Source organism: Haemaphysalis longicornis, unplaced genomic scaffold (assembly GCF_048455015.1).
Source record: "Haemaphysalis longicornis isolate Haplotype H1 unplaced genomic scaffold, Haemaphysalis longicornis Haplotype H1 scaffold_7, whole genome shotgun sequence".
NCBI classification, from domain to species: Eukaryota; Metazoa; Arthropoda; class Arachnida; order Ixodida; family Ixodidae; genus Haemaphysalis; species Haemaphysalis longicornis.
This window is the reverse complement of record NW_027526422.1, coordinates 87922307-87994395: the sequence shown is the minus strand read 5'-3', so window position 1 is coordinate 87994395 and position 72089 is coordinate 87922307. Positions and strand designations below refer to the sequence as shown.

Sequence of the window (72089 nt, the reverse complement as noted above, 5' to 3'; positions counted from 1 at the left end):
TCGCGATGTACGGCGACCGGCATACATGTCGTGCTCGTGCAAGAGGTCGTTTGGATGGCTTCTCCACTGGTAACCCTGGACCACCGTGGAGGTAGCGCCTGGTCCCGGATGCTAAGGCGTTGTGGGGGCCGTCGAGGCGCATGTTGACGGGGCGCTGCCGCTGTGCACACGGACTGGAATGTCGCCACTTGGGCCACCAGAGCGAGGGTTGGCGATGCGTCGATGAGGCTGGAGCCGACGAGTCGTCGGCCCGCTCCCGCTCGGCTTGCGTAGCGCCGTCTGTGACCTGGCTGCGTCACCTCTGGCTTCGTTTTCCAGACCATCATGTGGTTGTGCAACCCCTATTGTGTAGGGTCGTCGGGGTAGCAAAAATGCCTGACTAAGAAGCACTACGCGCTCATAGAAGAAGTAAAATACACAGAAAATAGAAGACATCAGTCACTGGGCGAAGACACTTGTTGCAGAAATCACGCATCACACGAAGAAACTCAGTCTCTCCGATCACATTACAGCGGTAGACCCACACCTCCTCCATTTATGAAAGGCTAGGCGCAGCCATCTTCGCGGATGGGAGATGCAAAGGCACTAAAAGACGCTCTGAACGAAAAGCTTTACTCAACAAAAAGGCGGCTGATAGCGTGACCCAGCCCTCTAGGCAAAACTGGCTTAAATGTGCGGTGATTTACAAGGAAGACTAAATACATCCAAGGTGTAGAACATCCTCCGCTACCTAATCGACCTCACTAAAAGTCGGAGTGAAACAAGTAAGGCGACTCGAGCAGTCATTCACCAATTCCCTGGCACACCCGAAGACCTTATACGGGAGCTACAGGCAGGATATTTTCCGCCTACAGCCAAAGGGCCGCTGCCATAGTACGGGGGACGTCTAATTGCGGATATTGATAGCCCAATAACATCGGCCCAGTGTGGACGGCTTTGCTTAAGATCTGTCGGAACACGTCGCCTGGCATAGACCGAATGTCGAACAGGGCCCTAAAATGAACCTGGACGACGGCTCCGTGGATGCCTTGACCACATACATGAACGAGAATGTAGCGGTGGCACCGGCTTCGAAGGAAGCAGAGATTCGTCTCCTTCCAAAACCAAGCAGAAGATCTTGTACGGATAGCCTTCGCCCCAGTACCGGGAGGACGTATGGATGCGGCGCTCAGCGACAGCTCGTCGCGGAGGAGCCTCCGATCGGAGAGAGGCGATGGTGTCCGGCTGTTGGAATAGCGTGCGTGCGTTCTCCCTGCGGAGCCGGACATTGCACTCCCGAAGCTCGGCGACCGAGCCGGTAAGGAACGAGATCCCCTGCAGCGCGTGGAGTAGAAGCTCACGCAAACCTGTTTCTCCGTCCAAAGGAACAACCAGAGGAGAGGCGGCGGGAGTGGCGAGGGGCGCCGAGGCAGGAATGCGGGGGCTGACCATCGAGTCGTCCGGTGCGTCGCTAGGCCTACCTTCGCCATCCACAGTTGCACATCGGTTGCGAGAACTTTCGCCCTCTACGACTAGGTGATCGCACCTCGCTACGGCTGCGTCGATTACAGCGTTTTTCACTGGTCCTGTGGGCCTGGGGCACACAACTCCCGTCTCTACTGCACCATCGAACACCACGGACCAACTCGGAGCTTCATCCAATGACCCAGCCTCGGAGGATATGGATTTACAGCCTTCCGTACACTCCGCCAGCTCGGACGCTTCACTAGGCCTACCCAGGAGTACGGTACTCGTTGCAGGGCCGAACTCGGTGCCGTGCGGACGCTACTGCTACCTCACAATAATCCCTTCGCACCCCTGGCGGACCTTTAACAACCAGAAGGCGAAGGCAAGTGCAACTCCTTTGCTATATCTGCCGTGCGCATAATACCGACTGCCAAGCAAGCGCAGAAGCGAGCGCGGGGTGCCGCACCCACCAACTCCCCGTACTCGGGGCTAGGCCTAACTACACCGGCGTTGTTCGTACCAAGGCTCACGCCAGTGGGGTCACGGATGCCGAATACAATTCATACGAGTCAGATCAGGAGATTGTGGCTCAAGAAGCAGTTTCTGACCAAACTGAATGGCAGGAAGCACGAAACAGACGCAAGAAGCGAACGGGAGCCGCTACGGAGGAGTCGAGTTCGGGCCGACCGGAATACGTTCACACCGTTGGGCTGCAACCATGTCAGCATCGTAGGATCATGGACGATAACTTCATTGTCTAGATGAGGCAATATCGTGCCATATCACAAGCTGCAAACCAGCTGATGCGAAGCGGTCCCGACCGAATATCGTCATAGGATACCTTCGCAGGAGCACCCAGGTAGCCTAGGACGCAGCACACGACGAAACGCGGGACGCTCTCCTGACGCTCAAGAAGCTCCCGATCAACGAGAAACCTACCGCGTTTCAAGCTTACGAAGCTGTTCACAAGGCGCAAATCCGCGGCATCATCCGAAACGTGGGAGGAATGACCTCTGAACAGCTTATGGAGAATCTTCACTGCAGGAAGTGCGAGATGGTCAGCGCGCTCCCACTTGGAAACAAGGGGACAGCTGTTGTGGCATTTCAAAGCAACAGCCTACCGTATCGAATTGGTTTCAGGTCCTTCACCGTGCGGGTACTTCCGTACAAAGCTCGTGTATGTACGTGCGAGACATGTCATAAGCTTGGCCACCGAAAGGAACAGCGCCCGAACCAAGACAAACCAAGGTGCTCGACATGCGGGGGAGGACAACACGAAGAAGGTAGCAGCTGCCCTAAACAACTCTCAAGTGCAGAAATTGTGAAGGCGCACACTTAGCTACGGCGAAAAACTGTCCTAAGAGAGTAGAAATTAACAAGCAAATCAACAAGAACATGAAGCAAAGAAACTCTTCCTCAGCTCCGACAAAGTCTGAAAATTCTACCGCCGGATCACAGGACGCCGGGCAGCATAAAAGCGTTAGGCCTCCGGTCATCACGGCCGCGCGGCGGGACTTCTGCACAGGTATCGTGACAACGCAACACAGCATGGCCGGTCTACCTATGCGAACGTTATTGGGGCTGTGAATGCACATGCTTCACATCCGATCGCCCCAGTGCGCGAAACCGCAGCCTCGAAATTCTCCACCGACTCCAGTGGGCCTGCATCTGGGGGGGAGCATCCCGGGGTAAACTTAGAACCCAAAAAGGGCAAAGCACAGCCCTCGGACTCTCCTCAGCAACCGAACCTCGAAGCCATACTGGAAGCCCGCATGGCTCACCTGGAGGCGAAAATCATTACACAGGTTCAGGCAATGCTTGAGAAGACGGTTGAAACGTGCGTTCGCACAATAATGGAAAAGCTCATCCTCAGTGGCATGTTCCCTCTTGGGCTCCGGGCACGGTTCCGGGCACGGTTGGGGTGATGAGGCGAAAGCCGCGACCGTGATTCGATGGAACTGTCGTTCGCTGCGGCGGAAGAAATAAAATCTGATATTGTGTCTTGGGCTGAATCAACAAAACTCACCTGCTGTTATACCTCTTCAGGAGGTAAATTTTCCTATCGCTAAATTGCCAGGATACGAAGGCTACAGTCCGGCAAACGATCCTAAAGAACGGGCATTAACAGCTGTATATGTTCGAAGAACAATTGTTCACACCCAACTCGATACGGACTCGTGGTGCTCACCCAACACCAATGTGATGGGATGCCGCGTTCAACTTTCCCCGCAAAGGACCGTCCTCGTCTTCTCAGTCTACATTAAGCCAGAGAATTCCCGTACGCAACTCGAAAGCCCCCTACCGGACACAAGTTTCGTGGCACATTTTGAAAAGCTGTACCCTCAGGACCTTGTCCTCGCGTGTGGAGATTTCAACTCGAAACACACGGCGTGGAACTATGCGACATGCAGCCGGAGGGGCAGGAAGGTGATTGAAGACGCCGACAACCTTGGTCTCTCCCTGCTGAACCTGCCACACGTGTACACCCGTATCGGACAAACAAGCAGACAAGCAGATACCACGCCAGATCTCGCCCGGACGTCCAGACCTCAGATCTGCGCATGGAAGGTGCTGGAGGATCCGATGGGCAGTGATCACCTTCCTATTGTTGTCACCATTAAGACCGGAAGCAACAAATCAGGAAGGGGGGCACAAGTAAAGAGAGACTGCAGCGTCACGCACTGGGATCGCTATAGAGACGTTCTCAATACACTGCCAATGACAGTGAATGGAATGTATGGGAGCTCACACAAGCGATGACGGAGGCGAAGCGCAAGGCTACCAAAACATTAAGCGTGCCAGAAGACCACCCGGATCTGGACAGGCATCTGTTGTCTTTGTGGAACCTTAAGCTGAGTCTTCCGGGCGCTTACCGAAAACGCGGACGCCCAAAAAACCTCTGCATGAAGCTCCGCCGCATTCAGGAGGAAATCGAGAGGTAGAGAAACCAACTCGCATCTGAACGGTGGATGCAGACATGTGAGCAAATGAATGGTGTGACTAATTCGGATCGTTCATGGGCCATCCTTCGCGCCCTCTTGGGGCAGCGTAAGCCCAACAGTGTGGCTGCAAGAGTGGCTTTGAGGGAAGGCGTCAGCGCGCAAGACATGGCCGAAAAGGCAGCGAACATCTTCTTCCCGCAGACGTCCGCCCCGAATGCCGTCTCATACGACATGGACACTGGATCTCCCGATTCTGAGGCTATAAATACTCCCTTCATGATGAACCAACTGGAGCGTGCGATTCAGCGGGCGAACGTGCGCAGTGTCTCAGGGTACGATGGCGTCAGTGTAGCGCACGTTAAAAATCTTCCCACCCCGTGCAAAGCAGCGCTGCTCCAAGAGTTTAACCGGCTGTGGATGCCCGGAAAGATGCCAGACGAATGGCTACATTCGATCGTGAAGCCCATTCTGAAGCCGGGAAAGCCTCCTAACAGTCTTGCAAACCTTAGGCCGGTGTCTCTCACGTCATGCCTGTGAAAGATCATGGGAAGCATGGTGAATGCCCGCCTGATTTGGTGGCTAGAAGACAACCAAAAATTGGCCCCACCCAGTATGGCTTCCGACCTCGTTTAACCACACAGGACATCATGCTTGGCTTAAAAAGCGACGTTCTCGACGCAAGGTCTCCATGCAGCGTATATTACGCGCAAAAGCGCGGAATATACGCTGCAAGTGGTTGCGCCCTCAAAACAAACCGTAAAATTACGGGGCCCGCAACCCCACGCCAGCTACCGTAGACCCTGAAATTGCCTTAGATGCCGTAATCTAGATGGTCGGTACAATCACAGTTTTTCTTAAAAAAACACGTTCAAGCGTTTCTTGTATATAATTGACAACTAATATCTGTATTTACCAATAACTTGGGCATCTATTTCGCGACGCATTTTTATCAAGATGAATGTCTTTCAGGAATAAGTTTTTCCCTCGGACGAACATGAGACAGAAAAGTCGCTGCGCGGCGAGTCCGACCGTCCGAAACATAGAGTTAATACTGCTGTCCAACAGTTGTAGTAACTGCACTCCGTATCGATGCTCGTGCATCGATACGGAGTAACGGTAACGGTACGGAGTACGGAGTAACGGTACGGAGTAACGGCCGCTAACGGTACGGGCGTGCACGCCTTCAACTTTCCTTATTTTGGAGATTTGACTACCATGGATTTATGTACCGGACGAAGAAATAGTGCCAAGTAGTGAAGGTAAGTGAGTACTAGTGAATGTTGTTTTTTTGTCATATGTATACTTAACGCAGCAGAGTTGCTCTCGAACTTCGGTCCGCGTAAGCGGTTAGCCCCAACATTTTGAGTGACTGGCATTGTGCGTTGCGCAGATTTTTCGGTTGACCTTTGTACCCGGCTGCTCCGTGTGTAAACAGAATAAATTCTGCCGCAATTTCTAGCCCTGCGTTTGGTAAGTGTTTGTGTCCTCTCCTGTTTTGCTAGCCGAATGTTTTGATATGAAATGAAATAAGGGAAGCTGGAGAGTGCGAATATAAGTGCGTGTGCGAATATAAGTGCGTGTATGCGTTACAGGCACATCGTGTACTTTTAGTGTGATATTATGCACTCTTGGTTTTTGTTTCGTTTTTGCAGATGCCGTTTTTTTCAGTCATAATAATTTTCGGTTAAACATGTGCACAACGAACACAATAAATTGAATGATTGCTGTGCGTGTAGCATTAGAATAAAATAATTAATCGAGTAATTTTCGAGCGTACAGCATTACATTAAAATGCCATCTGCATGCTTTTTTCTCGTTTTGATTGAGTGCTCAATCCTTTCGAACGCTCAGTTGGTCGTGAAATGTTGGAATGAATAACGTGTATGCAACCCCAATTTATTTGTAACGTTAGACCTACACGCAAGTCGTAACTGGTGCAGTAGTATAAGCAGCGCTGGTTGCGCTTCATACTCTTACTGCAGCATCGCAAACGTAAATTAACCATTCAGAACCTGGCAAAAATATTCAAAAATGGCAGCTAAATTTCTGTCACTAATGAAATTTCCAGCTTAATGAATTGAATGTGTAACACACCTTGGTGATCAGAGTAACAGGCATTTGGGATTTCTCAGGTTTAGGGCAGAGTATGATTCTAGTGTCTGGCCTGTCGTTTGCTAATAACTTACATGTTGCAGGCTGCTGACTGGTGCAACTTAGACTATGTTTGAACGTGATTGTGCAGGAAAAATGTTTGCACTACTTTGATGCTTCCTGCTGTACAACGTATACACTTCAAGTAAAAATGTAGGCCTAACAGGACAGGCAAACAGGACAACAGGACGAGTTTTTCAGTGATGTGCTTTTTGAAGGTTTAGTTATGCATATATACCAACTAGCCAACCTCGCCATTCTGCTGCAGGAAGTATACGTCCATGGCAGTGACGCTGTCCAGGTGTGTGCATGTTTCCTTTTGCCACATTTTGTGGCCAGGGCTTCATCCGCGTATATATTGTCACTTCAATCAACCAATCGATTGAGGTAGACACAGAAAAATATTTTGCAAGTGCAGATGGGCCCTGTAGCTGGGCTAAAATGTCTTCAGAGTCCCCATTCACGAAATCTGATTTTTATAAGTAGTGGTACCTCACATTAGCAGTTATAGTTAGTTTTAAGGTTGCCTTAGTAGTGCCAATGCTGACAATAAATTATACCCACTCCGCTCTTTTCCTGTCCCTTAATGTTACACCCATCATCCACGTTCTATAGCCTGCTAAGTCGTCCTTAATTTAAGTTAGACCCTTTTAGTGAGCCTGGAAGTTTCTGCCCCGTAGGTGAGTACCGGTAAGATGCAGCTGTCATACACTGTCTTTGTCAGGGACAATGGTAGGCGGCCATTCTGTATTATACCAGTCTTAAAAAACTGTATTAACAAACATTTTTCTGTATCCATGCCTAGATTGAAGAACTGGCTTGCAAGGGAGGTGCTACTGCAACAGTCTGCACAAGGCGCCTGCTCAAGCTACTGTTGACGGTGAACTTGGCGCAGGAGTTCTCCTGGTTTGGGAAAAACAGAAGCACGCTTTTTTCAACCTGCGAGTGGCATCCTGCATTCTGTGTAACAAGATATCTTTGTGTTGTTACAGACAAAATTCTTTCACCGGACAATGTATAGGGCCCAGATTTTTCTTTTTCAGTCACATCCTGCGCAAATATCAGCTTTGTCAATAACCTGCGGCTTCTTAGTTTTTATTGCTAGAAGGGGTAATAAATTTCTTTCAGCCTTTGAACCATAAAATGTTTACTCACTTTCCAACCAATCCGGTCTGCACTATTTTCGCAGTTTCTGGCACCACACCGAAGAACGCAAACCGTTCAAGAATACCTACCATAACTGATGATGGAGGCATGCACCATTGAACCACCATTGAATCATTTCCGTGCTTCCATGCACTTTTATTTTTTGTTATTCTTCTTTGAGCGTATCACTTGGTGAATCACTTAGTCGTGTAAATTGTGACTAATCTTGTTGTAACTAATATTCAATCATTTCCGTGTGCCCAGTTTTTTCGTTTGTTCCCAAATCATTCACTTTGTGTAAAATATTGAAATAGTGTACCTTTGTATTGTTTTCCTAACCAGAATTCAATAAGTGGTTTGTAATGTTTTTTTTGTTTTATTGTTGTTCTGCCATTTCACTAAGTGTCAAGCATTTCTTCACGTAAATTTCTACTACTCTTGTAACCACCGTAGAGTCATTTCTATATACACACCTTTTCTATAGTTCATACCCATTTCCCTAGATTATGGTTTGTCTAAAGTAGCTTAAATTTGTATGCCACTCACAACCACCGCTCAACACCACTTCTGTGTTTCCAAGGTGCAGTTGTTTTATTGTTTCCCAAACTTTTCACTACATGTGAACTATTTAGTTTCGTAAATTTCCTTTGTTTTGTAACCACATTTCAATCATTTCTTTGTTTTCACAATTTTGTTGCGTTGTCTTTCACCCATTTCACTTAATGTGAGATATTTCAAGTTGCATAACTATCTTGTGCTTGTACCCTGGGTTTACATGTTTGCTTTTTTTCTTATTTTTGGTCAACCTTTCTGCTGTGTGTGACTTATTTATAGCCATGAATACTTGTACTATTCTTGTAATTCTACAATGCGTACCCTGTGGGACAGGGCAGATAGGGATCAAAACTGAAGTGGTTGTGTTGCGAAAGCGTATTACATAATTTGAAAGTCAATATAAACTGTTTCACCTGAACTCTTTTGTGTTTTATGTGTACTTTGAAAGCTTTCTTACTACCCAGCAGCACTTACTTACAGCTAGGTTGGCAAGACTGTCATTTTAATTATTTTAATTTTTTATTTTTTCTCTGATAGTTTATTTGCAGAAGGCCTGTACAGCCGTGCTCTGTGGTACAATTCGATTACGCTCCTGTGGTTACCTTAGTGTCAAGGGCGCTTGTGCTTATCAGGACTGGTTTGGTGTTACTGTCATTTATTTTCGATGCGACATTTCTTGTTTATAGCTGTGCTTCGTGTGCTTCTGCAAGAGTGTGTGGTCAGATTGGCACTTCACATATGAGACTTCATGCAGTATGCAGCACTTCAAAAATGAAAACACATTAATCTAGAAACCAGGTGCCAAGTAACAGCAAACAGTGCCGAATAGCTAGCAATACATGTATTTGAAGTATAAATGCCCACAACACGTAAGCAACCTTGGAAAAGGGGCTGGAAAAACTCCAAAAGGTATAAAGAATGTAAATTTCAAGCACACAGGTTCATCTCAACAATATCATACTAACGTGCACTACTCATGAATATAACAAACTAATGCTTGTGCCAAAGACAGAAAAACAATCTAGAACAGACATCTATATACGTCTTGCATGCGTACCACTACAATATCTATAAGATATACCACTAAGGTAACATCCCGTAAACAGCATATAAAAGTACCATGAGAGGTCTATTCTATGTTATCCTCCGTGTGATTTGGGTAGGTTTTTTGAAGCTGTAGCAACGTTGAATATATATAATTTGGACTCCAATGGTACGTCTCCTGGACATCCATATATTCGATTGCTGACGTCTCCAGGATATCTGTACGACGTAACGTGGTTTGCTGGGCTGGTATATCGAAGATGTCATCGACCTGTGCAAACGCGTCGACCCTTCCATGACGGAACCTGACAAGGTCCGGAACCTCTTAAAAGGCGTTGACGACGGCGCTTTCCAGATGCTATTGGCTAGAGACACCAAAACTGTTACGGATGTCGACAGCTTGTGTGAGGTTTGAGGAGCTACGCAAGCAGGGAGCTCTCACTCGACAAGCCTGTGCTCTCGGGAAGTCCTTGGCGAGCGTGGCGGCAACGTATGAGGACGATGTCGTCTCTTTTCCGGCATCAAAGGTTTTATCTGAAAAGAGGTGCCAAGGCCTTGGACTGGGCTAGTTGGTACATGTTCGAATGGAATAAAAACCAGCGGTAAACACAGAAAAGGGCGAGCTTGTCCCGTCGTTTTCTCCTGTGTCCTGTGTTTACCGCTGGTTTTGATTACATTGAAAAGAGTCCCCGTCAAGTGTCCCCGCTCCCTTGCACCGCGGAGCCGCCTTCTCCACTGGCGCCTACACTCTAGAATATGATAGGTGATCAGGTAGCTGACGCATTACCACCAGCCGAACGCACCACACCCGTCACTGCCCCTACGCTCCTCTCTCCTTTAACTTGAGAGTGAATGGTTGCCTTCACTCGCAGTTCTTTCAACACGAAAGTGTTTTATGCCGGGGTCCACCAATATCTAACTGACGTCATATCCATCACGGAAATGATATCGCCAGAAAAACTTCGAAAGACATGGCTGCGCCGAGATTCGAGTCACGATCTCTTTCGCCGCAATAGGAGGTGCCGAACGCGCTCCCGACTGCGCTATGACAGAGTAGCGTGAGTAGGGCGACGAACGCGTCTTATATCTTTCCTGTCAGATAGTGCTGCCATCTACTAGGAGAGGCGAAGAGAAGTAGTGCATCATGACGCTAATGAGCGCCGACAGTTGTCGCCTCGGTGCCAGCGCCTATGTTTACGGGGTACGCGCAGCGTGAGCTGCGGATAAGCCGACTTGCGGATATCACGCTCGTGACACGGTCCGCTGGCACGAACCGGTCCGCTGCTGTTCACCAAACTATCCATTGACAACCTGTTTGGTTTCGTTCGTAGGGACGTTTTTCGAGCGCCTGTAGTTTCTGTCGGATTTACGGAATGCTCCGGCGCTTGAAATCCAGTGTCTAACGTTGCATCGTGTGTATAACAGTGCCTTACCGACAAAATATAAATAGCGCTGTGCAACTTCATATCGGTGCACAATAAACATTCAACTGCTTCTGTGAAGGCACATTTGACTTTCGTGTTTTACCGGTTCCTATGGAAGAGGGAACAACGACATTTTTCGTTTAAGATAGGCTGGGACACCGTGTACGATACACTTTTAGGTGTGGACGCAGCAGCCCAAAAATCTCAAATAAAGTTGGCGGCACCATGCGAAGACCTTTGTTTCAAAAGACATCTGGTTGCACAAATCCTAAGTTTCGCAGCATCCTAGGCTTCAAGTGAATTGACCAACGACATTCCGAACCAAGGCGGTTCGCAGGCACCAGCAGCATGCCTATAAAACAACAGTTTGTGTTAGCTCACGGTGTGAGCTCACACAACGTGATCTTAAAGCGTAATTTATTGCATTGTTAAAACAGGTGCGAGAGTTCAAACGTCCTCAGTCCAATCAGACGCGCGCACAGCTCCTCTGAACATTGTACACCGGCAGTGACTGTCACAACATCGCTTCGGGTCCGCTGCGTCGTATGTGAACTTACCCGAGTTGTGCAACGTCATTTACGACGAGGAAACATCAGCGTGCATCTGATGCAGCCGCCAGCGCTGGCCACTCTCTACGTAACACGACACAGCCTCCTTTCTCTCGCGAGGATGGTTGTGCCCTTATCTGTCGAACTGGATGGAGTGAGCAAATGTTGAAGTGCCGGGACCCTCGCAGTGGATATGCACGTCTGCATGGCATTGACCCTCTCTGTAAATTCACTGTTCCACCCGACCTAACCAAAGCGTCTCAAGGTGTACTCCATCGTTTACGTCTCAACGTGGCTTACCCCCTAAGCTTCAAGTTTAATATAGGGTGGGAGGATTCATCACAGTACCCCACGTGCGCAGTGCGCGGGACTACCGAGCACTCGTCTATTTGCCCGCGATTTGCCGCTGCGCAAGAGCGCCTAGCTGCCGGTCTCGTGTACGACGTAGAGCAAGGCTTCAGTTCTGGCACATTGTTAAAAAAGCTGCCAGAGTTTAAACGTCCTCAGTTCAGTCAGACGCGAGCGCAGCTTCTCTGAGCATTGTACAATGACTCATCTTTCGGGACAAAAATTCTGCGGCGTTTTTGGCGGTATTCTACACTAGACAAAACTTTGTAATTCTTGCATTGTGCGCATGGCTATATTTGTACGCCTCTGCGGCTGCATGTACGCTTTTTCTCCTGTTTGTTGTTAGGCGCTGTGCGCTTCTGGGCACCATTCGCTCTACTTTTTTAGTTATCTTTATTTAGACTTTTTTCTTTAATTTCAATGCGTGCCCTTGTTTAATCTAACTTTTCTTTTCTATCTAATTGTTGCCTTCCCAATCTCTCACATTCACTTCACTGCAATGTAATCATACCCATCGGGCGTACCAAGCACTGCCGCTAGTAGAGCTGACCTCTCCGCCCCCATTTAAAGAATTCTCTCTCTCTTGCTGCTAGTTTAGTTCATTCCAGAAACTGGGCTACTTTCCTTGTATGTCAGGCCTTTGGTCTTGCTTCTGCAGCGGACGCTTTCCTTTTGACGCTGCTTGTAATGAGTAGCGGGTGGTGGCGGTATCCAACACTAAAAGCGACGGCACTGTATCGTTCGCGAGCGCGCACATCTTCGACATTCAGTTAGACTAAGAAAAACAGCGCAAACGGCGGGACGAACAAAGGTAAGATTCTTAGAAGAACGGTAAGGGTTTTAGTCTAACAATGTACCAACTGGCCCGTCAACATACCCTTCTCGACATTGAGTAGTACTTCCAGTCCAAGCTCCCAAAAGTACCCTTTCGCGCAACCGCACTCTCAGAAGAATGGTGACTGCAAGTAGCATCATTTTCTGCTTGGGATGGCTGCAGAGCACGCATTCATTCGTTTAGCCCTACAAGAAACGTTAAATAATGTCATGTTTTCTTGCAAGCCGATGTAGTATGTACTCAATATGGCATTTGCACCCCATTTTTCGTTTGGCAAGCATAAAATTTCATATCCGAGGGGCTCAACGCCTACCGCGGCACACATGCCATTCATTTTATCGTTTTATAACTTCTTTTGATTGTTACCGACTCAAAACACCTGCCGAGAACACGTTGAAACGCTGGCACCAGCTCAAAGGATTTCGCAGTGCTTTCTCGAAATTATCGTCTGCTCCACCGGCCGGCGGGACTGGCCAAGCCACAGACAGCAGACATCGAGCAGGCGAACGGTTACGGAAGCTGCTGAGAAGGCCTGACGAGGAGGCTAAAAGATCCGAAATCCTCCAAGTGGCAGGCGATCGGAAAGCTTCCTTTCCCTTCAGCCGGCGGCCGCTGCAATCAACGGTCTCAGGTGTGTCAGTTTGCCGACTTTATTAAAACGACCAGTACACGTTCGTTTTTTAAGCTGTGTTCTCACCTACTCGTACATCTTACCCGGTGGACTGGGCGGACTCGGAGTTGTGCTTAGTGTGGTCTATGAAAATTGCCATAAGGCGTCACTTATGCTACTGCAGGTCCCATTCAAACCAAGATGAAACATCGCAAAAGACTCTTGCCCGATTGCTACCAGAGAGCTCTTTATAACTGTGTCACTTTCTTGGGCCGTGGTGGAATCACGCTGACGCGGCGCATGGGAGAAACGCTCTCAGCTTTTTCATCTCTCTCAGGATTGTTTGTGGCTCTATAACTTTAACAGCCTCAGATATACTCGTCTTGTTTATTTCGCTTTATTCTACGTAGCTTTCCCCCTTTTTAGTTGCGAAGCATCTCATGGGCGGGGCTGTGTCCCTCCCTTGTCGTTGTCGTTGTTCTTGCGCTGTCCACACCCCCACTGCGCATGCTCGGCTTGCTGAACACCCGGCGGCGTCTTATCCTCCCATTACTCATTGAGCGACAGTGTTGCCGGTGTCTTCTTGGGCCGGCACGAGACGAGCACGCTTCACGCGCCTTCGACGTTTCATCATCGTCGGCAACGGCGTGCGTTGGCGAGTCTCTGTGAGCCGTTATTACAAGCAGCCCACAACCATTCCGGGAACGTGCATCGACCTCATCTTCACCAATTTTAGGGTTCATCCACTACAACAGCCCTTAACTTTACATTTCAGAGACCATAAGGCGGTCATAATCAAAGCGGAACGCCAACCCTAGCTCGACGTCACCTACGTTGAACATGATGATGATAATGCCTAAATAAAGACAAACTCATGCCACGTACAACGTCTCTCTCTCTCTCTCTCCCTCCCTCCCTCCCTCCCTCCCTCCCTCCCTCCCTCTCTCTCTCTCTCTCTCTCTCACTTTAATGCCTCTCCATTCTAACACCCCCCACCCCTCTCCAATAAAATTACACTTTCTTCCCGTAGGGGAACCCTGAGCAGTATGCGAAACAGCCATGGAGTCAATGCAATTTCCCATTTCGTAGTTCCGGTAAGTGAAAAGTGTGGTAGTTACCATGGAAACTAAACGGTAAATATAACGGTAGCTACGTACCTCAGCCTCACGGAAACGACGAAATGAAAATTAATGGGCACTTGAATTGACCCCATGCCTGCTTCGCATACTACTCAGGGTTCCCCTACGAAACGATGGTGTAATTTGTTTCGGTTTTTGCCTCCCTATGTACCCCACATTTTAGGTACAGCCATATGTGGGGCTATCCTTTGCAGTATTCATTAAAGCTTTTTTATCCATCTCTCCCTCTTAAGCCACAGGTTGTAGCACTGGTGCAAGCCGCTTGAGAGCGGGGGACAGGGTCGTAATAAACTTAACTCCAGGAGCGACATCGCTTTTCTTTCTTGCGGTGGAGGGCCATTCTTCCCGGTTTCATCACAGCATGATATTGCGGGAGGTAACGTCAGAGACCAGCTTTCACGGTTGCCTACTCCGGTGATGATTGTTTTCGCGCGAGAGCTCTGCCGGGGTTGTGAGGGAAAAACGCTTCCTGTCTGTGAGGCCACACGAAAACAAAGGAAAAGCTGAGGGGCAAATGGTGAGCAGCAAGAGCTCGTCCCCGGTGCTTAGAAATTCTTAGTGAAGTAACAACGAGGCAGCAAAAAACAGACGGAAGCATGTTTGTTGTCAGGCAATTCCCGGGAAAACCTGACAGGAGTTCAAGGGCATGGAGAGACATTTATTTGTAATTCTATTTTGCAGTGTTTCGGTAGAGTCTTTCGATGTGATGCTTGAGCTCCTGACACTTTCAGCCAGGGTAAGACCGTTGCTTCAACGCTCTCATTGTTTCTGCGGCCTTGCGTGCCCGCAGGAAGCGAACGACCTAGCCTTCCCAGAGGACGCTGCCCAGCAGTGCCTTTCGATGCTCCGCGTTGGGGCTTTTGATTTTCCGGACAGCCGTTCTAACTTGGCATACCCACGTGGTATGATGAAGTGCACACTGGGGCACAGGGTAACCTTAACGCATATTCGAGAAAGATTAAGCACCCGCCTTGCGACGCATGGTTTCTTGTGTCATGGACAGTCTTTAGAACGTCCTGTCTTCACCGTGCAACGTGTTCATCTGCCGAACACACCCCTTCTCCGGGGCCTCGACCCGCATCCAGTGGACTACCTGCCGTGATTGAATTATGAACTGCGGAACACAAATCCCTCGTCACCGACCTCTGACCAACAGGAATTGGGGGTTGGTGGTAGTTTCTAAACCGAGCAAGACAGAAATATGAAAGAAAAGCTCATTAAGAGCACGGAATTTCCAAACCTTTCGGTCGCATTATATTAAAATGGTTCACAGCGCAAAGCAGCTACGAAAGGTACAAAGTAGCAAGCATCTAGTTTAATATTCACAGTTTGTGTGGGAGTGTCAGCAAACTCCACATCTTACTCATCTACAATCTCTACATTAAAGGGGCCCTCAAAAGCGTTTTGATCACACTAAATGAAGTAGCGCAATCGTTACATTGGGTCGTCAACGTCATCTGTGCCAAGTATTACTCTTTTACGCGCAGCGGAAAGCTCACAGATTTGTTGCAAAGTTTGTCGCTTTTTTCTCGCCCTTCCCTTGGTGTTTTTGGAAGCCGCCATCTTCACATGTCTACACCATCGATTCCCAGATGTCCGTAATGAGCTAGACGTCCTGCTATTGGGCGGCTTTTTCACGCACTTCGGGCAACGAAATGAGTCGTCAGCTCAGCATCGGCTCGCCGACTGATCTACCAGCGGAGCGCCGGAGTGCTTGGACATTTTACGACAGACGAAACAAGTGTAAACAAACGCTTAACCGTTTGTATTGAATGCAACACGGCCATAACACGACATGGATATTCTCTTACCTGAATACGCTCCATAAAGAAAGCGTTGAAGCACCGTGGCACTTCTTTCGTGCAATCGCAGAGAACGCCCTGAGCCGAATGCCCGGGTTTGACGCATACATTTTATTCAACTTCAAAACAATCCAGAGATGCGCTTCGAACTAACGCAACGTCACAACATGCGTTGCAACTCCGAACCACGATTGACAGACGATTGGTTGCCTCCTCCTGCCCGTCGTAAATTCGGCACTCACCTCGCGCGCGGTTGGCGGGGACGAACAGCAAGTCACTTAACTCTGGCGCACAAGCCGAGATGGCTTTTAGCCATGCACACTGAAGATACCCCATGCGAGGTTGAGTCGTACGTCGCTCGAGAAAGATAATCCAGACCATGGGAAGCACTATCCACCCGCAGAAGCAAAAAGTCGCATTTCATCGCGAAACAAAGGCGTCCACAACACACACACCATCGCCTCCTGTAATGCCAAACGCATCTCGCACTTCTCGATGGGAGTGAGTGGTACGCCTGCAGTGCCCACATGTCGCGATGTGGGGCCCCGAGCTGAACCGGGATCACGCAACCGTACCTGACTTCTGCAGCGGTTTGTGCCTTGTTGCCAAGGCAACCGATGTTTGGGATTGTCAAAGAAATGGCGCTCGCTCCAGCGCTTGAAAGCTCAGAGCCGCGCTAGAGTGAACTCGCCGCGCCGGTTCAGAGCCGCGCCGGAGCATGTTTTGCCAACGTTGCCGCTCTCCACCACGCGTCACCCCAAGCTGAACTGGTCACATGATTGAAGCGTTTTGTGCACGGGTTCTGTATAGGTTTAAAATGTCTTTTTGACATGCCGCCGCCAGGAATTACCACCGCCGCAAAATAAGACGCGGCACCAGCGGGGCCACATCTCATACGGCGCTTTTTGGATAAACAGTGCGCGGTGCATGAAAGGGACGGAGCGCACGATCCTCCCCGAGCGGCTGCGAGTTTGCCGCCGATATCAGCTGCAGCAACGTATACCACGAAAGGGCAAAGCCAGGCCGCCGCACAAATGCGGCCAGATTTTTCGTTCGCTTTTCCAGCCTTGAGCGGAGTGCGGGATTCATGGTGTCAACAAAGCTTTGCCATAGCAGACGGCAGTATGAGGAGCGCCATAGCGGAAGTACGTCACCGCTGTGGAGCGCAGCATGATGGGAGGGAAGGCTCCGCGCCGTCAACCGCGAAAGGAGGAGGAAACGCGGCGCGAAGATAATGCGTGGTTTTTTATTTACGATTTCTCAGCTAATACGCATCGCTTTAACATAATTCTTGCGGGAGGAGATTGCTAATACATTGCTTTATTTGGTTACATATACATCCATGCATCGGCGGAAGGTATTTCAGGACCCCTTTAAAAAGTGAACGGCGCAATTTGCCATCAAGAACTGTTCGATCCATCTTGACCTGGTGAACAAGGTCCGTGCAAACAGTAACAGCCCCAGAGTTCATGACGTGAGCATTCCCTGCACTGGGTGTCTGACTAGCTACAAAACCATTTGTTGTTCATTAAAGGTATTATTTTATCATTCCCATTCCGTAACAATTTGCAGTGATAACGATATACTATGAAGCAGAAAGAAATGATACAACTGCAGTTCCCCCTTGTAATGGAGAATAAACATTTTATTACACTTCCAAATAGGCCACTCTTCTACCCGGAAGCAAAGTACCTAAAATAATCCATACTTTTCAAGCCATACATGACGCCTTTCGGCAAAAGTGGGTAAGCACACCGCTGAAAAAAAAGCTCTTGTATGATATTCACCCCATTCATTCTTCGCTTTTGTTTCTTGCTATACCGCCCTAATCAAACTTACCTGCATGGCGTCGTGGAAAGAATTAACATCAAAGTTGTACAACTTTTTCCATTCCTGTAAGAAAAGTTTTACGTATAACTTGCGTAATTAGGCCTAGCGATTATTTCAACACAAGCACAATGCACAGACCAGTACCATGCTAATCGAGAAAAGGCAGCAAGCTGCCAGATTGAAGATGAGCCGGAAGAAGTGAGTACATAGGCTAGACTTTGAACGCGGCCACGGCAAGTGATTGCATTTTAGCAATACGATGTGTCTTAATAGGTAGTCCTGAGAACGGAGAGCTGGGTAACGCAAAGCTAAAGTCTGGAATGAAAGCAAGCCAGATGGGGAGATACACAGCGAGGCTGCAGATGCTATCAGACGGACGACTTCTGTGATAAAGTAGAGCAAAGGGTGCATGTGAATGAAAGGAAGGATTGACAGTATAGGTGAATAAGGAGAAAAAAGGCAATGAGGGGAAAAGGCGACCCATAATATAGAAATATACACGCGTACTACAAATCTGTATACAAAAACGTAACACTTCACTTATATCTTAGCGTAGCAGAATATGTTGCTTGAAGTATGGAAGTTTAACGAGTAGAACTATGTATTCATACACTGCGATAGTGACATCAAACTGCATACTTTTTAAGACCTACCCGTAGTTCCGCATCACCACAATACAGCGAACATCTCATTTTTGAGTCAAATGGTATGCACCACACTGTCATTCTCTTACTTTGCCTTCTTTTGGCGGCACAAATTTGTCACTGAAGTGGAATGTGGTAACGCTGAATGATGGGTTTCCCGCAGAAGTAAAACTGAAATACAGCCGATTTTTTTAATTTGAAATAATATAACTGAAGGGCAGCTTCTTTGACAATGGAGCAATAGTGCTTTTTTACAATAGTGCTTTTTTACTGACGCTTTCTGCTTTATTTCAATCGCTGCAAACACGCACCCACATGCTGGCTGGGATGCACACGCACGCGCAAGGTTGCACGCACGCGCCCACGCACACACGCGCACAAGCACGCACACGTATATTGTACATCTTTATTAGAACGCTAACCCTTTCTTGCAGCTGTTACGTTTACCTTAAAATTTGTGCAGAAGGAACAAAAACTTTTATCGTCAAATCTGAAGTGTCTTCTGTAGATCAATACAGGCCCCATAGTGCTCCAGCCAACCCCATCGACACAAGACAACCCCATCCATTCAAGTCCCACCCTACCCAACGGAGCTTAACTGAACTCACCCGACTTACACCTAACATGATTTATATATAACATAACACAATTTTCTTCTGACAAATAAGTAATTTTTTTACCGGAAACAAAAATTGGGTCGCCTCACCAATCTTCGAAATGCACTTCATAACCTTTTGGTTAACGCTGGTGCTGTTCTGGAAGTAAACAAATTCCCACCGAACATGCATTAGTGCAATACAGTTTTAAGCGCCATACACTCCACCCCTCCATCCATCAAGAAATCCTGAAGACAAGCTTCGGTACCCAATTCTCATTTTTTTAAAAACGAAACAAGTCACTGTTGTTTGAAATAATAGTTTTAACAGCAGAGCGGTCTAATCTTTTTGTGCCACCGTCTAGCCTTACGAGAAAACCCAGCCCTGCGTAGCGAAATTAGTGTTCGTGCAGTATCGAGCGTCCAACGTCGACCAGGCTTCCGCGTTGGCTTGCGCCACGTGAGGAGCTCGAAAAAAACGTTTATCGCTCTCATCATAAAGGGAGAACGGGGCCATCTCCACGAAGTCGTAAATAACTTTCAGCGCAACGTCGGAAAAACATGTGAGGTGCAATTGCTGAAGGGAGATGGCTCCCCTGTTCTGCTGTTTCTCCAGCCTTAGACCAATACGTCAAGCTCAGAGCTCCGCCCATTGTTTTTGTCATTGAAAAATCTCCAACAATGCAACGGAACAGTTCTGCAGAACGCTGTAGTTATTTCTGTATGTAGGTACTGACAACTCATTATTACTGCCCTAGGAAAATAAAATGAAGTATATCATTGGGAAAAACTTGAATGTATTACCATTTTGAAAGGTAAACAACCAACATGTCAAGAATGGCGTAGCATGTATCGCCATTTCTCCGGCACATATTGCTTTAGGGGTCCTAAATTTAGTATTCTTCTTTTTAAAAACGCTCATAGCTTGAACTTAACCTTCGACACGAATTCAGAAACTATGGAGCTGTCACACCGAGCAGCTCTGCACAATGCCTACGCTCTTAACTTTCGATTGTGTACATTTGTGTTCATGTGCCTGCATTATTCACTATGCTCACTGCCTTCACTCTCGTCCTTTATGCAAGCAGAAGCGGAAGGCGGCTGCAAGGCTAAGCCTTCATATATGTTCCATAGATGCTCGTGGATCGCTTACCGAATGCATTAAATTTTTGTATACATGTTCATCAACAATTCAAAATACAGCGCTGTGTAGGTTAAACATGAAAATTATAACATTTGCTGAGTGTCTTTCTCTGTCCCTTTGACAGTTGGCTTGCGTTTTTTTGAACACCAAACAAGACACCGTTTTATTATATTTAAGTGTACCCGCGAGTACAGTGTACCGCATTTTTAGCAAACATTAACGGTAATTACCGCTCGCATCACCTCGCCGGAGCAAACGACGTGAAATTTTCTGTGCATGCAAGATTTACCTACGCTTTACCGAAAAACGTCTTGAAAATGCTACTCCAGAATGGGACTGATAACGTTTTAGCTGTTCATGGCGGAAGCTGGAGCTGGACTTGAATGGGAAGGGGCTCCAACAATATTTTGGAGCCGCTCCAATAAAGAAGAAACAAACCACTGTTTTCCTTTCACCAACCCGTTCCCGCAGTTTTTTATCTCCGCTGTGAAAGTTCCCCCAGTACTCTGGCCAGTCTGGACTTACAATATATGTAAATATTTCTACTGCATGTATGAGCGACGGCCAGCTGTTTGGGTAGACATGATGTGAAGTCTATGAGCCACAACCCTCTTCTTGTGAAATCATGCTGTATAGAGACTAAGCTTATTTATATACATAGACAACAGCAAGTATTGACTGATTCATTGTAGTTTTAACGCGCAGACACAACGCAGGTGACGAGGCACGACGTAGTGGAGGGCTCCGGGTTAACTTTGACCACCTGGGGATCTTTAACGTGCGCCGAAATCTCGTACACACGGGCGTTTTCGCTTTTCGACTCCATCAGAAACGCTGCCACCACGGCCACGAATCTAACCCGCGTCCTTGTGTTGAACAGCCCAACGCGTCAGCCACTGAACCACCGTGCCAGGTGAGCAAGTATTGCGGTATGCACATTCAATATTACACTTTTATATTACAGTGGAACCCTGATAATACGACTGTCAAGGGGCCGTGAGAAAGCTTCATATGACCGTGGTGTCGTACGACCGGGGAGCGGGTAAATTCCAGGCCTAATAGATGGTCGCACGTGACAGGTGGGCTAAGAACTTATTTAAACTACTATATTTAACGCGTTCTCGCGTGATTTGCAAACTTCTAGATGAAATCCCAAGTTTCAAAAAAAGCAACGCCTATGTTGTGCCCCCCTCCCATCCATGAAATCCAGATAGCCTGCCAGCCCCGCGCTTTGCGCGCGCGAGAGAGGGAGACAGAGAGATAGTGGCTTTATTGGAAGAGAAACGAAAGTGGACTCAGCCGATAACTGCCTGTCGGGTTAAGGGCACCTCAATCAAGACTGAGTCTAGGATGATGATAGACAGAAAAGAGGGTGGACAGAAGAAAGATAGAAAGTGAGAATAAGATGACGGTTCACAAGCCGCGCAGCATGGACCGCACTGGCAGCATGATAAGGCCGACGGGGTCGTGGTCGAGCATATTGAGAGGAGAAAAGGCGAGTGTGAAACTGCCAAGGCGATGCGAAACGAACGATAGCATAAGACGGAGATGAAAAAAAAAACGCCATTGGTGGCAATTGGGTCAAAGTTCACAATAAATAGCTGTGTTGTTTTCCCACATTCAAATTTCGTGAGTGTAAAGAAAGGGACGGGCAAAGACAAGATGGATACCGGAGGCCACCGTTCCGAGCAAGCTGCTTCTTCTTTCTCCTCTACTTCATCATCTTTTTCTACAGTGAGTAAACCATGTTGCGGCGAAAATTATAGCGCGGTCTTACTACAGTTGCTACAGTGACTTGCTGCGGGGGCAAGCGAGCGATCCAAATTGGCGGTGCCAACTGGTACGGGTCTCCACCCTGGCAGTGGTCGAGGGTGACTTGAGACAGAGAGCGTCGTGAAACTAAGAAACTTGAATCCATCCGGCGGAGAAAGCGGCTGTTCGTTCATCGCCGTGGGGTTGTGTCGTATGCGTTTTGGCGTTCGTTGGCGCCTCGACGGAAGCTTCAAATTCCCGGTCCGCCGGTCACCTGCACCTTGGTGGAACAAGCTTCCCTAACCCCAGTCGCTCAATAAAAATTTTTCTCTCAACCCGCCGCGGTGGCTCAGTGGCTAAGGCGTTGCGCTGCTGAGCACGAGGTCGCGGGTTCGATTCCCGGCCGCGGCGGCCGCTTTTCTGATGCAGGCGAAAAGCAAAAACGCCCGTGTGTACGAGATTTCGGCACACGTTAAAGATCCCCAGGTGGTTGAAATTAATCCGGAGCCCTCCACTACGGCGCGCCTCATCGCCTGCGTTGCGGCGGCGCGTTAAACCCTACAATCAGATCAGATCAGATCAGATCAAAAGTTTTTCTCTCTCTCTCTCTCGACATCTCCGGTTGGCGCGTTGGTGTACTGTTACCGCGTGTGGCCGTCGCAGCTTAACTCCCGCTCACGAGTACCCACTTATACGTGCAAATACACAACACACAAGAAAGAAGACACGGACAGGCGCTACACATCCAACAGTTTAATAGCAACGACAGCCCCTTACATTTATACATACATCCCGACATGCATAATAGACGTGGCCGCCACGTCAGCGCAAGAATTTCTCTAAAAGCGCCCCTAAGCTTTGAACAATACCACCGAAGTATCACTAACTCAGTCACTTCCCTTCAATCTTATGCGAGGCACCTCGAGCAGTTCTCGGGCCTTCTGATACCTGCTTTTTCCCAGTATCTTTTTCTGCCCCGAGTAAGCTCGGCCAATTTTGCTCTCGCATTGCTAGTAGTAGCAAAAAGAGGGCCTGTGAAAAAAGTCTTGAGAAGCCATTCGTTTTTTGCGCTTTAGGGGTGGTTTACGAAAGCCCCCTCACCTGTGGAAAGTCCTACATCGGCCAAACTGGGAGATGTTTAAACGACCGCCCGAGGAAGCTTGCGAAATACTTAAATTATAATAATGGCGCGCATTTTACAACGCATTGTGATTGCTGCACAAACTGTGATACACGATTTTCCGAGACAAAGATACTGGTAAAAAGCAATATATCAGAAGGCCCGAAAACTGCTAGAGGCGCATCGTACAAGATTGAAGGGAAGTGACTGCGTTATTGATACTTTGGTGGTATTGTTGAAAGTTGAGGGGTGGTTTTTAGATACACTCTTGCGCTGATCTCTGGGCACGTCTATTGCGCATGTCGGGATGTATGTATAAAAGTACATTGCAGTGGTTACGATTAAAATGTTGGAAGTGTAGCGCGTGTTCATGTCTTCTTTCTTGTGTGTTGTGTAATTGCGTCACTCAGTATCTACGTAGACCTAAACCAACACGCCCAAAAACACGTTCTCTTGGAGTACCCACTTGCTTGCTTGCGTCTGTTCAGCAAGTGGTCTGTCCCGCCTGCAGACCTTTACACAATAAGCAGCGTCAAATGGGTATTCATAATAAAGAAGGTCGGAACGAGGCGACGAAGCGGTGTGAAATATGGCAAAAACGCCGGTCTATCCGCGCCAGGGTCCGTCGAATGAAGCGGCCCGCGTACTCCCGTGCATCACATCATCGGGATTTGATGCAGTGTTTCTATGAGCAGTTTACCGGGACCGCGGTGATCCGTCCTAAGAAGCGGGTCATCGCAAGTCCGGGGGACGTATCAGCAGAATTCCACTGTATATTGTATTTGAGTACTTATAATAGTAGTTTTAGTTTACGCTGTTAGAAGCGCGCCAGGGTAAACCCGCCTACACCATGAGTGATTTCAGTCTATGGGAAAACTGTTCGGGATGCTGGATGGCCCATCCGAACCTGCAACGGTTCGCACACATTTCGCTGTAAACTTGAAAACCGAAATCGCTAAATTTTATGAAACGCACTATATATACATTGTGTAATGTCACATAAAATGGTTATTTTAACAAACAAGTAGTGCTCTATAGCTTCCATTTCTCAGGAACCTCACAGAAATACCTACAATGTACATGAAATCGCAGACATAGCAAAATTGTACCTTCAAAGTTATCTGTGGCAACCCTTTGCAGAAAACTCAAGAACTCTGAGTAAAACAAATTCAGGGAAACGTTCACGGATGGCTACCTGAGAAATGCCTACGCTTCTTTTGAAGGTATACGATGCTCTATGTCTGATGGAGGTGTGTTATGATTAAGTCTTCTCCTGTTGCAACACCGTCTTTAACACCAGGAGATATGAGTTTTCTCTTTGCGTCCTTTGCATCTATATGTTGCTTTGACTGATACGTTTGGCCAATCACCTTGATTACCCCATCTATTCTAAGCCTAGACATGCTTTGCTACTTTAGTTGTTAGCATACTAAAGGATAATATCGTATGCCGACATGTTCTATTAGCCTAGACATACTTTGCTACTTTATTGTTTGGCATGCTGAAGTATAATATCGTTTGCCGATCTATTCTATTAGCCTAGACATGCATTACAACTTTAGATTTAGCATGATAAAGTACAATATCGTAAACCAAACTATTCTATTCGGCGAGACTTGCTTTACTACTTTAGTTTTTAGCAAGCTACAGTATAATATCGTAGATCGCCAGTAGTGCGCTTGTCTCCTCCTATCACCATCAGCCTCATTCATACCGCGTTGCATCCTTGTGTTCTTCTCTTTGGTTTTCATTTCTCTTTATTGTACTAGCATGTACCCGGAAGAGGTATCGTCTTCGTTCTCACCATTGTAAGCCCTAAATTATCGCTAGTGGCGTAAATGGACTTCCCAAATTCAGTAACCATCTTGCTGAAATTACCCCTGTGGGCCGCAATACTTGTTCTTAACGCACGTATACGTGCAAGGCGAACTCCGCAGGGCATTCATTTGGTTCAACTGCAGTTAGCTGAAGCTATCGAATGGGCGATATAACGTTTCCAAGTCAGTTCAGGCCGGGCACTCTTGGTTCCACCTGCGCCGTTCAGTAGTTAGCTTTCAAGAATACTGCATTTTTTTGTGATTTGTCAAGAAACTTATAAACCAAGATCGCTTTTCTGCGTCTGTGGCCTAGCGGGAATGTTGCGGTTTTTTGTTCTCACGTTTTGGGTTTCAGCCCGGCCTTTTCACTTCATTTACTTCCGGTATTTCTTTAAATAAAAAAAAATCTCCTTTAGGAATTGCGGTATGCGCCAAACCTCCTCTTTCTCTTTCCCCTAAGCAGTGGGAGCGCGAGCTGGCCAACTCACGGTACGAGGACCAGGAACGCCTCACCGCTTGCTCGCCAGGCCGCTGCCCTGGCTCGCGGCTTTCTGGCCTGAGAGAGCCACTCGCTTTTATGCTCAATAAATTAACGTTTTCTTCCTTCCCTTCTTCCCTTAGCTCTGTTCTATAAATTCTTTCGGTTAGTAGGAGCGGTTTAGTATTTTTTGGTTTGATAAAATGCATATAGGAGCATTTCACCACCCAAAATTAAAGTTCTGCAACCCACTGGAAGTGCCCTTTATGATGTGACATGGAAACGGAATACCGCAATGTTTGGCGATGCGCGCGGCTCTTGCATTTTACGGGACCGGGGATGCAATACATGACCACAGTTTTTTTCATGTTTTGTTTGCTTTTATTCAGTTTGCTCTTCCAGCCGTTTGCATGGCCATATTTTCAGAAACGGGGTGTAAGGAATATGCCGCACACCGTGATTTTGCGTAACAGGGAATTGAATGCGTTCGCATTTTAAATAGGTTTTAAAAAAACATGATAGTTTTTAGAGGGGCACCTTATCGTGTGGCTGTGTTTTTTGTTCTTCGTAACTTATTGCTGTATTTTGCTCGAGACAGTCCATGCGGATGTTACTTCAAAGAACAACGTGTAACTAACACCCCATTACTGTTTTTCATTCAGGCAATGAATTAGTTGCCAAAGCTTGGGACCGCTTATTCAATTGCTAGGAGCAAAAAGTTTGGTTACACTGTGGTATTACTAAAGAAAAAAAAATATTGTACTTACCTGAGAGCTGTCCTCTAGAAGACTGTAACACAATCTCCATGTCGCACATATTCGGTTCACTTCCTTTATCGAAATGTAGAACTGTTATAAGACACTCAGTCATTTCTGATCAAAGTAGCACACTTGATATTTCACATAAACGTTAATAAACATACGAGCGTTGTTATGTCAGACAACGTATTTGGTGCCCATTCAAGATAGGTTGTAGGTTGCAAATGAGGAAGGTAGTCTGATGATGGTATTTTCTTTGATATAGAAAGCATATCTTTGGCCCTTCATTGAAATTAACCGTTGTTTAATCGCAGGATAACCACAAGTGTATATTAAAAACAGATAAAATTCTACACAGGAAATCATCTTTTGGGTTTTTGAATATTATATAAAGTGAATTTAGATGAAGAGAAATGTGTATTGTTTTGCACTGATTTTGAGCAGACTTTCATCGTGAGTCCAAAAATTGCTCAAAAACACCCTCGCCAAGACAATTACGCTTTTAAAAAGTATTTGTCGGATTCAAGAAAGTGCGCTTGAGTCTTGCTAGTTATAGTCCACTGCTGATTGACAGAGTAAACGTGGCAGCTGTGGCTACATTACTCTGGTGGGTGGAGCACAAAAAGACATAAATGGTTCCCATCCAGCTACAAGCATGATCCTGCAAACAAATTTAATGGTGATGTTATCAAGGCACACTACAAATTCAGATATAAAACGTAGACAAATAAAATCCACGCGCTAATGAAGGTCGTATGGCTGGCCCACAGTAACACACGAAAATAACTACGTATTCGAAAGGTGAGAATCACGAGAGTGAAAACGCTGCGGGTCGCCGGTGGGCGCCTTTTCCATTGCCATAAACTGTAAACGTGTCGTCTGAGAGCATTCTCCACTGCCAGGTCGATTTTTTTCTTAGCTTGCCGTTACGTCTCGGGCTTCGTTAATCCAGGCATTTGCTGGTTGTATGCTTCCTTGAGATACCAAGCGAAGCTTAATTTTCCGCTAACTCTGTGATGGGTTGGGCCCCAAGCACTGACCCCGTACACGTGTCAAATCGTTATTGCACATGCAGAACTCTTGATTCCAATAAGAGAATTCGTTTTCGGATGCCTTAATGATATTCGGTTGTGTTAGAAGACAGCAACACTCATTCTGGCTTCTTCGGAGCAGTTAGGTTCTCAAGTAATTTTTTACAGTTGTTGGTTGCAGTGTTAGCGCACATAGTTAGAGGCCTTCCCGCCGCAGAGTCTACAATCAAATTTTCTTGATGCCCTCCCTTGAAAAGGTATTTGTTTACTGTGGCTGAAACTTTGAATATCAAATTCATAGCTCCTGGCGCTGTGTTCGCAGGACAACTTCTACTAATTGTAGTGCATAAACAAAAACTTTTTACGTGTATGAAAATTACTAGCTTTGAACCTCGTGAACAGTATTGTCGTATTTGCCCTGTGGTGCACATACCTGTATAAACGCTGGACGGATATTCAGCCGCATCGTTTCATTCCTGCAGGACCAAAATATTCTGCTTGCCACTGCAGCCGTTTTTGCATTTTCAAGAACATCTGAAAAATAAATGAGGTACCGAGGAACACTCGAAATGGTATGTTTGCTGTTTCGAAAAAGGAGCTCCATATACTCTGTTAGAGGTGCAGACAGAGATTGCATTTACTCTTGCTCTAAAATGGGATCCACTAGATAAAACGGCGCACGCCATGCTTTATAGTTTATACAAGAGTATAAACACGCCCTCTGTACGGAAAAATACTTTATAATCTAATTTTAACTTCAATTTCCAGTCGGAAGACTATATAGACAGTACCACTACTCTGAACTGTTTTAACAAATATCTACTGCCGCTTCCGGTCCTCCCTTGAAAGCAATTATTTTAACTTAAAATACTAGTGTAAGTCGAATATTAAGAAATGTCCGAAAATATTTTTCTAGCTTCTAGCGCCCCATCCAATCGCAACAGATCAAGTTTTCACCAACACTTTTGGAGATGTCAGCGGAAAATATTTCTTGTTATAATTTATCGATTGCTTGCCTTCCAAACGTCAGTCAGCATACACCTGAGAAAGAAAATGGCCGCGTCAGAAATATTTTTCGCGTTGTGGAACTTTCAAAGCTGATTTCATTTATTTTAGGTACGTTGAATAATCTTTTTTACCCGGATGTTGTTCTGCTTTATAAAAAAACACTGGGCCTGAGCGAATGTTCTGGAGTGGTAAAAGCGTGTAACTGTAAGAGCCCGTGCGTTAGCCACAATCGCAAATAATTGTACTAACCACCAGAAAGCCATAATTTCGAAGTGTTTTGATTTTATGGAAGATTTGTGAAACGGCTTTTGTACCGAAACACAAGAACACCTCAGTACACCCGTGAAAACACCTAGAAAGACACGCATATCAATATGATTTCGATTCAATTTCAATTCGATTTATTCAACACCTCAACGATGCTTGAAGTACAGGCAAAAAGCCTATAAGGGCTGGACAGGGACTGCGCCCAAATGCATCGCAAACAGCACGGTAAAAAAATCAACACTACACTGTGTTGCAAAAACAAGGATAACTTCATAGTATATCTCCACGTTTAACGTTTAACGGCAACGTTTAACGCGTGAACCTTATCTAGAGAAGCAAGTCTCGAGGTGTTGTTCGAGGAATTAGAGGGCAATAAATGGGATGTAATAGGGATTAGCGAGGTTAGGAGGGCAGGCGAAGCCTTTGCGGTGCTGAAAAATGGACACGTCCTATGTTACCGGGGTCTAGAGGACAGAAGAGAGCTGGGAGTGGGATTTCTAGTCAATAAAAGCGCAGCTGGAAACATAGACGAATACTATAGCATTAACGAAAGGGCAGCAGGTCTTGTAATTAGGCTAAATAAGAGGCACAAGCTCAAGGTGGTGCAGGGCTACGCGCCCACATCCAGCCACGACGACCAAGTAGTGGAACGCTTCTATGAAGATGTGAAATCGGCAATGGCTAAAATAAAAACACAGTATACCGTAGTTATGGGGGACTTCAATTCTAAAGTAGGCAAGAATCAGGCTGGAGACAAGGCAGTTGGGAACTATGGTCTGGGCTGTAGAAATAGCAGGGGGGACCTACTAGTTGAGTTTGCAGAACGGAATAACCTACTTATAATGAATACCTTCTTCTGTAAACCGGAGAGTCGGAAGTGGACCTGGAGGAGCCCGAATGGGGAGCACAAAAATGAAGTAGACTTCATATTATGCGATACCCCTGGCGTCGTGCAGGATGTGGAAGTGCTCGGAAGGGTAAGGTGTAGTGACCACCGCATGGTAAGATCTCGAATTAGGCTAGATTTGAGGAGGGACCTCAACAAGCTAGTAGGAAAGAAGCCGATAAATGGGCTAACAGTAAGACGTAAAGTAGAAGAATTCAGGATCCCGGTGCAGAACCGATATTCCGCCATTAACGAGGAAGCCGAGCCTACGACACAGGAAGCCAGCGACAACCTTACACGCATTATCACGGAGTGTGCAGTAGAAGTAGGGGGCACTATGGCTAGACAGGATACTGGTAAACTTTCACAGGAGATGAAAGATCTAATCAGGAAACGGCAAACCATGAGAATCTCTACCGCAGCTGACAGAATAGAACTAGCCGAGCTCTCGAAGTTAATCAATAAGCGTAAGACAGCTGACATACGGAAATATAATATGGAGAGGATTGAATACGCTGTAAAAAACGGAGGTAGCCTGAAAGCAGTGAAGAGACGTCTTGGCGTGAGGAAAAATCAGATGTATGCACTTAAGGATAAGCAAGGCAATGTCATCACAAATAGGGATAAAATAGTCACAGTGGCCGAGGAGTTCTATAGGGATCTGTACAGTAGCCGGCATATACAAGATAATGCCGAACGAGACAGTAGTTCAGAGGAGATAGACATCCCACCAGTAACGACCGAAGAAGTAAGGAAGGCTTTGAAAGAAATGAAAGGGGGCAAAGCACCTGGAGAGGATCAGATAACAGCTGACCTCTTGAAGGATGGCGGAGAAATTGTACTTGAAAAACTGGAAAACCTGTATACGGAATGCCTAATGACCGCAATAGTACCGGAATCTTGGAAGAACGCGAACATCATCCTAATCCATAAGAAAGGCGACATGAAGGACTTGAAAAATTATAGGCCGATAAGCTTACTGTCAGTCGTCTACAAGGTATTTACCAAGGTAATCGCTAACCGAATCTCTGCAACCTTAGATTTCAGTCAACCTAAAGAACAAGCAGGGTTCCGTAAAGGTTATTCAACAATGGACCATATTCACACGATCAATCAGGTGATAGAGAAGTGCGCTGAGTATACTGAACCCCTATATATAGCCTTCATAGATTATGCGGAAGCATTTGACTCGGTCGAAACCCTAGCATTCATTCAGGCATTACGGAACCAGGGGGTAGATGAGCATTATGTAAGAATACTAGAGGATATCTACAATGGGTCTACAGCTACCATCATCCTCCATAGGGAGAGCAGTAAAATACCTGTAAGGAAGGGTGTCAGACAAGGAGACACAATCTCTCCAATGTTATTCACAGCATGCTTACTAGAAGTATTCAGAACGTTGGATTGGGAACAGGTGAGAGTAAGGGTTAATGAAGAATACCTCAGTTACCTCAGATTTGCTGATAACGTTGCCTTGCTAAGTAACCTGGGCGACGAATTGCAAAGCATGCTTTCCGCACTGGGCGAACAGAGTAGGACCGGGGGGCTGAAAATTAATATGCAGAAAACTAAAGTAATGATCAATAACCTCGGGGCAGCACAGCAGTTTGAGATAGGTGGCGAGCCAGTGGAAGTGGTAAGCGAATATATCTACTTAGGCTAAGTTGTGACCCCAGATCCCAACCATGAGGCAGAGATAATTAGAAGGATCAGAATGGGGTGGGGTGCATATGGCAGACATTCGCAGATAATGAATAGCAGCCTACCATTGTCGCTGAAGAAGAAAGTGTATGACAGCTGCATCTTACCTGTACTCACCTACGGGGCAGAAACGTGGAGGCTCACTAAGAGGGTTCAACGTAAATTGAGAACGACTCAGCGAGCAATGGAGCGGAAAATGATAGGTGTAACATTAAGGGACAAGAAGAGAGCGGAGTGGGTCAGGGAGCAAACTGGTGTAAAGACATATTAGTAGAAATTAAGAAGAAGAAATGGACGTGGGCAGGGCATGTAATGCGAAGGCAAGATAACCGCTGGTCATTAAGGGTAACAGAGTGGATCCCTAGAGAAGGCAAGCGTTGCAGGGGGCGACAGAAAGTTAGATGGGCAGATGAGATCAAGAAGTTTGCGGGGATAAATTGGTCACAGTTGGCACAGGACCGAGATAATTGGAGAATAATGGGAGAGGCCTTTGCTCTGCAGTGGGCGTAGATAGGCTGGTGATTTTGATATCTCGACCACATACAATACTAGAATACATACATACATACATACATACATACATACATACATACATACATACATACATACATACATACATACATACATACATACATACATAAAGTGCATATATATATTTCAAGATGCAACTGTAGTGTAGAAATGAGAAGTGTAAAGAAGATGCAATCGAAATGAAAACAACAGAAAAGTACCAGCAAGTAACAATAAAAACACGCGCACAAAGAAAAGAATGACAAGGCAAAAGTACAAGAAACTGTCCAGTTTGCATTACATTGCGCGCAGGTCCTGAAAAGATATGGACAATATATCTATGTTTGATGTCGAGCTAGTTTCGTTATTATTGTCGGAAGTTGATATTTTACCTGTCGGTCACCGTTATTGTTCGGCATTTCCGAATTATCCATTCTTTTATGGCGAGTGAGATACAGCGGGATATATTTTTTATATATAAAGCAGATATGTAAAGATATATATAAAGCAGCCAAAGTCTTATGGTTTTTGCTGAACTCCAGCTTGTAGTAGCGGCAAAATAGGAAATTATATAGTTGTAGCGCAAATTATGTTGAATTTTTTTAACATATAACTTGTGTGACCTTGATGAGGCGCTCTGCATATCAGTCGTACAATGCGTTTCAGAAGAAGAAGTAGCCGTTCAATGTATTCCATGGTACCTTTTCCACGATTAGTGACGCATAATTTAGTGAAATGAAAATAAAAAGTTAAAAAGCATAACATCGATGGCATTTTGGAAACAGCAACAGTGACGGCGGAGGAAGCCAATTGTACTGGATAATCTCTTAATCAAGTATTCCACGTGTCTGTCGCACGTCATATTTTCGAAAAAATACACACCTAAAGTTTTGAAGGACTTCCAAACTTCTATTTTGATGTCATTTAGTATGAGGGGGGATAGTTATATGGTTTGTTAGGTGAGATTAAACATAACTGCTTTGATTTTGTTTATGTTTAAATTCAAATTATTGTTTTTAGTCCAGTCATTAATGAGCCTAATGAGTTTGATTAGCTCGCATAGATACATCTGTTCCTGAGCTACTCGAAAAAAAAATGGTGTCATCTACATACATGATTCCCGCTGCAGTGTCATCAAAATGTACGATTGCAGATGGGAGCATTGCAGATCGCAGATGGGCCTTTTATCGTCTGGTCCTGCGTTCCTAGTACTGTTTTTCAGTATTCGAATAGGTATTCACTCACCCAAACTATATTTCAGCTTTGCTGTTCGGCAAATTATTGACATTTTCTTCTTCATCACTGCTACATTAGCTTAGTATGACGTCCGTACAGAAACTACTCGAGAATTAATTGGAGCTGAGTGAGTTGAATTGACTCATGGGCGGTGAGACACGATGTTGGTGAAAGGCTGCCAATTAATTTTAACCACGGGGGGCCATTCGCAGTGCGCTTGAATATCAACCATATGGCCTTATTATGTAACCTACCTCTAACAGTAACCTTTTCAGTGAGCATTTAACCACACGATCTTTATGGAAAAGAGCAAAAGACGAAAAGTGTCTAACCGATACTCTACCATCGGTAGCAGTTAACCGAGTATTGGGATTTTTGCTGGGACATAAAAATCAAGACACTGCGGCAAATATTTTACAGCTGTGAAGCTGTTCGCATTCGCCTATTTAATTTGCTAGCTGAAACAACGACATCGCCTGAGTACCCTCCATCAAATATTCTGAAATTTGTTTGCGCGGAGATTTCAAAAATTACCGATTCAATAATGCACAGCATAAATGGCGAGAGAGGTATATATTTCGTATGAACATACTTTCATCCTTATTTGCGCGTATCACAAAGATGGGCAGTTCAGTAGCTAAAGAAAGCAAACTCCGTACCAACATGTAATATCCCTTCGTCCTGGGCTGTACCACTATCTTACGGCCCATTTTGCTACCTATACATTGGAAGTACAGTTTCTACAGCACACTTGAAGCGAATGCCCAGCTCTGTTTTGTTTTCTCTAGCTTTACTCACTGAGGCGACCTCCGCACCATTCAAAAGGGTCGGCTTCTGAAGCGTGCGTTGAAGCAACCAAGCAAAGTAAGATCCACTGGACGAAAAAAGGCTTCATATTTGCACAACGGTTTCTTCTTATGTTACGGACTTCAGTGCTTCTGTATGCTCGCTGAATCGGAGTAGTCGTAGAAAAGTTTAAACTTTGGCGAGCTAGTACATGTCAAGGTTGAACAGCGCACAATCAGGATCTAGTAAGGAGAGACAGACAGAGGCGCTCTTGCATCTGTGTTTCATATAGCAACGAGGTCTCCCAATAAATCACAGCCACATGCACGCCCTGTTTGCGTAGAACCGTGTGGCAGCTTGCAGATATTAAATAGAGGATTCTGGCTCACAAGGATCCATTTTTCTAGGTATGATATAGCAGGCTGCGCTGCTTTATGTATTCTATAGGACTATACATATGCCCCCTGCGTGCTTCGGTCAGACGTTATTCTTTCCACCAAAAGTGCAAGCCATATGTTATCGGTTTGGGCGAAATTTTTTACGCCACTCAGATTCCGCATGCAAGATCTGACGGCCAGTATGTTCATCCAAGGGTGGCCACAACGTTTATTCGGCATTTAGCCCCGTTTGTTGCAGCACAATTAAAGGGTAGGCAAAGGTCAAAGAAAACGGGAAATATTTTATCCGCTGGCGTCATGCGTACTGATTTCTTCCATTTAGTATCAATCAGAACCGTTCAAGCAGGTGATAGCCATGTATATTTAACGCCCACATTCGTATAGATACTTGTCTTTAGTCTCATGATTGCTTTGACGAAAACAAGCAAAAATACAAGTTTCGGAGACCATGTAACTGACATTCCGCGCGAAATACATAACGGCAAGAACATTGTTTACCCTTAGGTTCGAAGTAGAGAGCAATAGGCCGAGCTACAAAACAAAATTTGTCTGCGCGTTGTTTCAACGGGGTAAATTTTGAAGAAAAATGTCAGCGAAGTTAGCAACCAATTATCCAAAGCGCAAGGAATAATATGAATCGACAAAATAATCAGCACATTGTCACTATGAATCAACGTATTACCGTTGACTACTGTACTCAAACCCTTGTCAAGGAACCGTACTTCTAGAGGACAATGACGGTCCCTTAATATGTAGAGTTTCTTCAGCTGCAGAAAGGGATTTTCAGAATTCGCGGGAATTATCAATGTAATGTTTTGGATTTATTGACGTGGCGCTTTCTTTTCGAAGACCGCTAAACGTGTTTAGTATAACACGTGAGATTACCTCTCAAGGAAACTTTTTGGTCATAGATAAGCGGAAACAAAAATTTTACTGGGCAATCAATACATAATCGAGTATCCCTTTCGGTATACACAACGTCGCGATCTTGAAGGAAGCCTTTACCAGGAGGGATAAATTTTCAATTTTAAAGAATTGGGATAACACAGGAAAGGCAAGGAATAAAATACTTCACTTAGTGTAGTATATGCCCATAAAGCAAACAAACAGTCCTTAAATTCGTTCATTTATGTAGTGTATACTCGAACCCGACCTCATGCTTGTTTTTAGGATTGTTTTCTTATGAGCATGAATTTGTGCTGACATTTCAGTTGGCCCATTAGCCGCTGCGAAGGGCGCGTTGTTCGATATTTGTGCGCGTCCTAATCTTTATTGTATTAGTTGCATTGAGTCGTGCAATCGTGTTTTCCCTAGCTATGCTCGTTGCGTAGTAGGTATACCCTGCAAAACTCTGTAGAAAAACAAGACACCGCCTTTTAATATTACTTACCGACGTCATTCTAATTCAGAGCAGGCTTTGTGTCATGGCATTCGTGGTATTTATTCTTTCTTCAGCTGCACGTACGTTGCTATCCATTATGTCAACGAAAAGCGAAGAAGAGAAAATATTTGCGGAGGTGAACGAATTGGTAGCTTCCTATTTTGCTATTCCTTCACAAAAAGGCCTGAATAATGGTGGCTGTTCCAAAAAAAAAGCTTTATGCTCATAATTCATATTACGGAGCTGGTAAATTTATCTTGCCGCTTGACATAGCGCATTAAGCTGTATAGCTTTACAAGACAAAAGAAAAAGGGACATATACGGTTAATACTTGTAGCCTACAAACCGTGAGAAACCCGGAAACCTTTAGCTGCTGTAAAAATATGAATAAGAAGTAAGATGTTCAGATAAGAATCACCAGTGTCGTGGAAACCGTGGGCAAATAAAGTTTTGCCACTCGGACGCAACAAAACTACAGTCCCTTCTCTAAAAATTGCCATGATGAATTGAATCTATGTCGGGGCCGAACCGCCGCAAGCTGTAATTGACCAGAACGCTCGTGGGCTGCATGGCAACCCAGGAGTGCCCCCGGTAGCTCTACGGCCGATGCTTGTCGCGGTTGTGGCGCGCACGTGCCGCTGTGGTTGCATTTTGCGGCTGCGTTCCTTACAGACTGCTGGGACCCTGAAATACAGCCACCCCGTATAGAGAGGGAGAGAGAGAGGGAGAGAGATATTAAACTTTGGTTTAGTGACTCAGGTGCTATTTACATTTGGCATTCACGCGAACTATGGGTTAACTGCTGAATGCCTCTTGAAGCATGTTAGCCTGAACAATTTTGAAATGAGAGTGCGTCGAGGGGACTACATTCTTGGTGCGCAGGTAAAGCACATGTGCTCAACCGTAAGAGTGGCGAGCAGACATAATCGCCAAGTTGAGGCACTGACACCTTTTCACAGTAGTAAAACGGTACAATCGTAAACAAAGATAATGCAGGTCAAGGTTTGAATATCATGTACGCACCGAAGTAAGAACTACAGTGCTTTGGCGTTGAAAACGCGTCAGCCCTTTGGTGATTGGGCACGAATTTTAGTATTATGCCGTGTACGCAAGATTACAAAATTAAGTGCTGAATACAGCCGTCTACAGTAGCCGACCGATTTTTTTGGACCTGGAGCGGAACGAAAAATACTGCGAATAAAAGAGCAGTCCCAATAATCCGCGAGTCGCAAAAACAAACTTTATTTCATTTAAGTAGGACAGAAGAAGTCGGGAATAGTTCAAAACAAACATGATAATGATGATGTTGCTTATAAGTCGACGTCACCTGGTGCCCAAAAAAGGGGTGTCGAAAAACATGGCCACGTATCACCCCGGCTTTCGAAATTCGCCGCAAACTGCGTGAAAAATTACAGCATCCAAGAGGAACGTTTGTTACCCCGGCGAGAGTCAAGCCAATCCCTAGCCAATCTCAAGCTAGCCAGGTGATTTAGGATTCAAAATGGCGTCGTCCTGAAGTTGCACCATGACTCTGTAGCGGAAAATTTTATCAAGAATATCGAACTTTTGGCTGTAGTTTGGTCGAAGCATCCGTTGTTCATATACCTTAATCACTGAGAACAACTGGCGGTTCCTCCGGAAAGTCCGGAATATACAAGTCCGAATTTTAGGAGTTCGAAGCAGAGTTTCGTTACTGTATTCCGTTGTTTTGAACGACCTTTGAAGGGCTCTACGCAGAAATAAGGACTGGACTGACAGCCTTGGCGGTAGTTAAGTGCCGTGAAATGCAGTGCTAGCAAGTGCGCGCAATGAGATGGTTTTGGCCCATATAGCTTGGCTAATTGCAGTTGAACTATAAATAGATGCGGTGACGGAATAAGGATGAGAATAGACTTTATTTGACATGACACCCTTTTTAGTCTTCAGTGCGGTCGCTATGATTGCTAGTTATTGTCTCTCTCTCTCTCTCTCGCTCTCTCTCTCTCTCTCTCTCTCTCTCTCTCTCTCTCTCTCTCCCTCTCTCTATCTCTCTGATCAGTACCAAAAAATAAAAGATCCCCATGCATACAGAGAGTACACATCACACGTTTGGCGTTCTCCTTGGTCATGTATGAAACGTCATCCTGGAAACGTAACAGACTACGCCAAATAGGTGAAACTTGGCTTTCAATGCTCTCTGCGACACAAACAGCCCTCTATCACAAAAGCATGATCTGTGACATCCTGCCGTGCCCATCCAAAACATCCTAAATAAACCTACACCTTCCAAAGGCTACATTTTCCGGTGAGTGTAATAATATAAAAAACACCGCTTCCTCTCTCTTGTACACACTTTTGCCGTGAATATGAACGAGGTTCTATCTGCCGAAAACAATATTAGCATGTGTAAACGGTGCGCCAGAAGAAGTACTTTTAAAACTTGTCTTGTACGCCTACAGTAGAATAATTATGCGTTGCTTTTGCGGCGGTACAGTGAGTTTGATTTCCTGAAAAGGGGCGCTGAAAATTTCCAGCCAGGGTCCCTACGATGCGCTTTACGCATAAAAAAGAGGAAAGTGCACGCACGTGTAAACTTTGCGCCAGAAGCAGTACTTTCAAAACTTGTCTTGTAAGGCTACAGTTGAATAATTATTTGTTGCTTTTGCGACGGCATAGTGACATGTATTTCCTGAAAAAAGGCGCTGAAGATTGCCAGCTAGGCTCGCTACGATGCACTTTAGGCATAAAAAAGAGAAAAGTGCATATACTAGTGCCCAAGATATTTCTTCTCGGATGGAATAACAGAAAACACACCTGTAGAAAGTTACACATGCCTGCAAATAACGAACCTCCTGAAGGCCAACGGAAACTATGGGCGCGGTACGATATGCTATCCCCGATAAAAATGAGATGTATGAAGCAGCAAAACCATATAAATAATGCACTGTCTATCATCCCGATTTGAAAAAAAATAATGAGTTATGGGAACAGTGTCTACAACTCATAGCGGCAGCTACTAGACAGGCCACAACTTATGCATTATAACTCCGGCTTGCGTAACCAGCAGCGCGTTGTAAACACACAGTACATAGTTCAATGCACCATCAGATAATGTTAGTTGCTAATATTATCAATAAAAAACCAATATAATTGAAATAACATTTGAGTCAATGCTTGTAAAAATCTAAATACCTGACTGACGACTGTTACGTTTATCTGCAAAATCAGGGCAGCAAGAAACCCCAATTTTAACAACTATTTACTCAAAATGGAAAATATCAATTCATTTTTTTATTTCACACATATTGCAGACCACGGTTGTGGTCCCGGAACGAATACCACTTGAACATCACAATATTACAAAAGAGCAAAAGGGACAAAGAAAAAACAAACGGCGGATATTGCATTGAAATTGTCACTACCAAGACACTAACTGCAACAACAATAAAAAGAGGGTTATACAGAATCTAACGAGTATGGCTAAGTGATGCAATTCCACTCACCCACGGTACGTGGGAAAATGAAAACTTGTAAGTATCAGTATGCGCATGGTACGGTGTTAGCGATCTAGGGTGGTAACACTGCGTGTGTCTTGTAGTCAGGCCGGATATATACAGGGAGGGGTCGATAGCCAATTCATGTTTAGTAAGTGAGCAGACGAAATCGAGACGAAGTTTCTGTCTTCTTAACTGAAGCTTGGGAATGTTACTGGCAATCATTATATCAGAGGGGAATCCGTGCGACGAAATTTTGAAAAAAGGAACCAAACAGCTTTCCTCTGAATCTTTTCCAATTTATCGATTTTATTTTTGGTGTACGGGTCCCGTACTATAACCGCATACTTAAGTTTTGGTCTAACGTATGAATGGTTACAAAGAAGTTTAACATTTGGAGGCGAATTGCGAAGTTTTTGTCTCAAGAAACAGAGTTTTCGAAAAGCGTAGGAGCAGATGTTGTCGATGTGCAAGTTCCATGAAAGAATATTAGTAAACGCTACGCCGAAATATTTGAAGCTGTTGACTTGCTTCACAGCGCACGACCCCAGTGTGTAATAAAATTTGAATGGAGATTTTTTACGCGTTATATGGAGGAAAACAGTCGTCTCTGCGGTGACAACCACGCCCCATTCCTTGCAACAACTATATATATTGTCCAGAATTGTGTTAAGTCTAATGGATCTTGCATGCTTGAGATTTCACGGTATAAAATACAGTCAACTGCAAACAGCCGAGTATGAGTGGTGGGTGTAACTACAGTGATGATATCATTGAGGAATCGAAAAAAGGAAAGGTCCCAGAACACTACCTTGCGGCACTCCAGATGTAACGGGAAGACAGCTCGAGGCATGACCATCAATCAAAACATACTGCTCTCTATTCACCAAGAACCAGACACCCATGCTACTAAACTTTCTGGAAGTTTTATATTTTTTATTTTTGAATTAATTTGTCATGAGGAACTTTATCAAATGCTTTGCTAAGATCAAGAAACATTGTGTCGACCTGAACATTGTTATCAACGGCCTTCACAAACTCGTGTGTGACGGTGGCCAGTTGAGTAACAGTCGAATTTCTTAAAAGCATGTTCGAAGCTTGTTAGACTCGAGTGTCTTTCAAGAAGTTCAATAATACGGTGGCTATGATATGTTGAATTAATTTGCAGCATATTGAAGTTAAAGCTATAGGAAGGTGGTTATCTGGAATTAATGGATTCCCTTTTTTAAAGATTGGGATTACTATCGCTATCTTTCAGTCACTTGGTAGTGTTGCAGTTAACAAAGACGCTTGGAATATGACAACAAAAAATTTGGCAATGCATTCGGCATAACGCCAAACAAACACATTCGGAAGGTACGCAGGACACGGGAATTTTTTTGGTTTCAAGTTTAAAAGAATTTAGACCAAACCAGAATGAAGAATGAAATTTGCGTCACACGGTTAAAACAAAAAAAGTTTCCGGCACACATATTCATAAATTTGCAAACACGTTCTGAAAATAAATGTTGAATTCATTTGCGATGTCACTGCGGTTTGTCACCTTGCGTCCTTTGACAGAAATTGACATCACTGGCTTTTTGTTACCGGATAGATAACTCCAGAAGTTTGTTGGGTCACTTTTATTAAAGTAAGGCAATAATGTTTTGAAGTAATAGTCTTTGGATTGTTGCCCTTCACTTCAAAGGCTTCTTTGTAGCTTTTGGATCATATTTCGCTCGGCGTGCCTCTTTTTCCATCGCTGAATGTTACGCTTTAGATGGACGATACTGCGCGTCGTCCGAGGTGTGCGGTTTGTTTTTCTACGTTTGTTCGGTACAAAGTTTATGATACAGTAGCGGCATATTTCTAAAAAATGATCCCAAAGAGCGCATGCGTCACGAACATCATCGCTTAAATCAACTAAGGCCGCTTTCATATGTTAAATCACGCAAACATTGTTTGCTCTAGAATAATCTTTAAAAGTTTGAACTGACGGTTTTTTATGACAAACAGATTTCAGAAGCGGAATAGAAATGATGACAAGGCTATGATCAGATAACCCTTGTTCTTCTAATACAGTATGCTCAGAAAAGTCGCGATTCACAAACACCAGTCTAAGATAGAGTTCGACTGTCTTTGTACACGGGCTGGTTGTTTAACTAGTTGAATTAGGACGTGTGTGAGCATGATGTTGAAAATAGCATTCTCACTCTTGCTAGGCTGTGTACAAGAACCCAGTGGGAAGTGTACGGAATATCCAGAGTGACACCGGGCTGCACGTTATACTCAAACTAATTTTCATTTACTACAACTTTTCTAGGCAGAAAATAAATCGAAAGCATTGCCTGTATGTGCTCACTCGATCTCAATAGCGGTCGCATTTCTGGCATCAGCCCCTAAGTGGAGAAGAAGCGTAATTTATTTTCGTTTCAAAATTGAATGTTGTTGCCTCCGCTTACAAAAGCAAATCGCCTCGTAAACTCTAGTCCCAAGAGAGCCGTTCGTGTTCAAAACTGAAGCCGACTTGACTAAACGCTCGTGTAAAAGACCAAGCGCAATTCTGGAGACTTTCTGGACTCAAAGTAGAACAAACAATATTAATGGAATAGTATTCATTAGGAAATGTTGGAGAGTAGCATGAACGTTTGAGAATTCTGGAAAGCATACGTCTCGTATAAGAAGTTGAGGCATACCCAAAGCGCGCGCCTTGCTTCGGATTCTTAATCCCGCAACACAATGCTGCTCGCGTTTCTACCGTCCACCATGCAACCATGTTGAGCGTACGAACCGTCTCAGTGTTAACCTTATCTCGATTTAGCATCTTCATTGGTTGCTCCCTTTGTTTTTCATAAATACCGGCACTTAGTTGCCGTCATTCTCATTCTATCTTCTTTTGCCACCTTCCCGACCCCGCATCAGCTGCCCACTGCATTTTACAACACGTACGAGAAGTCACCAGACGGGTTGAGACACCGTGCGACGGGTGCGCCGGTCGGTGGTGGGTGCGACAGTTTGGGGAGAAGCCGTGGTCCGACTTTACGCCTCGCATGAAGCAAGTCGGTGACAGTACGAATGCAGCGCCACTGTCGACAATGCAGCTGCCTGTTCGGACGACATCAACCTGCACCGCGCTCTATACACTTTGGTTGTTCAGTCTGTCTGTGTGCGAATCAAGCAGGAAAGGCTTTGCGAAAATGCCGTTCTATTGCTCGGGCAATTATAAATAAAGCTTGAGGTTTCCGGAGTTTTTTTTTTTTGGTTAAATTCAGAGGGAATTTCTCGGAGTTTACTTTTTAGCGAAATTTCGGCGAAATAACCACGTTAAACCTAAGCTGCATTCGTAAACTGTTTACGCTGTTTCGCACGAGTCTAAACTGTCGTTTTGCTAGCCGATATTCTTGCAGAAGTCTGCCGACATCTGTCTCACGTAGCCCGTATACGTGAGTTGCGCGAACGTGAAACGTCTGACCTGACGAGATAAATGACCGAACGCTTAAAGTGAGAATTTATTACATAAACATGTTTATCGAAGAAACTTCGAGTAGTCGGAACCTAAAACCCATCCATCATTTACTCATCAAGCGCAACAATAACTAGCGAGAAGCAGCGATGCAGCGAAGAGTCCCGCCATCACGCAGTTGGACAATTGCTTTCGTGTTTCCTGCAATATACCATGCTGCTAACGCTGTTTCGTTGATTGCATACGCTCCCCTTTGGCTTACTGCAGAAGCGTTCAACAGTAAGTTGGCGGTTAAAGCTCTGGGTTGATTAGAATTTATGAAAACACGACAGAGTTCTGGGTTACAAATGCAAAGAAGCTTTTATACAGCAGCTCTTCGCCGCGCTCGCTTCTCACGTCGGTAGCGTAGTGGATAAAGTATCCGACTAGGCTGCCCGCAATGTTGGGCTGGTTCGGAGGCCGCAAGTTCGAATCGCATACGGGGCACTTTTTTTTTTCCTGAGCGGTTCTGTGCCGTTTCAGACAAAAAAAAGGTAAGATTCCGAAGAGAATTAGGCGAAATAACGTGAAAGTAAGCGCTACAAAGTGTACAAACAGCCAGTAGGTCTGAGATTTGCTGCAATGGTTGATAGACAACTGAAGCGGTCGCGACACCGCTCACGTGGATAGAAAACAGTTTTTGGCAAGGAATAAAGGATGCATTATTTTTAAAATATCGGTTAGCAGTCTTTGCAGAACAATATACACAAAGAACGTTGAACGCCTTGAACTCTATTATGTACTTGAAGTGACGTCACTCTAGTATCGCTGCCGACCGACGATGCGCGCATGGTCGCTTGCGATGCGCCTCAAAAAGAGAATTTCAAAGGCACCTCCTGAATTCCAGAAGCAATGAATCGTGAAAATATTTGGGATTTATGTTCTAAAAGGTCGTTCAAGCAGGCAAAATTAAGCAAGGACAAATGCATTTTCTCTTCACTACCCCTTTAATGCGGGGAATGAAGAAAGAACTGTTTTGTGGGCTTGTCCGCATCCCCCCCAAGACCCTCGCCGAATTCGCGTCTCAGGGTACAACAATTGAGGAGGCTCTCAAAATGCGTGCGAAGCAGTATTGCCGCCACCCTGTTGCTGTGGCCAATGCGAACTACGCTGACGAAATTCGGAGAGAGAGAGAGAGAGACTCTTTATTACAGAGAAAGCAGAGAGGTTTGCCAGCATGAATTCGCTGACACGCTACTCTGCGGGGAAGGGGGGAGAAGGAAACAAAGGAAGAAGGTGGAAGAAGAAGAGTAGGAGACAAAAGATAAGAATAAAAAAAGAATAAAAATTAAAAATGAATAGAGTCCTGTTTAAGGGCGCTGAGTAAAAAACTTGACTGCACACGCTATGGAGATGGCTACAGTGTTGTAGCGACGCCAATGTCCTCGAGGTACTCAAATAATGCAGACAGGGCTTTGCGCTGGGAGGATGGTGAGTGGAATGGTCCAAGCATCAATCTTAGTGTTATTGGTCCAGGTTGGAGACATTCAATTTTTTGCTGTAAACGGGCCCTTGATTCAGAATAAGCAGAGCACTCTCGTAGTATATGTTCGATGGTTTCGGGTGAGCAACAGTTGTCACAGTATGGGTTGGAAGTCTGGCCTATACGATGAAGGAACAAATTTGTAAACGCTGCATTAAGGCGATTCTTAGGAAACACTACGGGATATCATCCGCGCAGTAGTTCGGCAGGAGGGCAAGAAGCTAGGCCGAACGACACCTCCACTTCAGGTCATTTCCCTCACTGACTTCATTAGAGAAGGAGTGCGCCAAGCACTGGGAACTTCCACGTCAGAAGCACTCCTAGAGACCCAAGCCAAGGTCTTCGCGGCTACTGTTCGCCGGCTTTGCCCACCTGCACCCCCTCGCCAGGAGGATCCATACCGTCGTCCACTGTCGCCCGCCGATCACCTTTATTCCTCTATTAATTCCGTGTTCCCCATAATAAAACAACAAAAAAAATTCCGGGAACGAAACCCGCTCCACCACAGCTATGGCAGGTTAACGGCCAATAAAAATAAATAAAAAGGAGCGATAGACCAAAAATATTTTTTTGTAGAAACCAATTTGTAGATGAGAAAAAAAATGATACTTAGCACCAAACCAAACTCTCCACGCTTACCCAAATCACAGGCAGCAAGCTAATAGCGAACTGATGAAGCACCAATGACAAAAATAAATCAGAATCAGTACAAATAAAACATACACACTAAGGCAGCCCCGCACACTGCGAAAAGAAAAAGGTAAACAGTGCACATATTATGTGGCATCGCACAGTACCGGAAAACGGTCTACAACGCTATATAGCTGACACCAGTCAACAAAAAATCACGCCATATCCACGGAATGAATGATGATAAGTTGGGCGAAGCTCGAGAGGGGGAGATCATCGGTAACCGTAACTCTCCCGTGAAAGTTCGCCCATTACATCATTAAGAAAGACGTAAGACTGTGGGCGTACATTGTACAAATCAACTTTTATTTTGTTCTTGTTCGTTTGTTGTTGTTGTTGTAGGGTTCGTGAGGCTGCAAGCAAGCTCTCGTATCGGCAGGCATACCCCGATGCAGTGAGAGCTCACGAGGCGGCTGCAAAACGCATCAAGCGAGCTCAGCCCGAAGCTGCCGACGCGCGGTTTAAGCGCGACTTTCTAGACGCGATGCTTCGGCCTCTCTTTCGCGCACGGTGGGATCCTGTCGGCGAGCGCGCGCTGCCGCCGCCCTGCGCGCCCTCCGCTCCGCAGCCTTGTCAACAACCACCTCTTCCTTCCGGTGACTCGTTGCGATAGAGGAAGCGCGTCAACAGCGATTGCCATTTATAGTGTCAGTCACGTGCGAGTGACGTCATCATGACGTCACTCACACCAGCGCCACCTGCGAGTGAGTCATCTAACTAGGCGGTCACGTAGCGCCACCTGCGAGTGAGTCATCGAACTAGGCGGTCATGTAGCGCCACCTGCGAGAGAGTCATGGAACTAGGTGGTCACGTACCACGAGACACAAGGGATGGACAGACCCACGGCTTTAGGAGCTTCGCCCCTAAAAAGTGGCACCTATGACTAGCTTGTGAAAGCATATCTCGCAAAGTTTCAAAAGCGGAGAGAAACAGCATGATCCTTGTACACTGCATAAGAAAAAGACAGACAACACTCAGTGCATGTTGTACTTGCACGAGAGAACTCCAGTCCCACAGCGAATCAGGATACGGTAGCCAGCACAATTCTGCAGCCCCGCACACTGCACACACCATACTAGAAAATGCTGTTCATGTGGTATTGCAGCTCCGCACACAGCAAAGAACAAAAGCCAGTCACACTAACACGGAAAAAAAAAACTGAGCAGATCACTCGCGGAAAAGTACATCTTGGCTCGGGGTGCTGGATATCTGTCACACTTCAGGCAGTGCCTTTGAAATAAACTCAACGAGTTCCATTAAAATTTTAACTGCTACACAGTCATTCAATACTCTCCGTAAATGATGTGGTTCCAGTGCTTTTCTTATTACATTGTGGAGTCGTCGAACGTACACAACTGTTCTTGTACAATCTTGTAAATAGTGAGAAATAGAAGGTGCGTCTTTTCTACAGAAGCATCGACATGTTACCGTCAGTTGTAACCTATAAAAATAATGTGGGGACCGTCCATGTCCAGTGATCAACTGAGATAGCTTTTTTGGTGGAGGGAAAAAGGAGGGAATGTCCAATACATTGGGTATCCACCTGTACAGTTCTGTGTCGGTATTTTCCGTCGACCACCTTCGCTGCCATTGCAGGTGACCCTCTTTTGTTAATCGAGATCTCATCATGAGTTTGGACAGTTTACCGCGGGCATCATCTCCTCTCGTAGCCGCACTTGCCGCCACCATGTCCGCCAGCTCGTTACCCCAAACACCTGAGTGTCCCAGTACGTCATAAAGATGAGCAGAAACAACATTTGCGAGAGAAAGGATGGCTATTTTCAATTGGTGAACTACAGTGAATTGATTAAACGGGTTGTCAAGGGCGGTTAGGACAGAGAGGCTGTCGGTGTAGATGCGAACCGGAGAAGAAGGTGGATTATCAAGTAAAAACTGAAGGAGTTTGTTCAGGGCTACGTCGAACGAAGAGGTTGGGGTAACGAGCTGGTAACGGCGCACTGCTGTAATAGAATCAGGCCCAGACATGATAACAAAGCCAGCACAAGCGGAAGTAGAAGTATGTGACCCATCTGCGTAGGCGTGTAGGCCAGGGATTCGTAATCTTTGGTTAGCATCGGCAGCATTAAGCCTCCCGCTGCTAATTCGAATCAATCTGGCTGGATGAGTGAGATAGTCAATGCGAAGGTCTACGTCGGATGGTTCGCAATTAATCGAGTTGAACGTGATGGATTGCCGCTGAGAAAACAGGAGAAACATAAGTACTTGGATGTCTAGGTGTATGTCTAGAGGTAACGTAATAGCTATTACCTCTAGACCAGCCGTTCTTGTTGTCGTGTACGCTCCTGTGACCGCGAACAGTGTAGATCTGAGAAGCGAGCGTACACTTGCCCGAAGCATGGAGTGTTGGCTCGTATACCACCACGCAGGAGCGGCGTACGAAATAGCTGGCATCACAACCAAATGATGTAATAGGCGAAGATGCTGTCTATTTACAATGGTGTGCATACGACTGAAGCGTATCATGGAGACCGCAAGGTTTTCGACGACGGTTCTGAGGTGATTAACGTGAGCGAGAAAGGTTAAATGGTTGTTGATAACAACCCCAAGGAGCCTCATCTCAGGCACATATCGTAACGACGTCCCGTAAAGTCTCACTGTGGGTCTTCGGCTTGCTCCTCGTTCTCCTCTCGAAACCAGTAAGCAGGAACATTTCGTCGGATTAATCCAAAGTTTGGCGTTGTTGCTCCAAGTGGTAATTCTCTCCAAGGCTTGGCGAGCCGCTGTCTCAAGCTGCCTTCGCGTATGGCCATGTATGACAACGATCGTGTCATCCGCGTATGCCTGAAGATATACGTTATCAGGCATCGGAAGAGAGAGCAGACAATGGATATAAGCATTCCATAAAAGCGGGCTTAAAGGTGAACCTTGGGGGCTTCCCTTCGTAGCTGCATGGGTAATGCTTCCGGAGTGTGTAAGAAATGACATTGTTCGGCCCTCCAGAAAGGAATGCAATAGCCGGTAAATATTGCTAGGGCATCGTTGCAACCGGAAGAAATACAAAAGCCCTGGATGCCAAATTGAGTCAAAGGCGCCGGCAAAGTCCAAAGATATGACCAAAGACAAATCACCTTTATCCCTGCGTTCTTGCAGGGAGCGGCGGAGATCCACCAAGGCAGTTGTCGTATTCTTCCCCTTAGTAAAACCATACTGATGAGGATGGAAAAGACCAGATTTATAAAGGAAGAAGTATAAACGGGAATTTATCATCCTCTCCAGCAGCTTCCCCATCATAGATGTAACACTAATTGTTCGGTATGACGAGGGTTGATGTCGTGGCCTTCCACGTTTTAAAAGGAACGGAACCCGGGCAATTTTCCACTGGGACGGGAAGTGTCCAAGCTGAAGGCAGGTGTTAAACAGATTGAGGAAGAATGGGGAAATGTGGGTAATTAATAGCTGAGTCATAAGAGTAGTAATACCGTCAAATCCAGGGGCTGAATTAGGGTTCAGGCTGCGGGCGGCTTCTCGTAATTCGGTTTGGGTGAAGTAGACGTCTTGGTGATCCGTCTGATATGGTGTGTGGGCAACAAACGTGCATAACGCCATGCGAGCCAACGTATCACTCTCCCTCGTATCCTCTGATATAAGTGTCTTTAGAAGAAGGTCGGCAGATTGTATGGTGCCAGTTGTAGAGCTGCCGTCAGCTTGCAGAAGAGGAGGCAATACTGTTGGAACTGTATAGCGGCTAAATGCGGCTTCAAAGGGACGCCCGAATAAGCTTCTTCTTGTTTCCCATGAGCATGCCTGTCTTGTGCAGTGACCTTCGCTTCTTCTATGTGAATCCTGTAGTCAGTGAGGGCTTTGTAATAGGTAAACTTGAGATGTGCTCGTTGAAGCGTATCCTTGCATCGCTGAAAATACCGACGTAAAACACGGACTGCAGACCTCTCGTTAGCAAGAGAATCGGTCCACCACATGTTTCCACTGTGTTTCTTTGGGACGCTCTCGTACTTCTTCTTGACACGATCAAACTTTGTATAAAATGCATTAACTGCAGAATCGAGGGCTTCGGGCGTGGCAAAGCATAGCGGATCGATATCGTGAAACCAAGGATCACTTGTAAACTGCTCAATCATGTGACATGTAGCCACTTTCGTTAGGCGTCTCTTACGAGGAAATGTAACTGACAGAGGGTTAAAAACTATTAAGCGATAATCTGACAAAGAAGGCGTGTCATGGACTTTCCAATGATGACCACCTTCCCAAACAGGGCCAAGCACCATCGTCAGGTCAATCTACGACTCTACATACTGATTCAGAAATGTCGGTGGTGATGTCGGATCATTCAGTAGCTGCAGTCCAGTGGCAAGCAGAAAATGTGCTAACTGCTGCCCACGAGTGTCTACTACGGTGCCACCCCACAAGGGGTTTCGGGAATTGAAATCCCCTGCAAGTACCATATTGACACAATTGTAGCGCTCGATGACATCATTCAGTAAAGTGAGCATGTAATCTAGTGGAACGGGCGGCGCAGCATATGCAGCAATCAAAAGCATAATAAATTCCTTGTGTTGTATTTTGATTGCAACCACGTAAGAAGCCAAATAAACAGGAAAGACGTCAAAGTTTCGCCGGGGCAATAAAATCATACAATGAGGAGCCTCCTGATTGAAAAACGTGAGGTAATGGTGCGGCACTCCTTGTACGGTTGACCCCCGGGCGTATGGATCAGAAATAAAAGCCACGTCAATGGGATGCGCCTCGATGAAGTCAACTAAATGAGAAGTTGTAGTGCGCGTGTGGTTCAGGTTAGCTTGCAGGAAATTTAGTGTAGCCATAATAAATAAATGAAGTGAAAGGGCTTGTGGAAGTACTTTAGGCGGTGGATGGAACGCAGAGAGCTGGCGTAGAAGGCAGGTCGTAAGTAGTTTTCGCCTTTAGCCTAGAGATTCGAAACGCAACCGTGAAGCTACATGGCGCATTAAAAGCGTGGTCGAACTGCCGACCCGCTGCTCGACACTCCCTGCACACCACTTTTTCCTGATCAGTCACTGGGCACTCTGCCGACGCATGTGAATCCGCACAATAGGCACAGCAAAGAATCTCCGCATTGCATCTTGTTGCGACACGTCCGTATGTGCAGCACTTATTACAGGCAGCCACAAAGAAGTTTTCTTTAATTGGACAAGAGGTCCAACCAACCAAGATTCGTTGCCTGTCCTTCAATAATCTATAGACCGATGGAGATACTTCTACAATGTGCACATTATTACCAGGCCGGTCTTTGAAATATGTACGATGCTTGAACTCTTGCTCAGGAATGTTGAGATTGTTTCTGGCATTTATGTTACTCCTTAGCAACGCAGGAACTACACTGGGGTCCACCCCAGATATCTTGAATTGCGGTAGGCGGTGGGGAGGTCGGGATGTCTTCAGTGCAGTCTTTAGGTGAGCATGGGATTCTATCGCCCTTTGTAGGTTGCCTATTGAAGCTTGATCGGCTGATACGACTGTCAGACCAGAGCGTGTGGGGATGAGCTTTACTTGCTTCACTCCGATTTCTGAGGGGTCATTTCCAAAAGTAGATTTGAGCATGGCAGTAATCTCGGGGCCTGGGTTAACGGTTGGAAGGAGAGGAGCGAGGTGTAGAATGTAGTTTGGATTGTTCGTTGGAGTTGAGGGTCTAGCAGCAGCTTCATTGTCCTTATGACTAAAAGGACGCGGAACGGGCAATGAGGAACTGCCGGAATGAATAGCCGCTTGTGAACTGCGTATGGCCTCCACATACGATTGCTTCGCGATGAGTGGGGAATCCTGGGCCTCGGCATTCTTGCGAAAGGAATCCGCAAGTTGAGTGCGTAGTTCCTTGATCTGGCCTTCAGAACGTGAGAGCCGCATGCATAACACTATCATCCTGTGCTGCAATCTCTCGAAAGTTTCGACTACCTTCCTTTGGGCACTGACAGGTATTTTGTTGCCTGGATCGTTTAAAATGGTCGATAGCTCTACAATGTCGCTCCCAAAAAGGCGAGATACGTGTTCCTCTGGCGCGGTTGATAAAGCCGTGTTGTTCTGGCCATCCTGCAGCGTTTCTATTGGCAATTGTTCTTGATGGCGGTTATCCTGACTATCTCAGTCTTCATGACGTTGATAGATTTGGAGCTCAAAGCTTGAAGTGCGCTCCGGGCTAGCTGAGGTACGTATCGAGCTAGTAGGAGTGTGGCCTGTGGGATTGGCCAAATCGGGAGGGGTATGTAGTCCGCTGCTTCCCGACTGTGTTCCTAGCATTCTAAAGAATGCGAGCCGCACTAGTGACGTGACACGTTGCAGAAAACCTGCCAGCTGCTCACCGACGATAAGTAAGATAGAACATCATAGCAGGTGACCGTGCAATTGCGGGGCAGCAACCACCACCTGCGGGGCAGCACCCCAACCCCCCAGAAAACTACGTTTGTGAACTCCCGATCATAGACCGCTATGCTACCCCTTCGGGGAAGCCGGCCACATCTACGGTCTCTTGCCCCATACAAGAGCGTCAGTTTCCAAGGTTCTCCAGTGACACACCACGCACTTTTTCATCTAGCGCACTACTGAGATGGACTGATACCTATCACGTCCATCACGCGCCTCTATTGACCCGCCGCCACAGGATCCCGATGAAGACGCCGCATTTTTTGCTACCATGGATGGAAATAGCCTAGCTTCCCAGCAGCGTGCAGCCCCTGAGTTGCGCGTCATGATCGACCACCTCTAAGCACGCACATCGCCGTGCTAAGGGCTTTTAGGCACTACTCCGCTGCGTTATGCCTCAAGAATTCTGTGCTAGTGAGGAAGAACTTCGGCCCCGCAACGAGAACGGAATGCCTTCTCGTCATCCCCGATGGCCTCCGCCACGAAATTGTAAAAGCGTGAAACGACAAACCAGCATCGGGGAACCTCGGCACGGCACGCACGCTCAGAAAGACAATTGAGTAAATGACAGAGATGCCTACCACACTCGTATACATGGTGTAAAAAACAAGGAAGCGAAGAATAAGGAAAGGAGAGGAAAGACAAATGTTGTGTTTAATAATAATACTGATACTGTTAGTAATAAATGCGAGAGAAGCAATACAGAGTAAGTGAGAGAGAGAGAAGGGAGAGATAAACAGAGAAGAAGAAAAATGAAATGACGATTACTATATTACCTAATGCGAAATTTATGCGTAACGCTAACTGCAGCCTTCTTAGTCACAGCGCATATCTGCTGAGTCTGTGATCGCGTGTGAAGCATGTCAAGTTATCGTGTGTCAAGCGAATGCACGGCCGCAAGCGTTACTCTGCTGCTATCTCGCAACGCGTCACCACCGCAGGCGAACATGTTGTTGCAAATCGTGTTCGAACCTCGCACGCAAATCTCACGTGGTTCAGATGAATGGCGAACGGAGCAGCGTCTAGGGAAAGTGCGAGTGGGAGGGTGCTCCTTGTAGGTGGCCTTGCTCCTGGGCGGTGACGCATGGTGAAAGTGTGACGCGGAGGCAGCCAGACAAATGACGCCATACTCGCGCGTTCTGCCCTTTCAAACGTTCGCCAGAGCACCTCTCCGTTTTCTTTCTGTCTTAGCTCCTTCGTTCGCTCACTCGGCTACATCGACGGACGCATCGCCACCGTCGCCGTGAAACCCATGTACCGGCCGCCAGAGGGCTGCGCCATAAAAATAGTAATTTGGCGTCAAGGGAGGTATAGAATGTGTAAATCCCCCACGCGAGATCAGCGAGCAGACGCCATCGCATTGTGGCTGGAAGGTTAGAACTCCGCTACTCCGTCTGGAGGCGCAGTACTGCCAATAACTCGCGGTTGCCGTCGTCAATTCACTGCGTCGCGTTCGGTATAGAGGTTACATGCGTGGGGAGAACCCCGCAGGACTTTCTCCCTTTGCGAAGGCACACCACCCCGCCACGTCTCAATGATTTTGCGTCTTGCCGACAAAGGAGGGGTAATATTGTCGTCTGACCACGCAGCAGCGGCGGCTTTTCGCGAGATTCGCCTGTTGCCCATCTCCGTGGGACGGTTACTCTTCGCTTTCACATTCAGAGCTCAGTATGCAGACTTCCATTCAGTTTAATTTCGTTGAGGGACTGAAGCATTCAGAGAACTGGAAGTAAAGGATACGTAGAAAAGGCTCCTGGAGGACGTATACAAGGAACGCGCCGGCTTGGTAATAATTCAGATGGAGAGGGCACCGTTCCACATTTGGTAGGACGTTAAAGAAATTGCAAACATCTCAGCGATATTACTTTCAGGGTGCCTACAGGGGTATTCAGGGAACGTGATTGTGAGAAGAAACACACGTGAGCCAATGAAGATCATTTGAGCTACTTAAGATTTGTGGATGATGTCCTATCGTCGAGTAGTACGGGGGGAAACCGGGAAAGAAGCTTCGGGAGGTATACTCCGAAAGCCTTGTCGCATAAATAAAATTAAATACGAGTACGAAAAAAGTAATTATAAAAAGATACTAAAGAACCGCCCAGTCTGGGCGATCAACTACTAGAAACGTTTGTTATATGTAACTACCTCGGACAACATCGAAGTGCCGACTCAAACTGAGCAAATCAAATGAAATACTAAGGGCTCACTCTAAGAAAAAAGGGTAGGGCGCTTTCTCCCTAAAGGGTGAAACATGAATCTATCATTTATTGCTCCCTAAAAGGTAGAAAGTTCCCCCCTTCAAACGGGAAGGGCAGGTTTCTCCCGCTTGGAGTAGAAAAAGATTTGCCGCTTTCATGAAAAAAAAAAGATTTACCGCTTTCATGAGCTCATGGAGGAACGTTCCTCCCCTAAACCAGCATGGCAGCGCTACCCCATCAAACATCGTTATGCGAGAAAATCCTAGCGGGCTGATCGGTTTGATGATCGAGAAAGTACATGTAGGTAGGTTACTGTGGTTGTGTTCACTTTAATATGCGCTAAAATAAATAAACCATTACTTACCGAGCACTAAAACTGTGGTTAAGAAGCCACAATGCCATCCGTATGCGCGAAATCTTCCTTTCGTCCTGTACAGTTGTCTGCCTTCGCGTTCAGTGCGAACGGGCCACCGTAAACACAGCAGAAGTCCCAAGGGTCGCATTCAGTGGCCAGCCCTTGTTTTCTACAAGGCTTGTAATCCTGTCGTTCCCCGCCACAAGATATCACAAATATAGAATGCGGCCGTTTGAGAACAACTGGATGGTGTTAGCCCCATCACGTTGCCACAACCGATACACCGACGTCCAGATCGTCTGCCATCGCGCATCTCAGCGCAAAGGTGGTGCAGGCAGCGCAAAAAATGAATCCGTCGCATCCGTCCAAGCGAGGAGGTGACGTTGCTCGCCATCTAGTGAGCTCGAGGTGAAACTACTGTAAATGTTAAAAAATTACCAACAGGAGACCCTAAAATTAAAAGGGGGAGTAGGGGCCGCTACTAAACACCCAAATAAGTTGGCGCTTACGTGAAGATGTTTTCTGAATGACTAACAGAGGCAACATTACCGAGGCCGGAAATTTCCGTGCACAGATTGACAAGAAATATAGTACAACACAGTAGCCTACACTTCATTGAAGGCATTGCCGACAACAGTGCAAGCATAACACCAATTGCCCAACACATACTACACTTTTCACACCTCTACAACATCTGCGTGACCATAAGCGCACAACAGAAGTTAAAGCGGCTACACAGTATTTATAGCTCTCATAGCAGAACATACATGCAGGAACGAAAAGCTTAGTTGTTGTTTGGATAATCCACAACGATGCTTGGGCTTTTCCTGTGTTTTATTATTTCGTCATATATAACTCATGCGATTGAAACTTTTTATTAGTGTCAAGTTTTGTAAGAAACAGTAAAAAAATTCCCCGCATTTCTCCGAGGGGAAGAATGTGAAAGTGCGAATGCACGAGTTGAATTTGCGCGGTTCGGTAATGTTCGCGAAAGAGAGATCACACACACACACACAACTACAAAGAAAGAAAGATGCATTTATTCACAGACACCTATTTGTGTCGTCGTTGTACTTGATTGCTAAAGCGGATCTCAGCTTTGCGATTTCGTGTCAGTACTCCTTTAAGCAGGTGCATTAGCCCTTCTCACGCCCGATTCTTGGCCAATCCCCCACGTGGGTATGTTCCATGTCAGCGGCCAGGCAGCGCGCGCCCATCTCCCCCCGTTGCCAAGGAAGACGAGGAGATTCCTGGCCAATCCCCCACGTGGGTATGTGCCATGTCAGCGGCCAGGCTGCGCGCGCCCATCTCCACGTGCGCAGACATCGCCGGTGGACGCAGGTTCAGGGTCGCTTAAGAAGTGCATTAGCACTTAAAATGGCTCAAAGAACAAAAACGTGTAACAAAATAGTACAGCGCGTATGTTTGAGTGATGGCACTCATTGTCTGGCCTTATCTCTTTTAGCAGAGAGCCCACCACTGATCTGGCAACCATTTCGGTAACCCAGCCGGAATGCTACCGAATGGGGACCTTTTGTTGTTGGTAATTGATGCATCAATATGCTGCAGTCCGTGCTCGTTGATGACGAAAGTGGCAATTTAATATCACCGCTTCCGTCATTTACCTTTGGGAGTCAGTAAAAAGCGCCAAAAATGTGTGGTATTGTTGAGCATGCCGCAGGCGAGTCGTACACTGTAAGCATGCCTCGGCGGCAGCAGAATCTGCTCCAGACACATGGCTGGCAAGCCGCGTGTTTGTGTGGCGAGCACATATGATAAAAACTAGAAAGTGAGAGGACAAGAAGCAGCGCAGTGTAGGGGCGGTGTTTCACAGAGGTGTCGTGTGCTCCCGATCTGCGAAATCCACTGTGCAACAAAAAACGGTTTCGTTATCAGTGTAGACGCCGTCGGCTGGATGTAGACGACAGTGTAGGATCTATACTCCCCGGTTGCAGTATTTTGCAGAGGTAGTAAAAGGGTGTTACATGTAAGCAGCTAAAGGGTGATACTTATCGGTCTGCGGGAGAAAACCCGTGATGTACCCTTTCTTTCTACATTTTTTCATAGAGTGACAAATCAGCATGCCGATTCGCAAAAAAAAAACTTTGTATTCGTGCGGCGAAGTGGAAAAAATTGCTCTAGTCATTATGTTCAATAAGTCATGGCATTTTATTCAATACCAAACACCTATTCCACACCCTTTCAACACACACAAAGAAGGGTATTCATTATTTCAACGCCATTTTTGTCACATGGGTGTATAACTGGAAATTAGGGCGTTGGAACCTCATAAAAAGGGTGCATGAGACCTCCAAATTTGGAGGATCTTCCTACCTTTTTACAGGGTGGACTTGAAGCTTTCTACTGGCGTGGAGAGGTTTTGCACCTCACAGTGTTTAAAACAAAACGAATTGGTGTAATTTATTAACAGCGCAGCTGTTTAAGCTTGAGCATGCCCCGGTGGCGTATGTAAAAGAAAAATACCTAGGGTGCGCTTCTGAAGGGTGCGCAACCACAGATAGGGTATTGTGACAGTGAAGCTGGCTTTTGTGCCTCGTCGAGTGTTAGCAGAAGGGCCATATGCGTATGGGCACCTCCTACTATACCATTTTAAAGGTGGTTTTTTTTTTTCGGGCTCCTAAAACGCAGAAGCATGGTGCAGCATGCACTAGTGGTGCAAGGTTGCAGGAGAAACAGCGGAGCCGAGGATCGACCTAGCTTGTTTCCCCATGGGATCCGCTGTCAGTGCGGGGACCGACCGGAACGGCCTTGTAAACTCCGCCTAAGCTTGGGCTCACTCCTCAGCACTTAGCCTAGTCTCGGAAGAACATTGTAAAACATAACAAAACTTAGCCAAAACTAGCAAAGAACTAGCAACACGTAGCAAAACTTGAAGAAGGCAGGCCGAGCCCAGGCTTCGCTGTTTTTTTTTTGACAACTCAACACTCATTTTAACACCCTTTAAAAACCTTACAGATAACCGGGGGCGTTGAAATCGCTCAACACCCTTTCTGCTTCCCAGAAAGGCTGCAAAGTTACAAATTTGGGTGTTGGAACCTAAGAAAAAGGGCGTAATGACTTCACAGCACCTTTATTCCACTTCTACCGTGCCTTTTTTAGCCGATAAGGGCGTAAAAAAGTGGAGTTTGTAGCCTGGTGTAGGAGGATTGTTCAGCCAGCAGCCAGTGCGGACCAGGGCTTCCCAGAATAGAGGAGGCGGCCCGCCGGCCGCGCGGCCAGCGGTCGCCGCCTGAAGCTCGTCGCAATAAAGTTAATTCACTCACTCACTCACTCACTCACTCACTCACTCACTCACTCACTCACTCACTCACTCACTCACTCACTCACTCACTCACTCACTCATTCATTCACTCACTCACTCACTCACTCACTCACTCACTCACTCACTCACTCACTCACTCACTCACTCACTCACTCACTCACTCACTCACTCACTCACTCACTCACTCACTCACTCCATGATATAAACGAACTGTCTTTGTGATTGCAGAGTAGCGATTTTGACACCCCTTGTTTATAGGTTCTGGAGAAAAATTTCCTTACTGCTGAGGTAGTTTTTATTTACACTCTGACTGTTCGAAAATAAGCGTTAATGATGCGTTCGACAGTAACTCATTTTATTTTTCAAAACGACATGAGGCAAAGTACGTGGAAAAAAAGATATCTGGAGATTTATTTCTGACTCTGTCGTCTTCTGTGCTTTTTAGCCCAATAACTTTTTTAGATTCACTGTATCACTTATATTTCTTGTTTTCTTCTTCTGCAGAATGATGGAGCCGTCACACTCGCGTCGGCTGACTGCGCCTGCGAGTTTCATGAGGCATTGCACTTTCATTTTCCGGTAAGCGGTAAAATATTGGTCTTAATTGTCGTAAATTTGAAAAAAGAAAGAATGTTTGGGTTTAGGATAGTTGAGAGAGAGAAATTTGGTTGAATTAGGTTGGGTAGCAATAATAAAAAATTAATTTCAATGGGTACTTTACTGTTGGGAGATTTCGCTACCGCGAGTGTGAATCCAGCTCGTCTTTTGTGCAAGTATGGTACTCGCTTCTCCAGAGCCTGGACGACGCCGGGAGCGCAAGTAAAGTGCGTCGTCCGCTTTGAAATTTTGTGATTTTCCATTTTCTCGGCGCTATACTCCCAAGTGACAATGTGCCACAGGCAACAACGCGCCCTGACAATCACCAGGCACGTCAACAGGCTTGATGAAAATGGCACCACGATCTATTGCATGGACTCCAGTTTAGACCCTGTTATTGGCGGTAATATTATAGTCTTAAATAGCCCAACCCGGAAAACCAAACTACTAGCTGTACCCTTTGCAAGGCTTCCCCATCAGTGCATTTCCTTAATGACTCCTTTTTCTAGTAGAACCGGTGATGAAATATGTGTAGCACCAGCTGTCTATCACGTCGTCAGCAGTGAGTTCCTTGGCATCTTCGGACTTGTTTCCAGCGACTTCAGGAGATGTGAAGGAATCTACCCCTGCAGATTAAACGCAATGCCTAAACGCAATGCCAATCCCCCGCACTTTTCTTGCAGGCCGGGAGGAAGTTATACACCTTCGAGCATAATTCGTTCAGTTAATCCTTGAAGGTAAGAATTATTACTTACGAGTAACGAATGGCCAAAAGGAAAAAAACGGCGTAAACTTTTTATTTTATTTCTTTTTGCGTGTTTCAGAGATGCGCTTATCTACTCCTCCACAAAGGAGTCATGAATGGTCTCATAACCATGGACTATTTTAGATATTTTACCCGCGGGTAAAACCTTTCCCTTTTAAAATGAGAAATAAAACCAGAGCTTCCCCCACTGTGAAGAAAAACCCGTCCATTTTGCTCTTTATAAGCATAAAAAACAATTACTGTCCTAGAATAACCATCTGCAAAGCCCCATTGCCATCTGTGAATGACTTATAGAGATATAATTTTGTACAAATTAGCGGGAAATGTTATCCGATCTTTGTTTACCTTGTTTAGTCTGTTTTATATAAATTGCACATTTTGATGTACCATGCCGAGAATAAACATACCGATTTTCGGGACATAATAAACAGTCGTGTAGCAACTCATCCTATGGTTCGGACGCCTCACATGCGTGGTATGGTTGCTTAATCGCCTTCAACGCGAAAATTGAAATGTACCCGTTCGTTGTCAGTGCCCACTTCCAAAAGTCCAATAGCTGGTTTGTATCAGTTTCATGGGAGGAATAAAATATTTTCTACAAGAACAAAAACAACGATCTTCACTCCATTCAATTTATGCTTAATAGCCCTTCATTTTGGTCCTCTGTTAATTATTGCACCTGTCTGAACCTGCAATGAAGTCTGAACTTTGGTTCGCTAGTTCATTCCTAAAACAAAGCACCTCAGAAGACGGCAACGCAGAAATGCGAACAACTTGTAACCATCGTGGCTTGGTCCACAGGAAAAGCAACTAACCAAAAAACTATACCTACTTCCACCCAATGGGCAATCTGCTGTAACAGCAGAGCTGTGAGTCGTCTTTACGAAGATTTAACTTACCTTCGCCTCCTTTTTTGGGCGTAATGTTTGAGTCATCTAAGCAGCTAATTTTCATATAATTTTTTTCCGGATAGTTTCGGTAAAACAACCGTTGCAACTCTTTAATGTAACCATACTTCCTCTTCATATGGACCAGTACTGACAGCAGAAAGTAATTCTGTAACGCTGACACCTTCCCCGTTAACTGACTATAAATCAGAAAGAAATGAAACTCGACTCGATGGTAGAATCGTCTCAGCGGCTCACCACAATATATTTTTTTCTGGTTACTTTTGACAGCCGAAGAGGTATTCCCGCTTTCTGTAATCGTAATCCCTCCGTAGATGGTCATGCTTCAATGCGCAACAGAAAATGTGGGAAAGCCAGCTGAGGAAAAACAAGCTTACACTGGTCTGCTTAAAGTCGGCTTGACTTCAAGCCACAATAGCTTTGCTCAAAGGGCATTTTTCAGGGGCCAGATAAGCCGTCTTATATCAAAATATGAAGACCCCAGAATATTTTCTCTATTTTTGTTTGATGTTGTGATACTCGGACCTGTTTTTTGTGCTGCAGAGACACTTGCTCGAGAGAGAGCGAGACACGATACCACGATACCATAAGGGCAGCGCTAGAACAGCTCTACTGTTAAAAGAGACATTGTTGTGAACAAACAAAGTGATTTGTTTGTTGTTTTTTCGCGCAAGAATAAAAACAAATCAAATCAAATCGTGATTTTAGCAGCGGAGCTGTTGTTACTGGGCCTAAGTCCACCGTTGCAGGAAAAAGAATGCTAAGAAAATGCCGAGCGTTCAAGAGCACGTGCCCCGCGGCGACCGCCGAGTCCCCCGATCGCGCAGTAGCTTTAGCAAAAAAAGAAAGAAAACTCCAGCGTTGCGTGAAAGGCCACCTCGCATGTAAAAATCTTCACATTTTATGCTCACGATGAAAAGACAGCCTGCTAGAGAGCAGCCACTGCAGCTGCCGCATTTTGTATTAGCCGATATGGTTATTTGGAGACATGGCTACGAGTGTGCCTATCCTCCCGGAGCCGACTTGAAGATCCCGCTACCCGCTGCCCCGAGTTTATGACGAAGCGCTGGTGAAAGTCTCTAATGCTGAGGATGAGTGTGCGTCCACCGCTCGCCGCGAAGAAGACGACGATTTCTTTGACGCAGAAACTTTGAGTCCGCCAATTCTCACCTACAACAGCTTCGACATTCAAGACTTGCGCCTGAGTTAAAGCTTCGCTGAATATTTTTACTATACACGCAATGCGAATGTGCAACTTTACTGACGCGTTTCGCATTACGTAAGTTTCTCCCGCCACTACGTTAAACATATGTTGGCACGAGGGTTTAAACAACAGATGAAACCGGACACCTAAAATATCACCGACACCGTCGAAGGCGAGGGACAGCTTTGTCTGCAGTTCTTCTGTCTGGGTTATGTCTATCCGATTATGCTTTGGGGTGCAACAAACAACACGCCATGTGAGGTTCGAATTTCAAAGGCGATAGTCTCTTCACGACTACCTAAACCCGGAAATATTGGTATGTCTGTCGTTCTGTCTGTGTGCCTGTATGCCTGTCTGTGACTCTATCAAACAAGAAGTTTGTATAGCCAAAACCTTTCTGAACCAATTAATCAGTAAATATACTTCATACTTAGGCGAATAAGAATTTAGCGCAGCAAAATACAAGGACGGCGAACGGACACGGAGTGCGCTAATCCTGTCCGTTCGCCGTCGTTTTCTTTTGCTGCGCTACACTCTTCTCCCCTAATATGAACCAACTCGCCCAACAACACGTCTCAGTGAAGCACTTCATACTTATCATAATGGTTGAGCAAAAAGAAACATCAGGCATATTTTGAGGCAAGACATAGATGCACATGTGGTATCCTTTGTGCTCATTTATTTAAAAGCCAATATGCGCTCGATATTTGTGACAGCAAGTACAAATAGGCCCTCAAAAATATTTCTACGCAGACAATAAATAAGCTCGCACGAGCCTCGAATTAGCAACCCATTTCCATGTTCAACAGTAAAAAACGGTTCCTAGAGATGACGCAAGAACTGGGACGCGGGAATGTTCCATTGCCTTTAGCAAACCTACCGCCTGCTTATTGTGGCAGGATGAGAGGGCCGCGAAGAGCCTCAGAGGTGGTCGAGCGAGAGAAGAGGCATATACGTGCCAGAGGCGACAAAAGACTGTCGTCTTTCAACGACAGCTGCAGCGAAGCGAAAAAATGCAGGATGAATATTTTTACGGTTCCAGATTATATTTATGATATTGTGGTACTTTACATGTTACGAAGAAAAATCTTAATCGATGTCTCTAGCCAGGCTGGACAGTAGCATTTTGGAGACACAAGCTTAACAAAGGTCTACTGCCGATTTACTTTTCTTTTGTTCCCTATCTTACATATAGTTTGCATGATAGCTTTCCGCGAGCGTTGCCTCTCTCTACAGCTCTACTGTCTCCTGCACCGCACTTGCGGTGTTCATAATTTATTCGTGAAAACTTTTGCAGGGTTTCCACAGCCTAAAGCAGGAAAAACGTCTCCTCCCGATGTGGTCCCACGAAGGCTGAGGAAGACGCGACATCATGACTACCCATGTGCGTATCCTTGGCTTCTTTCCGGCCTTTTATTTTAATCTAGAATTTAAATGGTTACAGGAGTTGCTGCGCTGCTTTAACAAGTATGAGAAAGGGGATGAATGCCCACCATTCTGCATAATAATGGAGTGAGTTGCGTGCGTTTTAAGAATCAGCGAATGTTTAAGAAAATAATTTTGATATGGTCACCATCATAGCTAACAGCCCGTTGCTATCCACAGCAGGACGAAAGCCTCTCACAATATCTCCAGCCGCCTCAGTCTTGTAATGCTCAACTCCTCTCTTTGACACTGACTTTTGTTATTCATTCCCGCTATTCAGGTAATTGACTTTCTATATTTGTGGAACCGCCTACAGAAGCCCTTTTGGCACCTTGGCGACCTGCGGGACTCAGTATTACGCATTCTATGCCTGTCACAGCGCTACCTCTACTTAAATTGAAGTATGGTTCAATTTAGCGTGTACTCTGATTTGATGCGTTCGTTTCCTATGTCTAAGCGATACACTCGTACTTTTACTTTCCACTGCTCGTTGTGCTGACTTCAATTTTCCTTCAAAGCTTTTTGTAAGGCGTCAAGGTTCTGCCCTAGCGTTATTATGTTCACCCGGAATAAATTATATACTTTTGCTTTCATTGAAAGAGGTGGTCTACTGTTAATTATATGAGCGAACTTGCCGAATGCCCCCCCTGCCCTCCCCCCTAACCGAAAATTTGATATCTACGCCAGATATTTTTCTCGCGATTGGGGCCACCAGTGACAACCTGCTCAAGGTATTAATCCATTCATCCACCTTTTCAAGCATTTCGTTACCTTAGATAATCGCGATATTTTTAATATGTCTGAATACTTCCAATTTCTTGATATTCTAATTCTTCGTTAGAGGTGCCTAGGAGCAATCAGTACTAATGTGAATTTTAATGAAAGGTTTGTGGCTACATGCAGGCAATGAGAATTCCGGTAAGAGCTTCTGTCGGCCAATAAAAATGGTTCGATTCACGACGTTTTTTTTTAAATTCTTGAACCATTACCATCTAATGGTGTTTGTGTAGAAGGTATAGGGTCCACACTAAAAACGAATGCAGCTGATCTTTAGCAGTCAAAATAGTAATGTAAGATGTTAAAATCAGTTATATGCTATACTAGGTTATAAGTATGCGAAATATTGGTTTTGAGACCAAGCACGACGACCTTGAATAGAAGGCATTCACTTAACCACTACCATGACGAGGTAAACCTAATCACAAGAAATCGGTGAGCTTTTGTTATTGCTTCATCGTCGTCGGCTTCACTGAGTCTCAGTCTCTGCCGGCCGTGGTGGCTGCTTTTCCGATGAAGAGGAAAAGCAAAACCGCCTTTGTGTCGGGATTTCAGCGCACATTAAGGATCCCCGGGTGGTCAAAACTATTTCGGAGACGTCCACCACGGCGCGCCACATAACCCAGTTGTACCTTCGGCATGTTAAACACCACTATCAACCAATTATCAGTAGCTATTCTAATTTCGCACCATTCGTAAGCAATTTAGGGGTAGAAAAGGCAGCGTCACTCCACATGGCATTCCCTTTCATTTTCCCAGGCCCGAGAGGTTCATATAGCTACACAAACTTCCTCAAACTCCTGGTTTTCCTATAACACAACTGCGTTAACCCTACATTTAAGCATGACTTTTGTTTTTACCTTAAGATTAAGTGTGAGTCTGCTGTCCAACAACGTGGGAAATCTGTTTAACCTCCGCACTTTACGCGTAAGCATATTGGAAACCTAAGTATCCAGTTAAAATTACGAGGAAAGTGCAGATATAGGTGGCGGCAAACATATTTCGGGGTTGAACACATTTACTGCAAACAACAACATGGCGAAAAACCTTTGCTGCGTTGTTTAGTCGATATAAAACGAAGGAAACTCACGCTAACGCGTACAACTTGAAGTTACCAAAGCTGTATTCAACCTTCACGAAAATCACGACGTCTTCAGTCCAGAATTGCAGCCCTATTGCTTCTTCTTTCCTCCCGCAAAGGCCTTTTCTCCATCATTGTTTCAATCAGTGTGAGCTTCCTTCATTTTTTTTTGGTACTGATAACCATTGGACATCACCTTGGAGGGACGTACGCTATGACGTGTATTTCTCTTTCTGAGCAATTGTTGCCACGATTACGCGAATTCTGGAGTTTTTTTTCGCCAAATCTTCGCTAATCTCCCTAAGTGGGTATGCTTGGCTTGAAAAACGTGCGCCCGCGACGCTGCGCGGTCGTCGCGGGGCACGGACAGACGAGCGCTCCGTATTTTCCTGTTTTTTTTAAACTGCCGTTTAGTCACCGAGGGGTACGCGCTCATGTGACTGCGCTCACGTGCGCTCGGCATTTTCTTGGTATTTTAACTGTGGACGTATACCCTAATGATTAAGTAAACAGCTTCGCTGTTAAAAGCGAGCAACAGCAGCTATGTTGGGGCGACAATTTGCCGAACATCATGCAGCTCTTCGGGCCTACCGTATAAGTTGCGTGCCCATAAATTAATCTCTTCTCGATCCCCGGAAAGACACCCAAGCGGCCATTTGGACTACGTTTAGTCGGGCGTTCGTGGCTTTAGCAGTGCAGCTGTGAGCCTTCTAGTTTGTCCCGCATTTTTGGTCGTCCATGCATGGGCGAAACTTCATTCCGTGTTAAAATACCTTCAAAGTAGCTCATACGTCGGGTGGGGTATTGTCCAATGGTCGGATGTTAAGCGTAACTTTGAGCTTTTAGGTCTAGAGCTTTAGCCTGTCCCAGCAGCTTCAAGTGCAATCCGTTTGACGTTGCCTTGCTCATTATTAGGGCTTCTTCTTAGGGATACATACCGGGAAGCATAACGAGGGCAATTGCCGCGCAGGTGTATTGCCAACACGTAACACTGGAATTTCGTTTCCTGTGGGCATGAAGCATCATACTAATATAATAGAGGGAAATGTGTCGCTGCAATCACTTGCCATCGCGCGCGCCGTCATAGCAGCGAGCGACGTTCCTTGCCTTCTTTGTTTGGCTCGCCAGATGGCTGATTTTTGCTCTTGAAGTTGAAATCGCCAAAACATTTGGGGAAGCTTGCACTCAATTGCGCAAGGCTTCAACCAAAACCGAGCTGAAGGATTTTTTTTTAATGCGAGCACTGAAGGACACACAACCACGTATTGCATTAGGCTTGAAATTGTTTAATTGCGTGTTTCGTCGTCGCTTTTCACTGCAGCCATCCTCATATGTGTCTATATCACCGTCTTCCTCATGCATGACTGGTGGGCTCGGATCATTTTGTAGCGGCCTTTGACATATATCCCAACGTAGAACGCGTCAGCGCGCCCTAGAACCGGCGGAAAGCAGTCTTCGCGAACTGGGCATCTCTAGAGAGCTGTTTTGTGCTCCCCCCTTGAGGCGCGGAAGCACGTGAACTGTTTTATTGGTATCCTTTTGTGAGCGCCATGCGAAATCCTGGACGACGCCGGGCGCTTCTCGTAAGGTGGGTGCTCACGAGCGCGGTAAACGGCGAAAGTAGCTACGACCCGGGGTTTTCTGATGACGCTGCACGCATCACGGCCTGAAACAACAGCGGAGCTGTTAAAAATGGAAACGTTTTTACTGCGAAGAAGCATATGTCTACCCCTCCTACTCTAGTTCTCACACCAGTGAAGCCGGTTTACTCAGTGCCGCTCCGGGGTTGCTTTTCGCCCCCTCAGACCCCTCTTTCACAACTCTTATTTGCCGGTGACTTTCACGTTTATGCAAGCGCACATAAGCGGTTGCGGGTTTATTCGTGTCATGCGTGGAATAAAGGGAGGAGGGGCAGGCGTACGTGCACGCGAAGCCATAGCTTTCATGCCACACTGATCATATGTCCGTTGTTCTTGCGGGAGGCATATAAGTGGACGTCAAACAGCGGAATATGACCTGTCTGGTGTCTTCACTGATCGAGCGGTTGGGTTGTGTGTCACATCAACTTCAAGATGCCTCCGCCGCGGACTGAGAACAGACATCTCCATGTTTGTTCACTAGAATAGCGCTTGAGTCATTCCAAGTTTTGTTCAGCTAAATGGCAAGAAAGTAATTGCTAATCCCAAAAAAGCGGCCTATTTCGTGCGCTCCGTGGATTGCGTCCAGCTTGGAGGTCATCCCTCTTCACAGAATGGAAGGGCACTAATTTTTGTTCTTGTTCGTCTTCCATGAGGCCTATAAATAATCTTTGATGCATGAATCTCTTGGAGCGCGCTCCTTTTTTATAACAAAACATTGTAAACAATCTATTACAATATTATTGCTGGATTTTTGCAGCCACAGGAAGTTTTAGAGAGCATTGGCTAGCCGTGCCAAGGGCGTGTTGAACGTTCCTACCCTCTACATGACGGAATGCTCGGTAAAGCGTGGCTCGCTTAGATAATGGCGCCAGATTTCTCTCTAGCATACCTTAGTATGAAACTGTATCCTGTAGGTCTCAATACTCAGACACTTACGTACCCACAGATATGTATCGACCAGTCCCTTTGCCGGTGCTTTACGTTTCATGCAATGCCCAGTCACGACACCACGCAACAAACAGGGAACATCTGCGGCCCTTTTTTTCTATGACATCCGTCAACCGGCAGTAATTACGCAAGACCACCTACAGAGTTGCACACAGCGTACAAAATCGCTCTAGCTGGAGCGAGAGACAAGCGTCACCATCTGTGCGTATGTCTGTGATGCAGGCACCAATTGAAAATGCGAGTCCTCCCAGACTCGTTCATTTCATGAAAAACGAAACCTGGCATCCGTACCTTCCCGCGTAAAGCCCGTTCTACATGGAGCGAATTTCGCCGGCGAATCCGCTGGAACGAACATTCGCACTTGCGAAGTTCGCAATGCCTGGAATTGTCGTCTACATGGGGCCTCCGAACGCCGCGATTTTCGCATTTCAGATGCGCCTTGTTTGCAGACTGAATTAAGTTTGCCACCAGCAAAGGTTGTTGTGATTTTAACAAGGGTGGTTTTATTTTACTTTCTTGGCAAGTTGTTTCTGCCTGGTTTGTGGTAAATATAAGTTTATTTGCGGTTTTATATAAAAATCGCCAATTATTCATTAATATGCGCACACACAGCAGAAAAGACAAACGTTTTGGTGTGCCCGTGCTTTTGTCGCGCTCGCACAAGCAACGCCATCTGATTTCCAAGCGTGCAAGTGGTGCCGAGCTGTGCTCCTATTGGCCGCAGGTCCGGCCCCTCTACGCCGCACGAGCGGCGCAGCGGCGTTTGCTCGACCGCTTCAAATGTTTGGCACTTTGCCGCAGCAACGAAAGAAGGTGGTTTTGCCGCACGAGCCGCGCCGCATCAGCGAATTCGCAGGCGAAATCGCTCCATGTAGTACGGGCTTTAGCCTTTTAGTTGTCTGAGACACACAACGAGACACACGAGAGGTTATCGTCGGTGACAGTATTGTTGACTCTGCGCGATGCGATAACAGCTGTGCCGGCATTTGTACTGGACAACTTTGCGCTCGCATATTCGAACACCCTTATCAACTAACCAAACGGCACAGATCGTGCTTGAATTTGATCTCGGCAACACAACAATTTTTATAGACGTTACTCAGAAATAACAAAACTCTATATCCCCACCGACGTGTGCAATGGTTCCCGCTATGGCTTCGCTGGTCCCTCCCTCTGGAAGAGTACGATTCGGGCACCAACATTTTGTTAGGCACGTTTGGCAAAAAGGTCATTCTTTTTAACAAAAGGCAAGCGTTCAAGGTTGGGGAAGAAATAAAATTTCCGGCGATCACTCAGGCTCAGATGTTCTGGTTTAAGGTCTTCCAGGAGAATTCGCGTTAATTATCTTGTGAACAATAAGTGAAAGCGGCAATACGGACTAGAAACCTGAACATAGGAACCATGAACTATAGAAAAAAAAACACAGACAACGTGCTGTCCAGGAGAGTTCTCTACCGCCTGTGGCTTCTACGTTCAAGCGGAATATTCCTCTACATAAGAGCCAACTCGTCCAATCCCAATCTATTCGCAATAGGGTTTCTTGCTTTTTCTCGAACTGCACGGCGAACGACGACTCATTGCTATGGCCGGGAGTCAATGAAACTGCAAATTAAGGAAAGCATTCGCTCAGGGATACGCTTTTGTCTTTATGTTTGTGCCATATCAATACAAGAGCAATTGTTCTTCCAGAGACAATAGAAATTCAGATCCTTTCTATGGACAACAAACACGGACAATGCAAACAATCGAACTCTTTCTTAGAGGCACAGCAGCGTCAATTATTTAGTTTGCCTGAGCAGCAATGAACGACCACTCCTAGGAGAACAAAGACTCGGGAGACGCACGACAACCCATGTTCCCAAAAGGATGTCATACTGGAGGTCTTTTGAATAAATGCACAAGGTGGAAGTGTGTACAAACATCTATCGATGCCCCCGATATTTGTATATTTTTTTGGTAGAGAAGGCAAGCAGCAGTGCCTTTTATACTACGGTGGGACACAAAGAAAGCTAGTGAGCGCAGCAAAAAGAACGACATTACTTGAGGTGACAGCATTTTGAAAGAAGGGGTTATAAGTTTTTGTAAATCCTGTTCGTGTGCGAAGGCATCCCTCCAGAACTTTCATGCAAACTGCGATGAACTGATGGTGTGTCAACACGTATACGCCGGAGCACTCTTCCTGATAATTTCAGTAATATTTTGTCCCCCGACTGGTCGTTGTAGCTCAACTCTCTTTATGTCAGAGTGTGAGGAGCCTGGAAAGATCTTCAAAATAGACGTGCTCTGCTTACCTGAGTTGCCTAGGAATAGCATCGCTATTTTTCACAACGTTCCAGTTCGCGCTTGGTGCGGCAATTGGTCCCTCTACTTTCATCTGCTCGAAAGCAACATTCTGCACGGAGCAAAAACTTTAGTGTTGTTGCCATGGCCACTTATCACCCACAGCGATTTCATGGCACCCATTCAAGACAGCATGGGACACTTTCCAGGTGTGTGGTGGCTACTATTTTCCGTTCACAAGAACAGTAAAAGACGAGATGCACAATTGTGTACCCTTGAGACAGAAAACCCTACCAAAGGCTGGAAAATCACATCAGGGACGTCCCTAAACTGCGGGCCACCTGGACAAGCAGACACGATTCTTCGCCGCTTGGCCCGTAAGTACCGGAGTACGCCCGTTAAGAGGCCCTTTTGGAAAAGATTTCGTCAAGCTCAACATAAGATCGCCAGGTTTGTTGATGATGAGTCCAACGACACCACGTGCAAGACGGCCTTCAGACAGTCCCTTTCTGTCCTCAACACTTCCGTTCAACGCTTCCTGATCAATTACACAAACTGGACTGCCACTCTCATCGACCGCAGAATCGAAGCTGTTGACGCGTACATGGTGTACGATTTGCGGCGATCCCGAAATTTGTATTACACGGGTACGATTGAAATTTCTCACGCCATTCTCTACGTCAAAAAGAAATTCCAATGGTGTGTCGACGTAACGTCATGGAAAGCTGGTTTGGCGACTCTTTCAACCACCGCAGCATGTGCGTGGATGGTAGTCGCGTTCTTTTCCCTGCTTAGCTGGTCCATAGGGAGAAATCACTTCAAGGACATTCCTAGGGTTTGTTATGCGCTTTTGGCTTCTATGGTCAGTTTTCCTGCTCTTTTACCGCATCCGTTTATAATCCGGCAGTCAGGACGACTTCTCCTAGCGTTCTGGCTGCTTTCTATGATGTTTTTATCCAACTACATCCAGGCTCTCCTGACCACTAGCGTGAGCGCTGGTTTGAGGCTGGGCTCTGATGATACTCCTGAAAAACTGAGCCCCAAATTAAAGTCGCAGGAATTGCGGGTATGTGCTGACCTGGGGTCCTATGCATCTACACTTCTCGACGGTGGCCCTGGGGAGTCTGAGTTTGTGAGGGACATGCGAATGGCCCTGGACATGAGCTCTTCCGGACCATATTCATCCCACGAAGAAAAATCAAAGATGTGTCTGGATAAAGTGAATAAGGGGACTCACGTCTTCTTGACGCAGTCAGATGTGGACTGCAGTCCCTCTGTGAATGAAAAGTACACAGTTGCAAAAGAAAACTTTGGCATGAGAATTGTAACATACCCGGTCTCCAAAACAAGCCCCTTCCAAGTTGAGTTTGAATACCTGACCAGCCGAATATTTGAGACTGGGTGGCGGCATTTAGCGTGCGTGCCGTACCATTCTTCAAAGATTTGTTATCCGACACGCAAAAGTTTTTCAGCACGCATTATGTTGGTGCCGCAACAGCTTTTCTCACTGTATATGTACTGTATCTTTATTGCGTGTGCTGTGCTCTTGCTGGAGCTTCTCGCGTCCCGCACGTACGCTACATTGTCATGTCTTTACTTCGGTACCATGGCGGGTTGTTTTGCGAAGAAGCAACGGCGCGCGGACGCCGTAACAGCACCGCAAAGTGTGTCTTCTTGCCCTTATTCTTGCCCTACCCGACATACATGGCGGTGAGTGTTGTTCAAATATGTTTTTGGCAGGCTTTGTGGGAATGCTTTTCGGCATACCACAAAACAAATACAGCCAATCACGGTAATCCCAAGGCCGTAATGCTTTCATTTTGGACCATTAGAAATACCACTCCACCCTCCAGAACATGTTTATTGTTTAACTTTGTTGGCCTCGTATGCTGGGGTCATTTTGGGAAAACTTGACACTCTTGAAGCTCTTTTAAGGTGAAATTTATTTGTCATAATCCTGCGGATATATGATGCATGGTACTTTCAGTCAGCAATGGTCTCTAGCGGTTCAATCTCGCCTTTGGTGGGTAATTTAATGTTTAATAAATCTATTGAAATACGAAAACGTTTGTGTCCCGTGTTTTGTCCCGTGTGGGTACTCATGCCGCGTCGTCAAGAAGGTCATTACCTCGTGCCGGCTACCAATGGTAAGGTTAGTAGCTATAAAGGATTTATAGATCACGCTTCATGCACTACTATTAACATTGGAGAAATATGACATTGTTATAAGACAAAGAGATGTTGCACGGGATCCTGCCAGATCCTGCTAGAGCCTGCCAGATCCTGCCAGAGGCATCCCTTCCAGAGGCGTTCGCCTTCCTGATTCAGGCAAGTGCTCCCCAGGTACACGTACACCGATCAAGTGCCTCGTTTCTTCATACCTCCTCCGTCAGCACCGCCAGCGCAGCTCCGTCAGTCCCATTCAGCCCAATCCCACTCTCTGCCCTCCCCGACCACGTACGGCAACTCCTCCCTGGAGAACTTAATATTTTGCAGCTCCGGGAGCTTGTCCTGCACGTACGACGAATACCAATAGTCATCTGTTGTCACTTCGCACACCGAAAAATTGATTGGACGTTTACGTAGACGATCTTGCCATTACCGCCTTGATTGACACGGGTGCAGATATTTCTATTGTGAGCTCCAAGCTTCGTCGGCGCCTGCGAAAGGTGCGTAACTGCGCAGTTATTTTTTCTCTTGTTGCAATTTAAAGTCCCACTTTCCATCATGAGAAAAAAGTAATGTCTTGAAAGGAAAAAATAGCGGAGACTAAGCCGATGAAGGAGGGTAAAACGTAACAAAGATGGGTCACCACCTCTACTGTTTTCTACAATTCCCTCACTTGCGTACACTGCGGTGGATATCCCCATATAAAACCATTTCTGCGAGTGTGTCCAGCCATACATTCTAAAACCGTCACCTGCATTTCTATTTCCTGCGCTTCCTGCTTTGGCTGGCATGGCTGAATCAGTCTGGTAGTCGTGAATAGCTTGTACTGGTTGTTCACATCTAACGTGTGCTGAAAAATAGTGGCGTTGGCATGGAGAACACAGAGTAAGGGACTCAAGGTTCTTTAAAATGTTTGCTTCACTAAATCAATCACCTTGTATTCACGCTTGCAAGAAAGTTCTTTTACTTAGCGGGAGTAAGACGACGCTTCTTATCGCCTTCATCTTATTCCCGCGGAGTCAGCATAAACCAAGTAGTTCTACGAAGCAGTTCTACCCAACTAGCGCAATTACCCCAACCAACTACCTACTAGCCCAACTGCGTACCCAACTAGCCGAACGTCAAGCCTGAGTTCTGATTTTAGCACGTTAAAGACCCATAGCTGTGCACACGAAAGGAGGTTGTTGCGTTTCTGTGTTTGGTTGTCATATATCCGCCCGCCTTGCGTAGCAACATTTCCTCGACATATATTTCACGCCTGTAATTGTTTTGTATCCCCTTCAAATCGTATAAATGGTGAAGAGTCTACTTCAAAGTGCTTACTGAAAAGTTTATCACGTACTATATTTGATTATTACTGTGACCCTGATATCTTTTATGTAAAGCACAACGTTGCATAGTCACATATCTTATATCATCCCTTGTTCAAACCACGACCAACTAGTAAAGTTGGTCGTGCTTCAAGCACCATAAATATGTCGGGATTCGTGGCAATTGCCGAGGCTGGTTATAGCCGCTTATTATGTTCTTGCAGTTTTGGCTATTTTTAAATAAACACAACATCAAATAGTGGCACTTGCTTTCAGGTAATTATGTGTCACGCTTTGTGCTAGTGTGATGCTGT

General features: G+C 45.9%; 1 protein-coding gene across 1 annotated transcript; it reads right to left on the bottom strand.

The window, feature by feature from the left end:
* Positions 1–17614: 17614 nt before the first annotated feature.
* LOC144144575 (uncharacterized) lies at positions 17615–33779 on the bottom strand. Its single transcript, XM_077676085.1, has 6 exons — positions 33569–33779; positions 27593–27693; positions 26138–26200; positions 19145–19219; positions 17830–17883; positions 17615–17747 (listed from the first exon to the last, which is right to left on the bottom strand). The coding sequence occupies exons 1-6, from the start codon at positions 33663–33665 to the stop codon at positions 17664–17666; spliced, it is 474 nt and encodes a 157-aa protein (XP_077532211.1). The 5' UTR covers positions 33666–33779; the 3' UTR covers positions 17615–17663.
* Between the last annotated feature and the right edge of the window lie 38310 nt (positions 33780–72089).

Bases quoted from the DNA above. Each gene is read 5' to 3' on its own strand.
- LOC144144575 (XM_077676085.1), bottom strand. From the start codon at position 33,665: ATGAAGCCTTTTTTCGTCCAGTGGATCTTACTTTGCTTGGTTGCTTCA. The intron at 26,201-27,592 runs GTATGTGCACCA...ATTTCGATAAAG, and splicing joins TCCGTCCAGCGTTTATACAG to GAAGTGAACCGAATATGTGC. The intron at 17,884-19,144 runs GTAAAAAAATTA...CTTTTCTTACAG, and splicing joins CGACCCAATTTTTGTTTCCG to GAATGGAAAAAGTTGTACAA.